This window comes from Phasianus colchicus, chromosome 17 (assembly GCF_987193195.1).
Source record: "Phasianus colchicus chromosome 17, bPhaCol1.hap1.1, whole genome shotgun sequence".
NCBI classification, from domain to species: Eukaryota; Metazoa; Chordata; class Aves; order Galliformes; family Phasianidae; genus Phasianus; species Phasianus colchicus.
Window position 1 is genome coordinate 12,561,026 of NC_143452.1, and position 72,089 is coordinate 12,633,114.

General features: G+C 42.5%; 1 protein-coding gene across 3 annotated transcripts; it reads right to left on the minus strand.

Moving 5' to 3' along the window:
* Positions 1 to 5,269: 5,269 nt before the first annotated feature.
* Positions 5,270 to 39,869, minus strand: DOK5 (docking protein 5). Of its 3 annotated transcripts, XM_031616227.2 has the most exons (9): positions 39,420 to 39,869; positions 23,165 to 23,272; positions 14,633 to 14,747; positions 14,413 to 14,532; positions 13,462 to 13,651; positions 12,450 to 12,585; positions 8,194 to 8,256; positions 7,853 to 7,973; positions 5,270 to 5,916 (listed from the first exon to the last, which is right to left on the minus strand). In XM_031616227.2, exons 1-9 carry the CDS (start codon positions 39,483 to 39,485, stop codon positions 5,849 to 5,851), a joined length of 987 nt encoding a protein of 328 aa, XP_031472087.2. In that variant the 5' UTR covers positions 39,486 to 39,869; the 3' UTR covers positions 5,270 to 5,848. The 3 variants fall into 3 exon arrangements, with proteins under 3 accessions (XP_031472087.2, XP_031472107.2, XP_090008220.1); XM_031616247.2 differs by lacking the exon at positions 8,194 to 8,256 and having other exon boundaries at positions 39,420 to 39,861; XM_090152094.1 differs by lacking the exons at positions 23,165 to 23,272; positions 39,420 to 39,869 and adding an exon at positions 17,021 to 17,660.
* Between the last annotated feature and the right edge of the window lie 32,220 nt (positions 39,870 to 72,089).

The following is a 72,089-nucleotide window of genomic DNA, read 5'->3' on the forward strand; positions in this document are numbered from 1 at the left end:
CCAGGTCGCTGGAGCTGAGTCTGTACAGTGCAACAAAAGAAGTCCCCACCTGCTGCCAGAGTCACTGTGAGAGCCATGCCGGTCCTTTGCTCCTATCACTGTCATTGTGAAGGTGTGCCGGTCGTTCAGTGGCATTATAACCTTCCCGGGCACATTTGTTATAAGAATAAAGGTGGCATTTGATATTATTTTGCATTTGGCACTTTCATTACTCCAGGGATTCAATCTCTGCTGCCCGAAGGCAGTCATTCCATGGAGAGCCACTGCCTGCACACACAGCCACTGTGCCCCAGGGCTGTGCCTTTCCACTGCTGGGCTCTGCACTGAGCAGCCCTTCTGATGGCATCACTCCGTGTCATTCATACCACTAAGTCCGATAGGAGATATAGAAGCAAAGCCACAACCACCACCGTACCTGCCCCCAGCACGATTATGCTATGAGATTTAAGTATTCTTGCTAGGCTTTGGCACCAAATTAATTAGCCTATTAACTTTGAGTGCAGCACGAAAAGAATTACGTAATGTGCATCCTTCAAGGAATGGAAAGCACACCACAACACAAAACAACCTCCCTCATACTTAATAGCAAATAAGCATGAATGTTATCTGTAATAAATCCAAGAAAGAAAAATCTTCATGAATTCACAGCCCAGAAGTCTCTCCACTCAGCCCACTCCCACAAAGAAACGGACTGGTTACCACAAACCCAAAGTCTGCAGATTCCGGGGAAGAAACAGCGAAATCACACCTGTGGGAATGATAGAGATCATGTTAATGAATGGGGCTCTTATTTGGCTCTGCTCCTGCCGCAGTCCTTTGGGTCAGATGTGGATTTTGGTGCATAATGGCAGAGTCAGCGCCTTCCTCTGTGCTCTGAGCTGAAGCAGTAAATGTAACCATCTGCTGTGCTTTGTTGGAGCCGGGAGGAAAGGGAACAGGAAGAATATTTGGGCCATCAATTGTGCACCTTACATAGCAACCAAAATGGGAATTGAGTTTTGAAGCGTTCGTTCTGCGACCAATAGATATAAATATTGGGCATGTCGAATTTGAAAGGTGTCAGTACCACATCGTGATGCACTGCATCATTCGCTCCCTATGTGAAGTCACACTGCAGATGCTCACAACACACAGGACAGCTGTGTGTGTGCCTTGCTGCAGCCATCAGCCCACTGCCCAGCTCCCCTGCCAGCCCCAGCAGTGCCACCAACAAGAGCAGCTCTTGCTATTGGTTTTCCATTTTGTTTTCTAAAATTCAGTGTCCCACTTTTTAACAGTTGCCTCGCAATAGTTGGAAATCATCTGCTTTTATTTTTCTGTTCCAGCGGAGTTGTTGGGTTTTTTTTCTTTCTACTTTATTTTTCATTTCCTGCTTACAGCCAGAACCATAACATCTATTTAAACACAGATACGCCCCGCTACCAAGAATAAGCGAAACAGCTGATGACTGTAGGTACTCAGCAATTTCCTGATTCAGAAAGCACAATATCTCAGCACTCCTTCTGCTTGGATCTCACAGTTTCATTGCAGAGCAAAGGGAGGAGTATTTGATCTAAGGCAGCACAAGTTTTATTAAATTATTGGCAATCTGCAGATTTCCATGGGGTAGTGATGGCTTTCATGGCTCATCATTCCCCTTGGCTAAATTGCCTCATTCCACACATGACCACGCACAAAAACAAACTGCATGCTATGTCTACTGCAAGGACAGTTAGTTACTGGTCATATTGGTATACAGTAGATAGGATATGCTGAGTGCTGATTCTATTTATTAAAAATAATAAAGTAAACAATTTGAATACAATAATAAAAATCTGCACCACTCATTCTGCAAAGAAAAAACAGGAGATTCCTGTCTCGCCAGACCTGGTGGGGGTGATTAAAGACTCTCATCAGGAGCGACACACATACTAATAGATCCAGAGGTGTTTTACGCTCAGCTCTGCTGCAGCCGACAGCTCTGAATTTCCTGAGGGTGCTTCCCTGATGGAATGAATTCTATCTTCGATCTATGCTGCGAAGGGAGGAAATGGATATTTAAGTTATCAGCGTGTTGCTGTGCTCAATGCTAGTAAAATAACATGAGTAACTCAACATTCTTGTTCCTGGGGCTTCCAGCCTGCATGCAAATGTAGCATGGCTCATTCTCTGGCACCCCAACCTGCATTACATAAATACTGTTAATAAAAAGATAGCATTATTCTTCAGAATCCCCTAATCTTGACCAAACAAATTAACTAGCACAGTGATCACCAAGTAACACGCAAAGAATACTACCAGCCTATCAGTAGATTCAAATAGATTCAAAATTGCAATGTGAACCTTCCACTGCCAAGATTTTCTTCCTTTATTTCACTGGACTTGGATTTCTTGATTTGTGTTGTGTTTCAGACCTAATGCTCACATGGACGTCAGCGGTGACAGCTGCTAATAATGCCACTGCCATTTGGTGATGCAGTCCCAAGGGTGTTAACAGAAGCTTGCCTGACCCCAGTCTAGCTGGGGTCCAGAGGGAAGGATTCCTGCTGCCTTCAGCAGCTCAGTTGTTCAATTTCCCAACGTAAAGCTGAATCAAGAGGTGACTATTGCAAATAACACAAACATCACCTGGGTTTGTTCAAATGTCAGGTTTTATTTGGGGCTGCGCAGCTCCAGGAGAGAGCCTGGAGGAGCTCTGACACCAGAAACAACCAACCCTCCCTGATGTCACCTGCTTGGTGCTGTGATTTAAATGCCTGCACCTCAGTAAAACAACACACTGCAGCAGGACGTGTTTCCCCAGGGAAAGAACACAAACAAAAGCACAAAACAATCTTCCACAAATGCCTCTACTCAAGGGGTTTTTAATTCCAGTTATCTTACAGACAAGTGTTTTCCAGCCAAATTCTCCCCACCTGGCATGAAAAAGCCTTTGTCAATGATAAAACAACACAAGCCTAATTGGTTTGAAGTTAATGGGCAGTCCTGCCCTCGTTTGGCAACAATAAAGTGAAACTTAAAATAATCTGAAACTTGAGTAACACACAAACCCAAAAGTGCTCTTGATAGTGACTCAGATGCAAAGATTTAATTTCAGAGTTCACCTCTGAATGTTATCACCTACCTTCCCTTTGTTTCACCTCTGACTCAGGCAGAGCTTCACACCACGACTCTGCAATCTTCAGAAGCCAGCACAGCTCAGCACCAACACCAAAACAGATTGCTGCCCTTCCTTGGTGTTTCTGCTTTTTGATGGCCTGTGCCAGCAGCTCCAGAAAGATGATGAGCTGGGAATTAACGCCAGCTAAACCTAACACAGAACTCTCCCCAAGTGACACAGCTCCCAAACTCAAGTGTGGTTTTCAGTAGGTCAGATCTCAATGGCACCAAAGGGACAGCAGGGCCCTCCAGCAGCTGCAGCTCCACATCCTTCACAGCTGGCAGAGCAGCTATCAATCTGACATTGCTGTCTTTTCCCCTCCTGCATTACAGAGCTATGGTTATGTGCCTCACTTATGCTAAACGTAGGTATGCTTTAATTTGACTAAAAGTGCCAAAAATAGAGATCATGCACCATTAACACTGTGCGGCTTTCAGGCGCGTCATTACATGTTTATGGAGAAATAAATATTTATGCACCTATTTACTTCAGTTTTATGGACCATATACTCCAAAAGCATGCATTGCCTTCAGCACAAAAGGTTTTCTATATCACTTGGTCTGCAGATATTTCATCCCACTCTGTAAAACTAAGCCCTCTGCTCACTCAAGAAGTGAGATAGGATAAATTAACAAGTGAATTTCTCATTGCCAGTGCTCTTCTATTTGATACTGACTTTTATCCAGTGATCTCAAAACACGGACAGTATCTTCTTAAAAGCTGCAATTTCATGTAAGCATGATTTCATGCACTACACAGAGGCAACCTGTCCGGCTCTGCAGACTGTATGCTAGATTTAAGCTCTCAGCAGAACGTAAAAGCAGAGGACAGTAAGGAATGGCAACCAGAGAGATGAGAGAAAGGGCAGGCATTCACCTCACAGAGAGGCAGTGCATTTATTTTAGTCAGCCTAGGACAAGCCAAACCCCTCGCATCTTCTATTTCTAATGTTTCCAGAGTATTCAGAAGGCAGAGAGCTGGGGAGAGACCCAAACCCAGAACCACCCTGCCTGCACGTCTCTGCAGCTGAGGCCCTTTTACAGGCTTATCAGAAAACAGAAAGGTGTTGGGCTACATACTGGAGAGAAAACCACCACCACAACACAAACCTGCTCCCTGGCAAGTTGATTTCCTGGCACTTGTAAATCCACCCAGGAAGCATAGTGCAATCAATGCAGCTGAGGCCCAAGTTCTAATTAGAACCTCCTGTTTGAAAACAGCTCGTCTTTAAGCTCTACATGGCTAGAGGCAGCGATAGAATATTCCCTAAAAATAAGAAAATGGTTCATTACTGTTCCTGAAAAACAGAAGATCAATCTGCCCTTGTGAAAGTTAATGAATACACAGAACCACCACACCGTGACCCCCGACCCCAGCGCCCGAGGCAGCGCTGTTATTATTATGCATTTTCCAGATCTGCTCAGCAGCAGGAACTCGGATACAACTCTTACTGCATTCATTTATCTGAGTGATTATTTAAATTAACGACATTCTGGCTGCAAGTCACAAGCTTCAAGAGTTGTTCACCTGCTTAAATATTAATTGTGCTTTTCCTGCTGCAAGGCGCAAGATGGAAAGCAGAATTAAATACTAACAATTTTAATTCTGAATATCAACAGTCCAAACATTAAAAAAAACAAACAAACAAACACCAACCCACAGAAATACAGATGTTTCACTGAAATGCTGTAACAACTTACTTGTGGCCCCCATCAAGCAAGCAAAACTTAATGACTTAAATACACTCAGTTAAATGCAGGGCTTCACTTGTAATCGGGATAATCACAGCCTTCTATCCACTGTTCTTACGTTTTCTGGCCATACTGTGCAGAAGCCAACCAAGCTACTTTGGAAGTCTTTTTCTTCTGTTGAATTAAGGTGCATCCGTGGCAGTGGTACAAGCTGTGGTTCTGGTCACAAAACAACACGAAAATCTTCTGCTGTGTGGCACTGTGAGAGTCCTGCTCAGTCTGCTCCCCCACACTTCAATGAGAGAAGCTGTCATTAGAGATGGGAGGGGGGACCCTAACCACCCCCTCCCCCCCCCCGCTGTCCCTTTGGCTTTGCAGCAGCTCTGCTCACTGTGCTGATGGTGACAACATGAAGCGCTGAACCACAAATTAACTGGGAATTGTTTTTATTTCAAACGTTTACAGGGATGGAAATAAATACAGGAAACAGAAGATGGAGTGCGCTTTTAATGGAAACAAACCATGTCTCCATCGGGGTTCAAACAGGAAAAGATTGAATCCAACAGCTGCTTAAAACTGGCCACTATTTCAAAGGTTGGGGGTTATGCTTAACAGTCATGTTAAGAACTGAAGATAAGCATTACAAACAAGGATGACAGCCTTACGGACAGGATGAAACTGCACTACAACAGGAAAGCCTTCTATTTACAACATAGGTATCATACAAAAACATTTGGAAATATTTAGGGAGCAACTTGCCTGTCCAGCTGTAGGACAGAAAAGAACTACTGCAGGATGAGATGGTTTTGTTCCCACCCCCAGTCTCTACAGTATCATTGTAACTTTTGGCAAAGTTGGAAAGAAAAACAAAACAAAAGACGCCACACCACCTTCGTATTGCAATAACTTCCCATCCAGCCCACACTTCTGTGTTTCTATCCTTGCTTGGCATCATCCATGTCATCCACCGGGGCAGCTCGTCAGAAGACAAAGAGTTTGTAAAGTTCTTGGCAGCCCTTTATCGATGGTCTGATCTGTAGACTGGAAACGTGTCTGTCCGATGGAGCTTCACAGGGCTTGAAACATCTGGTGTGTGCCGGGATGAAAAACAGAACAGTGCTCAGTGAGGCACAGCGATTGTACTCAGCGCCCTGAAGATCGCTATGTGAACTACAGCTTTAAGTAGGGATGGGTATAATTAATCTGCTGTTCCATCTTAGAAACAACTCCACTCAGATTTTCAATATGGATTGAAGCATTTGAAGCTTTGGGCAATGTGCTCTAACTGGAGATGCTCAGGGTGCTACTGAGACAGTACCCAACAGGTGAAAAAGACAGCAACTTCACTATCTATCCTGATTACAACTCTGTCTGCATGGCTTTGATTTATTTTTTCCTTCCTGGGGACCAGAATTTTTCAAAGACTTTTACTGCTTTCTCATGACCACAACCTCCAAGGATCCCCTTTTCCAGTTTAACAAGTTGCTCTAAATACAAAACGAGTCTATCCCCATACAGTCTGTTTATACTGGGTCAACACAGTGCTGAATGACTGCACTAATAACTAATGATACACTGAGGCACAGCCATAGCAGTGCCCCGATGGGCTCAGCGCCGCTCCCGTGTGTCACAGCACTGCCTGCCCGCATCCCTGTACGAACCAGCGCCAATAGGCGCTCGTGTGCTGCTTCTATTGCACTGTTCTTCCCTCCGTCCGAAACACGGCAGAGGCTTCGCTGGGGCTTTTCACGTGCTGCACGCCCCCTCTAGCGTTCGAAAAAAGGAACGGGACAAAACGATGAGCTGTTACTGCGAGAGGGATGAGAATGGAGCGTAGCCCCGTGTAGGGTGTCAGCCCTGGGGATTTCTAACTACAACCGCTGACACTCCGTGCTCTGCTTTATTTAAATGTGTAAAATAAGTATCTAAGAATCATTACTCCTCCTCACATCTGAGGGGCTGAAAAAAAATAAAAATAAAAATAAAAAGCTATAAATAAATAAATCCACCACCTCCATAAGATTTCCCAAGCACGGCGTTATTCCATCCGTCTGTACATTGCGAGAAGAAAGCCGCAGCCAGCCATAGCTCTGCCCCTCAGCACCGGGCGGCCCCACCTGCACCACACGTCCCGTCTGTTTTCCGGGGCCCCTTCTGCTTACCCCGACCCTCCCTCCCTTCCTTCCCAGCTCAGCAACACCAGCTGCAGCGCATCCCACAGCTCGGGGAGCGCAGTGCCACTAGGTGGCCCCCGGGGACCGCGGAGCGCAGCCGGGACAGAAGCCCTCCGGAAGGAGCCCGCAGCCCAGCTGGAGGTGCGCCTGCACACAGATCCCTCGCATCATCACACCAAGACGCCTTGCCGGTACGGACCCTCGAAAGTCATTGTTTTAGGCTTTGTTGGCTTCAGTAAGGTCCTATCTGAGATTGATTGTGGACATATAATCCCTTAGGCATAAACTGCTGACCAAGTCCAGGACCAAGAGTGGACCCAGCCTCATCACAGCTCCTCACCTCCATGGTTTATCTACAGATCCCAGAAGACCTCACTTTTCATTTCTGTCTTCCAGGGAGAGGGAAAAATGAAACTAAGTGAAAGTCAAGAGACTCTCTTTGCTCCCTGATGGATCGGACTAAGAACTTCAGTTTTCAGAAACTGTCATCTATTTATTAGTTTCAATCCCAATTAGTAAACAAAAAAAAGTTTGTTTTCTTCCTCAGATCATTGCCACTTTTTTTTCTCCTTTTCATTCCCTTTCCCCTTTTCTGGCCCAGTGGGCTTGTGAACCTGCTGTCCCTGTCACAGACACAAATCTAGAGAGAAAACCATGCCATGAAGTCACCTCTCCACTGAAAAGCAAGGCGAGCATCCTTCTGATGCCAACCTCTCCAACTCAGGTTGAACAAGCACGTCCCTCCATTAATTCGACAGCAGTGGCAACCGGCTTAAACTGAGCATCAGTGTGCAGAGAGATGGAGAGACACTGCTCTGCCTCAGCAGCCCTCCCCAGCCCCTCCTTACCTTGCAGGCCGTAGAGCTGGCCGGTGCTGTGCTGCCGTGTGATGTGCTGCCAGTAGGCACTGCGGGGCAGGGGCACCATGGTGCTGAGGGACACGGCTCTCTCACTCATCTTCATCTGAAGCTGCAAAGCATAAACGGATATGAAGGAGGCAGTTGTGCACACGGAAGGTCCTCAGGGAATAGTGCAACCACTGCCTGAAAAGATTTCTAATGGCATTTCAGCGCAGCATCCCCCTCTGTCCATCTGCCCATCCTGCAGCCAGCAGAGACTGACTCAGGGTTAGGCTGGGGGCACACAGCACAAGTTAGGAGGTCACGCTGCTTTGCACACCAGAGCTCACCTTCGTGCTGCCCTGCTCCTGCGCCAGCACTGCAGTCCCTGCAGGGAGGTCTAACTCAAGTAGCTGAAACAGAAACTGAGGTTCAGTGGGAGGCAGAAAAATGCTCCTCCTCTGACAGCTACACAACAACTACATAAGCAGCTTCCCAAAGATACATACAACCTCAGCACACCAAGTACCTGATTAGACATGTTTCACGTGAATTCAGTAGTATGCATATGCTGGCTGATAACAATATCTGCGTTTTATCATAAACTTCATAATAGAGCTAAAATTCTCTTTCCAAAGCTCAGAAAAACATTAGTTTGAAGATACCGAACCTGTATTTGATCTTTTTTATTCATAATAATGCTTTTCAGAAAAAGAGCAAGCTCTTTCATTACAGTTTCACAAAACCTGAGGTGACAGAACCTTTTACAAGAGAGCTGCCTGTTACTGAAGAGCCATTTTGAGGTTCTTTAGATGGGCCAAAACCCTCCAACTCCCTCTGTATGGTGGATGCTGTGCCTGCAACGTCAAGGGAAATCAAAACAAAAACAAAAGCAAACCCAGATCAACCTTTGCTCTTAGAACACACATCCCCATGTCGGAAGGGTGTGAGTCACTGCACAACATGAGCTGCCACCTCCACTGCACAGAATATTTATCACAGCTCCATCACTGAAGCCCCAACATCCCTTGTGGTGTCACCACACACAACAACTCTACAGAAACAAACAACGAGAGACCCATGGCCAGAGCAAAACGTGCTTCCTCACTGATGGCACTTCTATGCTGGTGCACTCACAAGTGAGCTGGGCAGCAAACTCAGGCAGTTTGAGCCACAGCCCAGCTGCCAGGAGGACAATAACAGCCAAGAGGGTATCAATGGAGAAAAAGACACTGCCTGAGAAAGAAGATAAAGACACAGAAGGGGCAGAAGAGCTGCCTGACCTGATCTCAATCAGCATGGGAAAAAATTAGAAAATCCACAGCTGGGGAAAAGAACTAATATGTTATGTCCTGAATACATAGCACTTCATCAAAACACCTCAGACTGTGAGCAAAAGCAGCTGTAATGATGACTGATTTCATTCTCACAATTAGCCCACTGTATCTCTGTGGCAACCGAGGAAGCAGGAATAGCTTGCTAATGGCCTGGCTTTATTCCACAAAGGCACCGAGCACCATAAGCAGGTCAAAGCCAGCCAGAACTTCATGCTGGAGCATGCATGGGCAGTGGCTGCAAGCAGAGGATCAAGAAAGACGTAAAACTCCACATACCATTAATATAACTAATAACTTGTTAATTGGAGGGCACCTAATCCACAGCCTCTCACTCTCTTCTTAGCAATCAGCGAAACTAGCACAGGAGGCAAAACCACTGCCTGCTTAAGAGAAAAATTCTTCCAAGTTAGCTTTGAAGGTTGCTCTGAAAGGAAAGCAAATATGCCTGCAATTTGAATAGATATTTTCATTTCTTTGTCTGGCAACGCAGGAAAGGAGCAACTTTTGTGAAAAGGACAAGGTGAGATGCCACTGACCAGAACAGCTTCATGCATCGCTAAGCAGAATTTGCTCTTTTCTCTCTTTAAAAAAAGCGATCTTTGAATTCAGTGGAAAGCAAAATAACCGAAGCCCACTTGTGAATGTGCATCACACCCTGGTCAGCAGATCAGACCTCACCAGAATGCCATCACACACCACAGGCTGTCAGGGTGAGGCTCTGGCTGAGGAAGCCCACCACGCTCATTCCTACAAGCCTTGCAGCAGCCACAGGCAGATACAGCCACACTGCACCAACACTGAGCTATGGAGCACGAGGCTGCTGGGGAAGTGTGAGACATCACAGCCCACACTCCCAACAGTACCTGGCAGCTCCATTTGCTCTACCAGCGTGGGACATCCAACTCCCCTTCACTGCTCAGCCCCTAGGAGCTCTCAGGTGCTCAGCACCGCACCCCTGTCTCCCATGCTCACCTCACTGATGTAGCAGCAGCCAGGGGAAAGCAGAAGCCACTCAGAGGAGACTTCATGTCTCACCACCAGTGTGGCCCCTATCTTTTCTGTAAATAGTAGCTCTAGCTTCACTAATACAAAAAAATCACAGGGGGTTAATAATTCTTAGAGACAAAAACAACCTAATGCAGCTCAGACTGCTGGGCGTGAAGTGCAAGCCTCCATATAAAGTCCCCTTGGAAGTGTTCAAGCAGAATTAAAGTACCAGGGAAATTAATCAATCTGAACAACGAAGATGATCCTCACAAGGTATCCTGTGATCAGCAAAAGCAGCTATCTGATCTCTACATTAATGTAATGATCTTCTGTCTAAACTCCTAAATCTGAGCATCCTAGAAACCAAGAGAAGGGACTAAGGCTGACTATACTGGGACCAGACATTTCTATGACAGACTTGGGAGACTCGTATTCACGGGCATATGGACTTGTCTGAAGCAATTACATTCAGATCTTAAATTACAAGGCTTTCAGCTCGATGGGAATTATTATTTCCTGTTTAGTGCTCTTGGGTCTATAAAACTAGATTTAGGGGTTGTGGTTGGACACAGTGTTCATGAAAAAGCTTCTGAGGTTGTACAGCTGCTCTCTACTGAAATCTGTAGCAATTGTGCATCTGTTGAGTGTATGGGCAATTGTATAAGAGAAACTTTACAGCATACTGTCAGACACCACGTATTAAAGATGCTATTACATGAATGCAAAACCACTAATATGAAACAGCCTGAAAACCTATTCACTTCAGGAGGTACAAGCTAATGAATTGCCTTTTTAAAAAAAAAAAAACCAACAGAATTCATGCTCTCAACAGCTTGGTCAGTCCCATCTGATGCTGGTGTGCTACAAATGTTTGCTATGTATGCTGATGTAGACTAGGCTAATTCTTATCTGCTTCAGTTAGTTACTGATGCATGCTTACATCATCTCCCATCTGTCTCAAATCAGGGAATTTTGGGCATTCTTGCACAAGACAGGCTTTGGGTCAGTACTTGTCCTCATGGACAAGGCTTTACTGAGGTGACACCAGCCAGAGGTTAACTGGGCAGCACCAACTGGAAACTGCCATGCTGACCAGTCCGTTCCCTGCTGGAAATGGGCACACATGGCCTGCATTACCCCTAAACAGATTTGAGTCTTCTGTGCTTTCTCACTCATTTGCTCACCTGCTCTACAAGCAATGACACAATTACCCATCCACCTGCACGTTGGGCTGAAGCAGCGACCTAGTACACAAAGTCAGCCAGAACACTTGGAAATAACTTTCTATTGCTTCTCCTCATTATACTGCTAAGAGAAATAGCTTCCTATCACAGATTTGACTTCCATTCTGTCTCAAGTTCAGGAAATCAGTAAAATTACTGAAAGGATTAGACACGGATGTGGATAACAACAGCACTTTTCACATAAAGGAAAAGACATAGTTCATACTGCAGATTGCACGAGCCAATTAGTTGCATATGGCCAGGATCTTCCGTAGCTGTCCATTCTCCACATTTTATGCATTCTAGAAAGTCTGACAGTCCTACAATGTAGAGACTGACTGTGATACAGGATGAACAGAAGATTCCTTCTGACTCCACAGGATTCATGAGAAAACAAACAAAATAAGACCTGGAAACATGCTAGGTGCAAGCACCACCAAACTGCCTTCTTTTGACATCGCACATGGAGATCCCACACTATCTGTTCTCAGTTTGTAGGTTAACTTTGCATCTTACACTCCTATATTTTCTAGGGGTAATGAATATAATAAAATGAGTTTGAGAGACAAAAAGCACTTGTAGAAAACAGGCATCCACCAAGAGATCAGACAAACATGTGGTCTTCCCTCCCACAGGTTAACCTGAACAATACAACTCATTCCAAGTCATGCTTCAAGCGTAGGAATCAATTAACAAAGAAAAAACTGAGCACAAGCCACATTTTGCAAATAGACTGATGAGAAATGTTTCTAAACAAACTCATGATGGTGACTAGTTAGAAGTTAATGAGAAAGGAAACTACGGATTGATGGGAGCTCATCATCTCTGTATTAAATCACACTAGTGATTTTCCAGCCACGGATATTAAGGACTACACATTTCCCTGTTGTTTGTAACTGGGATTGCTTTTCCAGGATCTGAACACTACCCTAAATATAATAATTGAGACAAATTTAATAAGGGCAATATTCAGACCGCTTTCTGCCTGTGAAACTAAAGAAAGTCACACTGAGCCACTGCTCACTTATGTGAAATAGCAAGCGGAGCGCACAGCCGTACCATTGAGTTTTTCACGCTCTGTAACAGGCGCTCGTGTTGTTCTGCTATGGCCAGAGCAGCCGAGTGAACCTTCTGATAGATTGCTTCCCCATCTCGCGTCTGAAAGATGAACAGTCCTTCTCCTGTGTCGCACATCCTGCCAAAGTGAGAGCAGACAGGAGCCAGATGTGAGATTTTTCACTTGCTCGCAAGGATCTGTAGCACATAACTGCGCCGTGCAGCTCAGAGCCATTACTGCACAAGCAGTGTGAAACAAAGGTTGTTGAAGAACTGAACAAAGTTATCTGCATGGGCTTTAACAGCCCTAGCACAATCTTACTGTTTTAACCTACACTGGTATTACTCTGGCCAAACACAGACTCAGGTGACAACCACTCTTGAAAGCACATGAGCTCTAAAGAGTTGATACACAAAACCCAGATTTTTGAGATTTAGACTTAAAAGAGGGGATTAAGTTTCCTTCTTCCCCTTTCAGGGTTTTAATATTGCCTGTAATGATCTTTGTTTTTCACTTGAAACCCTCAACACATTATCCTCAGCGTCCCAACGGTAATGTCTTACCACAGCTCATACACAATCAGAGAACTAAAAACATATCCCTTTTCCTGAGAGAACTAAATTCTTCAGCAGTACAGAGGATGGACGTTTAAACGCCTCTTCTCTTTCCAGATAAGTTAACTGTATGATGTGTTTCTCTTTTACGATTGTAATTCCTTAATGTGCTTATCTAAAATAAAGCAACCACAGCCCTTAAAAAGGATTTGGGAGTTTAGTCCAATCAACAGGTGCTCCAGCTTCAGCCACACAAAGACTTCAGTTCATTTAGTTCAAGCTGCAAGAAGTGATAAGGAACAACACCTCTAGCAAGAGGAACTGCATTCACATTTCTTATAAACCCATTTGTCGCAATAGATGGAAAAACAGGAGTACAATTAACAAAAACCAGGACCCCCTTCTCCACTGCTTCAGAATGATGGAGGAAAGCGATGCACTGCAACACACACATACCTACCTCCCTGCTTCAAAGGTGAACCAAGAAGGGTCCCGCCCGTAGCGTCGGAGGGCACTTAATGGCCAAGAGATGAGTTTGAGTCTGGGATTCTGGATGTCCCAAAGACAGATATTCTCAAATGTTATCTGCAAGGTACATTCCCCATGCACATCTAAGTTAGGGGATGGCATCAAATACACATTGAATCTCTCTGGGAGAAAAACAAAAGGTTAGTCTAAAATCCCTGCCCGTTAACTGTCAAAGTCATTAAAGGAATTTCCTATTTTCCACCTCTATTAAAAGATCTTACTTCACTTTGAACAATTATTGCAAAAATAAAGACTCAATTCCTTCCAACATCTCAACTAACTCAATGTTTGGAGCAATCAAAACACTGCGCTCAAAGGGCATCAAACACTTGGGCATGTGTTGAGATGCAGAACAGAACTGCGCCGTCATAATCCTGATATTTGCAAACAATTAATACAACTGTGTGCATGAATAAATACATTGCAAGTGCTTTTGTGAATATAATTAATTAATTTGCATAGGAAAGTGAAGTAGCTGAGGGCTCAGGTTTTGCATGCAATTATTGTTATTATTTGCTATAAATTATTGATAAATAGTCGATAAATAGTTTCAGTCAGAGGCTGAACCTGTTGTACAGACACAATATAAGAAAACACAACAAAAGTACAGTTTTCTTCTCCAAGGTCAGCTAAATTGTCTGAGAGGAAAAGTGCTATTCCAAAATAATTCTAAAGCCCTGAATTACAGCACCTTATTACCACGCTCATTATTTCTGGTGGCAATTAAAATAAAACAAAACAGGACAGGGGGGGCTCAGTTTCTTGATTGGTACCAAAGAACAATTTTTGGTACCAATTTATTTTTGATGTTCTCACGTGCAGTCCAAATGACTTTACAATAAAGTAACAAAAGACTTAAGAAGTCAATACGTTATGTACATACCATTCTGCTCCCTCTCCACTCCCGATGCCAACAAGTCAGGCTCTCCAAGACTAATGTCATTAATTCTCGTCCCAAGACACTCCATCTGCAATACCTTGCACCACTCGTCTGCCTCAAGTTCTGTATAAATGCCCAGAAAATCTGCGTGTAGGTATAATACATTTATGATTTCACAGCTGATGCTCTCATGTTTTCTCATGGGCATTGCCATTTTACCCACCTGACTCACAAGCAAAAGTTTTAGAGGTGTCATCGTTAAAATAGATCCCGACAGCATGCTTCTTCGTGCTTTTTGGCATTCGTGATATATTCTTCACGTTATTGAGCTCTGTGACCTGGGGAGAAAAACAAACAAACAAAAACACACCAAAAAACCAACGATTTGGAGATGTAATTAAGACCTTAAAAGATATATATCCACTATTGACCAGGGAAGCTGAAAAAAGAATGATGTTGAGCTGCAAGGCACAGACAAAGAGAGAATATTTGATGGCCCTTAAGGAAACGCAGCCTCGACATGAATCACCTTGTGCAATGTACTTGGAGAGTCTGGATGATGAAGGAGACATTCTCCAGTTCCCTCCCATTCACATAAGCTTCAGTGCAAACTGACATACAAAGGATTTAAGTCAAGATGCAGATAGAATTGAAGCTCACTCCTTTGAGAAATACTTACAGGCAGGACATGTAGAAGACCAACCTGTTGCAGCAGAAACAAAAGGAGGTGAAGAAAGCAAGCTGAAAGAGCCTCTCATTTGGTGGAGCAAGTCCAGCTCCTGCGTGGCTTCCATCGTAAGGACAAAACTGAGAATGGTGTAAAGTCAGTGTCTGGAACTGGGATTATGGAAAGTTGGTGGTTTGTTATAATGGCCCATAGAGAAAATAATGATAAAGAATTGAAATTATTTTTTAAAAGATCACAGTTTTAGTAGTTGGAAAGTTTGTTCGCTTTAAAGATTCACAGAGTGAATTCTCAGATTTGTAGATACAGATTTCTGTTGCTTGGTTGCCAAAAACTGATTGGAATCTCTTTCAATCCAACAAAAATGAACACGTATCTATTACCTCACACAGAACTTTAGGAAATGCACGCCATGGTTCCTTCATGTGGCTCTAACATCCACTTTTCATGCTCACCCTCATCAATAACGTTCATAAATTTGACTGAAGAGAAATTTTTCACTATTTAAATTCTTTTAAGTATAAAGACTAATACCCAGACAAGGCATCAGGAAGCTCTACTGAAATATCAGAAATAGCTTCACTGATTCTTTTACATGCCAAGGACTGCAGGGACAGAAAGGAGTTTAACAAAAGCATTCCCAAAGCTGTACTCTGCAACCAAAGTGCTTAATTACTTTGGTCTCGTTAGGGCTGTGGAACGCTCTCTTACGGTTGCAGTTGTAAAGGAAGAAATGCAGCAATCCATCTTATCTGGAAGATTTGGGAACTGACACAACTTCTCATGGTAGGGTCCAGAAAGGGGTTGATCCCCCACAGCTCCTTGGGTTCCCGAGCACACCTACCACATCCCTCAGGCCTTTAACCCTAAATCACTGCTCCTTAGAGTAAATTTATTGTCTATTTTCTTTCAGCAAGGAATATGGACAGTTAAAGTCACAGTTTCAGGCAAGACCCTGGAGATCTATGACTGGAAGGGACAGCAGCCAGTGGGCAGCCTATCCCCCAGATAAGCAATAAGGTCTGGAAATTCACTCTAGCTGCTAGCAACAGGAGTAAGAAAATGAAAGAAACATCCATAGGGAACACATCAAGCCTTCTGCAGAGCTGCCAAATCTAGGAGTCAGGTTTTTATAGCCTCTGGGCTCAAGATTTTGAGAAGTGTCAAAACCGAGACTTCCTGATCGTGCTTAATTTTGCATGAGGATTTTTCTCTCTTCCAGGAAATCCTGTGATGGAAGTACATCCCCCAGTGCTAATAAGACACTGACAAACTCATTGTTAAATATGACAAATCTGTCATGGCTCATTCCCATCGTACTCAGTACATGACAGGTCAAGCTCGACTTGCCAGCTGCCAGGTTCAGCTCTCATTTGCCAGGAAGTATTCAAATGCAATAAGGAAAGAAACTAAAGTTAGACTTTTTGTTCAGGGCAGTAACTATCCTGACATTTACAGCGAGCACATTTTCTGCAAGTGGATGTGCTAATGAAATTGGCACCAGCGAGCAAGCAAGTACCTATGAGTACAGAAGCCAGCAGAAGCAGAATTGGGCTGTATATTTTGGTAATGAATCATTTAGTTATCCAGGATTTGTTCTAATTGAAAGCTCATTTCCAAAAAATCTGGTGTCTAACACTCCTGCTGCTGGGTAGCACACTAATTGGTGTCTAGTGTAATGAATCCCAAGACGCTCAGCAGCGTGATCAGAGGAGGTTTATACAGAAAACTGCTTCTCCTCACTGCTGTGGGATCCTGAGCTGGGGGCTCAGGACCAGCCAGCCACAGCCCCAGCTCCCTGCCAGCTACCAGAGCACACATGGCATGCAGCTCTGCAGGGCAGCCCCACCAGGGAACGCAGCACAGGGCAGCACAGGAGGCTGCTGGCTCTTGAAAGGGAGCAAACAAACAAACAAACCAACCAACCATCCGACAGTACCACTAATGACTTGTGTTCAGACTGAGTCATGCACCTCTGGGCCAGACGGAGCGGATGTTCAAAGCACTGCTGGAAAGATGAGAAGGATGAGATTAAAGCATTTGCTGTGTTTGTACATAAAAGGAGCAAATTGTGATCACGCCTTCCCTTACCTAGACTCCAACCCCAGCTCACCCCTGCCAACCCAAAGCCTTCTGCACTCTTGCTTGTGTCTCGGTGCCACATCCACATTGCAGCTCTAGGACTGCACCATCTCTGAGCCGAGCCACTGGGATTCAGATCTCCTCCTGCCAAACATAACACACCTGTGGACCCTCTCTGGTCTAAGGCTTTACATCAGAACCAGCTGGTCACCCCAATTTGGTCATTATATAGAGTAGGACAGAAGCTACAGCCATACTTGTAAACCAGCATTTTGCCTTTCTTTTTTGTTCTCCCAATCAAGAAAAGATTACCAGAAATTACATAGCAGCTCTTCCCTCACTCTGCAGCCCATGACAGCAGTCATTTCTCCTGTCCTCAGGGAGGACAGTCACTGTGTGCTACAGTCACTTCACTGGGCCACTAGGGAGTTATGCAAAACCCAAAGGGAACAGAAGCACATGGCTGGGTGTCCTGACCTGAAGGCAGCGTAACACACAACCACTTCAGAAATTAAATATAAGCATGAGCATAATGGCTTCACTGTTTTGGAATTGAGAACAGCAATAATATTTTTTTTTCCTTATAAATTTGTCTGAAAGGCCAGATAGTTACAAAGAAGTACTTTCCTACAGTAATCTCAAAGGCAGAGTAATATACTCCAACAGAGATTTTCCAAGATGCAGCTCATGTTTGAAATCCCAGAGTTCATCCTTTGAACACAGAAATTTATTTTCATTTGATTAAGCCTTCTCCTGCATTTGCTCCCTCTAACCACGCTGTGGTATGAAGCAGACAACACAGATTATCAGGAACATCATTTATCCCTTATCCATCGCCTTCACAGTATTCACTGTGGTCTATTTTTCCTTTCTAGGATACCAGCCAGCAGTTTATTTGAATGAGGCGTTATTTAATGCTGTTACAAGGCTCTAACCTAAAGTCTTTCCTCGCCACTTTGTCCCCACCTCCACGTGCTTTGTGCTGGATCAGGAAGGAGGCAAAGGAGAGCAACCCAAATGTGCAACTGCAGGCTGGTGCTTCCAGGAATCACCTTATGTACTCAGTGAACACAGTACTGAAAAGCACAGCTGCCACATACTGTGAATACATTCCTTCTGAGAGCCCTGCTCCACAGCCTGGTCAAATAACACTGCATGTGATGCATCCCTAGAGCGTTATCTTGAGGATGTACTGAAATCAATAGCATTGTGTCATTAATTTAACTGATTGTCAAATCATTTGTGACTCATGTTTTAGCCATGAGCTGGGAAAATGGGTGTTTGCGTTTGGAGAAATGCTAGCTACAGTAACTGGCAGCTCTGGGGTTATTTAGTGCTGTGCTGACTGCTGGAGCACTCTTGTTTAATGGCACTTGATAGCACAGACTGAAAATCTTCCTTGCCTCTTGGAGGCATTTGTTTCTATAGAACTGCACTGGCTGAGACCAAAGCACCTCCCTCAGGTATGCAGGACAGGCAGCCCCAAGGCTGACCTCTGACCCTTCCCAATCTCTTTTAGGCTGTTTTCAGACCAAGACTGAAAGTACAGGACACAGGGAGAGCAACAGAGGGAGCAAACCTGGCACACTGGGAATCCTTCTGAAGTGTGTGGCTGCAGCCATAGCATACAGAAGATCCCCAAATTCAATCTTTCAGCTCACGCATGCTTTAGGTCCCAAATGCAACTTCGTTGCACCTGATTTTTACAGCTAGCAAAAACATAGCAACTGCCCTCTTTTCCTTTTGGGGCTGCACTGCTGGAGCTCTTCTTACCTTTCAGAAGAACCGTGGTATGGAACAACCCCTTCCTGCAAAGCCCAGCTTTGGCCAAGGAGCAGATCCTGCTGCAGAGCATCCACAGCACACCTGTGCTCCCAAAGGAGAGCTCGTCAAAAACCACCTGGCACCCAACCTGCAAGGTGCTACAGAGCACCTTCATTACCCAGGCAGCCTGAAGTGCCTCCCCACTGCTCTCACTAATGCAACAGATGGTTCAAATTGTCTGGCACATACGCACCGAATTCACACTAAGAAGTGACAGACAGCTAATTTCCCCTCCCTGGGCTTTGGAAAGGAGTCAGGAGCAGACACCAAGCACCTGTCAGTATTCCAGGCTGCTATTCTCCTCCTGCTAGACTTGTAAAAGTGCTGTCATAGTTTCATAAGTTTGGGGTTTTGGTTTTTTTTTGGCCAAAATTAGTGTACATCTATAAACTTAATTCTAAGAAGTTGGATGAGCCACAGATCTCAGGCCCACAACAGTATTTAACAGTGAAAGAACAGGAGGAACGTTATTCTATTGAGAAGGGTTGCAGCCCTTCCCTGGCACACTCCTTTCCTCCCTTCTGCTTTCACAGCTCCTTTACATCAAAGGTGACAACCCATACAACTGAAGTACATCTGATTAAAGACCAAAATAACTTGCAGGGGTGTGCAATAGGAATCCTGAATCAGGATAAGGTATTAAGCATTCACTGCCTGACCGACAGCACAAGCAGACAGAGCTTCACCATGGCCAGACACACTCTGGAAAATATTTTCCCTCTCTTCCATCCCCTCCTCTAACATGCCAAATGCACAGTTGACTGAAAATGGCCTTAGCAGCCTTGTGAATTCAAACAACTCTTTGAATTAGGTCATAATTCTCAAATATGGGGAGCCTTTCAGAACAGAACACGAGGGATCATATTTATTGCCTACACAACTGCCACACTCAGTGGTTTGGATGCATCTTTGGTTTCAATCTTAATTAAGGATTTTATGCTTCTGTCTCAGCTGCTTGGAAACTCACCCAGCAGAGGGCTGTAGGCAGAACATCCCAGTCCCACCAGGGGAAATTCGTTGGTAAATACAGCACAGTCATCCCAGCCCAGCTCCATTCATGCCACAAGATCTGCTGGTAAACATGTATACTTGCATGGCAAAGGCACCAAAACATCCCCAATGAGTTGCTTTAATTCTTTTAAAACCTCAAAGCAGACATTTTATTTGGAGTTAAGTGATAGCATTCATTAAAATAAATGTTTAACAGTCAGTTATAAGCAGAGTGGTCATACTTTCAACATTTAATTTGCCACTGGTACAGTTTCGCATGAGCAAGGCTGGAAAACAATTACAAATGACAATTCAATTTTCCAACTGGATTACTCCATAACTAGACAGACTGTTTAAATTGCTTCTGCTGTTCCAAGGCAAGATTAATACCATGGGATGAAAACTTAGATCCCCTCAAGGAATCAGCATAGTCCTGTCAGCAGTATGGAATTAGCCGGTTTTGTGTTGGAATATTAAGCACTATTCTGGTATGCTGCAGAGTCCAAAATCACCTGGAGAAACACAAATTCCTTCATTCTTCCAACATCACCATGCTAAAGCATATGGTCATTTGTGGATGATTGTTTTTATTTACCAAATGAAAACCATACAGTTACCTGAAAGGCAATTCTCTGCCCAGATTTTGCACCCTAGATCCAGATTATTTTCTCACCCTTGTAGACACAAATTAAGTAATTTTGAGTATGCAAAATTTCAGTTCACTTCTTAAGTTACATATGACCATTTTCAGATGACCTGTATTTTAGTGCACTTCAACCTTTTCATGTTAATAAAAAAAAATGGAGATTAAAAAGTATTTAACGGTCAACATTGCACAGAAGTATTATTTCTACTGTTGTTTTAAACTTCCCTAGTCACTGACTTTGCCAACTAACTGCAAGTCTGGATCCTTTAGATCATGTTTAATAAGAAATTCAGACAGAGATGCACTTACATTATAAGTATTTGAATGTTTTACATAAAAATGCTCGTTCCATCTTGCCCACGCATCATTTCTTTCAGAAGTACATATGGGAGATTCAGGCAAGCACAAAGTAAAGCAGTCTAAGAGCTGAACGTCCAAAACACCTGAACCAATGAATGAATGTTCTTCATTCTAAAACACAGCCACTCAGCCAAGGCAGCAATTATTATCTCCTGCAGGAACCCACAGACTACTGGTATCACAACGGATGATGGCAGCAACACAAGAAAATCTTCCTCTATCAGAATGATGTGGGAAGGCCCCAGGCGTGGGGCAGGGAGAAGAGGTGGTGTCACATCAGCAAGATGGGAGTAGCAAAGATGTCAAAATCCCACCTTTGGCACAGGGCTGCAGTGTAGGACACGGCCCTCATGTTCCCAAATGCGAACAAACTGGATCCCCCAGTGTGACAGAAACACTGAACTTCCAACCCAGACTCCAAAGGGATAAGGAACCTTGCCTGGGTTAAGATGATTTATGCCTCAGTCCATTCTGGCTCAGAGGTACCACTGCAGGACCAGCACAAGAAGCATCCCAGGCTCTCTCCACTAATAAACTGAAGTAATATTGGTGCTTTAATTCATCACACACACACACACAATAAAGAAACAATTTAACACTCCAGTGAAGGAGACAGGTGCTATTAAAACATTTCCTGCATTCATCATTTTTCATTTTCTACCCGTCACAGTCTTATGGTAGGTTAAAACTTCACAAAGACTGATGAGGTGAGCAAGGGCTCCTCCAATTTCTAGATTTGATGCTGCCTTCAACAGCTTGTGCTGACCAGATGCGTATAAGAATAGCAATGACTATTCCAGGCTCTGGACTATACGATGAGCATCAAAGTCCATTAATGAGATAGATAAAAACAGTTGAGAAGTAGTGCTGGTTGAAGACTGCCATATTAAGATGTTTTTTCCTTTTTCCTCTCGTTTAATTATTATTTTTTGGGTTTTTTTGTTTTTGTTTTCACAAGAATCAGTTCAACTGCAGTGCAACACAGAGCAGCAGCGGCATGTTCTCTTTGAACACCTCCCAGTTAATCATGCTGGAAGTTGCATCATTGCCCACCTTTGAATTTCACGCATTTACAAAGCTTTTTTAAAAAGGATAAACCCATTTTAAGCCATGTGTGCTCTTTGTAAGTCAACACATTTTAGCCAGATAACACTATTTAATATTCATTAGCTTCCTTTCAGTAAGGTTGGTTATAAGCAAGCAGGGCCAATCAACTTGTATAGCTGATGGCTTTAGAACTGGAGGGCAGCCTCAGTTTCTCTTGAAAAAGAAATCCAACTTCATTTAGATTCCTTTTGGATTTCACATCTATTAATCTGAACCCAAAGATATGTTACATTTATACAATGGAAGAAATATACACCTACATGTGATTGACAGAGCCACACTGATAGGAATGCAGCGTTTCACAGAAAGCTAGATGTTGTCTTATACACACTGTGCTACCCTCAAACACACTGTTCATTACTTCTGAAAGTTCCTTAATCAAAATGTAGATGGAGTATTCATGGGCACGACTTACTACAAATAGCCACAGGTTTTATGATCAATCAGTTACAAATTATATGGCACGCAGAGCGACAAGTCTGAAATCAGACTCAGTATTCCCTCCAGATTTCCTCCTAAACGTATGTCAAAGTGAATAAATGCAGATCAGCCTCGAGCTGAGCTGTGCTCGCTGACTCCCAGCAATTTATGCACATAAATCCTAATCTTCTAATATATTAAGCTTTTGCCAACAATGATTATAAATTAAAGGGTTTCTCATTTTCATCTCCGTGCCCAGGAGAATTACACATGTAAATTCTCAGATGAGTGTGAAATGCACACAGAACTCCAGAGAAGGGATTAGAGGGAAAGCGACATTCTTTTCATACAGTGAATTCAGCAAAGGTTTTCACATCACTGCTGCAAGAAAGATTTGCACGTTGCCCATCATTTCTGTAGCAGTCCAGTGCCTTCCCACACATACAAGACCCAAGCTGTTAGGCACCCAACTTTCTGATCTCCCCTTCCTTTACTGAAGGAACATACAAATGGGTTTTGGACCTCGACTGTAGAAAATGAAAGTTCCAGTTTTTAGGCCAATTAATACGTGACAACTTCAGATTTTATTCCCAACTGTATGTAAAACAAGTTTGATAAAGAAGAATATAATCAGGCCTTACCTTGTGATAGCATCTGAAGTAAGCAGCTCGTTCATCTGAGAATTTCTCCAGCCTCTTTGGCCCTTTGCTTGAAGCTTTTTTGAATACTAACCAGCATCTCTGGTAAATCTACAAACACAAGAGAATAAACTTGGCATCTCCAATGACTTCAGTATCACTAACATTTGCATAGAAGTTAGACTTATAAATCAGATCCTGCTCTGAAGCTACAATTAACGGCTCTCATAGCTCAGACAAAACGAAGATCAAGCTAACGGACACTTACATCATATTTCTTTTGAATTACACTGCAGTCATAAATCTTACAAAGACAGAGGATGCTTGCATGAAGGGTGCTAATGAAAGAAGCTGCAGCCATCCTGCTTGTAGGACTTTCCAGGAAACAGCTTTTTCAAAATAAAGTGATACGCTTTTCAATGTTAATTCATTATTTGTTCCAGTCTTGTAAGGTTAAGACAGACACAAAGCTTGAGCAAACAAGGAATGAAATTCCATCAGGTGAGTGAATTGGCAGAGCTGTATGTGTGTACACTACGTAAAAGAATAAGTGTGGATACACAGTGAAAAGGAGCTCGATTACTGGGTAACTGAATGACTGGACAGACCATTTCATGGTAGAATACAGGATTCTAACAACTGCCCTTTTGCTTTCAAAGTCCAAATATTTAAATTCAAGTCACTTGAATGAGATTCTTTCTGCACAGAGTGACTGAAGAAACACCTTTCCACACTTGCAGCATCCTGCCATTTATCAAACTTCTGTCCCCTTTCTTCCAATCTTCCCACCCAGTCTTCAACTGTGCTGCACTTCCTATCATCTTATTACGTTCAAAACTTAGATAACATACTGTCTGCATAGAGGATAAAAAAAATCTAAGCCTTGCCAACTGTTCACAGCCTACATTTAATCAGTAATCCGAAAGTGACACCTGGTAAGATAGAAATAAAACAAAACTGCCACTAAAAGTAGTGTGATTTCAAAGAAAAGTTCCTATCAGCCATTACCAAGCAGTGCACAGCTCTGGCAGGGCTCCAGGGTAGCACAAATGGACTGATCAGTGATGGGACCCTCAGAACCTCTCACTGCCTCCCACCAAGCCACTGCCCAACAAGCAACCAGACAAGAGAGCTCCAACCCTGGATCCCTTGATAGTTTTCTAAACGAATGTATCCAGCACAAAATAGTGCCCATGAAAAGTAGCTACAATTAAGCAGCTGTAACTCTTTCTGTGCATGAAAATGATTGAGTTGACTAGCTGTCTGTTCTTCCACTGTCTTTTAGCTGTTCAGGGAGTCATGTTATTCCTCTCAGCCATGGATCCATTCCTTGTCCACGGAAAGAAAGCTTCATTCCACCTCTGGCCGGAGTACAACCTTCCAAATGCGGCTGGGAACATAAGTACTGTTAGCAATCAACTCCACTCACTTATCAGTACTGTTAGCAATCACTCCCTGTAAGCAGGGCAGGTGGCTGCAAATTGGTGTTACTGGAATTGGTTGCTGTAGCTCAACAACAACAACGAATCCAGACTAATTTTTGGATTTAGAACAGAATCAAGGAAAAAAAGCTGGGGAAAAAAAAAAAAAAAAACAAATAAAAAACCACAACCACCTGTTACATGCAAGCAAAGGAGCCAAAGCAGCATCAAATGTAAATACTCAGCTTTTGTGTTTTGGTTCTGCTCCCACAGTACAGCAGTTCTCTAACACAATATAACATCACTGCCTTCAGGACAAAGTCATGCCAACCCAAGTAACTACACCTATGAAGAACAAATGGCATTCATGATGCTAATTCGAGTGAAATGGAGGAAAATCAGGACACAAAGGTCCCCCCTCTGAACCTCCTCCTCCTGCTTCAGCTCTCTCCTTCCTTTGGCATCTCTGAGCTGAAGTAAGGACAGAGTATTTGTGTTCTGACCTGTCAGGTTAAGGCACTACGCTGCTTGCTTTGGTCCTGCATTAGGAAAAGCACTTAAGCTGTGCTTGAGTACATAAACGTGGCTGAGACCCACCTCCCTCCAATTTATGTTCTACTATTCATATGGTAGCCCATAGGAAAAAAAAAAAAAAAAAAACACACCTAATGCATCTAATGGTAGCATTCCCATCAGAAGAGTTATTCCCCACAGAACAGGAGAGCAGCTTAGCTCACAGACAAGATTCAATCTCGTAAGTACTGAATTGCAATTACTTAGTTGCACCAGTAGATTAACAAACCACCTGTATAATTGCACAGGCTCCATCACCTGGTTAATACCATCACTACTGGGTCTAATCCCAAGATACACTTGTAATCCACTTGTAATACAAATGCTTGTGAACAATGAAGTATTGCTTACATAGTTAGCTCAACTGGAAGGTTGCCTGCATTTCTCAAGGCACGGACTGTAACCAGGAATCTTCAGTTCTCCTGCATGTTATCTAGGCAGTCACTTGGTCTAATGAAATGCCATTACTCATCTGTCATACACAGACTGCACAACTGTATGTTTGTGTACTACCTGACTGTGCAATCTGGTTGCACCATCAGGGTTCCTGGATGTTAAATTAATAGAAAGATGTTTAAAGTCTTATAAGAAGAGTTTTGAGTTCTCTAAACCCATACAGCTACACAAACTCTAGAAACATCAACAGCCAGTGTTAGGCCTTCTCTGCACCAGGGACTTTGATGCAATTCATCCCTCACTGCAGCTTTGCTCAGTGCTCCCAGCAACAAAACAGCCACAGTTACTGGGTGGTGTGGGAAACAGAAGGACAAGTTAAAGTGCTTAGAGTCAGCACACAAATAAGATTTACATACTGGGCTGCAATAGTTAAAGTATTGTCAAGTATTTTGTTTTTGTTAGAATCCCTTTAGCAGCAGTGCGGTGGTTGTTAGCTCTTGCCTGCCAGCTTATGGAAGCAAACTCAAAAAGAAGATACAAGTTCTCTCTTAAAACCTGCTTAGCAACTTTCAAAAACAAAATTCTGAGATAGCTGTCATCAGCAATGGGTATCCGTTATCACAGTATCATTTCAGTGATCCCATGACATGAATAACTCGCAGAGGAACACCCAGCACCACCTTAACCGAGCAGAAGCTGCACGAACCCAACTTCTATGCAAGAACATCAAAAGCCCTTCAATGCAGTCAATGCACAGAAGAGCTGGTGATGAGCCCAAGACAGAGAGCTAATGACAGACCCCATTAGGAGCACATACAGAGCAAATAATTAGGTCTTTGATGCCATGGTGATGGAGTATGTGTCTGAGGCTTGTCAGCACTTCTTCACACTGACAACAGTACCTGAACTGTTTACACTGTTGAAGCTGTTTTGACAGCAGCTACCAGCAGCAGCCCCAGACGCTCCCAGGTGCCCGTTCAGAATGAATACTTAGCTCACTTATCACTCAAATCAACATTTACACTACTACTACATGAATAGGAATTAGCTGGAAGTACTGCTCTAATTACTTTCACCCCAAACACTTGCACTGACAGTGATTAGATAATCCAAGCAGCAAATCAGGAACTGATGAGATGAGAGAGAACAGTAAGAGCTGTCGTTTGTGTAACACCTAAAACTCCCAAAGCTCTCCCTGCAGGATCCTACAAGATGCCTAACCTGAAGTTTAATTCAAGTAGAAAAATTAGCATCTACTTCCTATAGTCTCTAAAAATTACAGGCTTCCAACAGCCAAGAACATGAAACTAGAGGGAAATAACGTGGCTGTCCACGAAGTGGATCATCTGAACCCCAGGCAGGTGATCTAACACGCACGTCCAAGGTCAAGGCAAATCACTGCTATTTCTGGCTCTAAGGATCAGCTGACATAAATCATAACCACAACCGAAGTCAAGGAGTGACTTCAAAGGAACGATGCAATCTGAGTATCTGGATTCCTGCCTCTCAGAGCCGTTCCCTGTGACCCAGGCAGGACTGCCCAGCCATCCCCACCTCCCAGTGGGGAAGTGCACTGCGAAGCACAGGCACCAGTAACCTCAGCTGGGAGGAGTCAGCATCTGGCCAAGCACGGTGGAAAAATTTCTTGACTTACTTAATTTCAGGGTTCAGATGTGGTTTGAGAATTCTCATGCAGAGATGGAAACTGAAACCAGAGGCTCGCTGTGCTACGTGACAGCCCGAAGCCTGCTCTGCCCTGGGAATGGCTGTGAGAAGGCAGGAGCATCACCTCACTGCCTCCAAAGCGAGCAGAAAAGCCAGGAATGGAGCCAGGTTTTGAGTTCCTATGTCACTTTTTCATCATGGAGAAAACACTACTACAGGAAACAAACCTCTGAATTTAGCAACTAAAATTTACACTTGGGTCTGTAGTAACTTTATGCCACTCCTCAGCGCTTTGCTCAGCAACAGATTTTTTTAAAGTCTTTGGAAAAAGCCTTCCCCCAGATTTCTAAGTATTCAGCTATTTCTCTTACCTTGGGGCTGGGGAGTTTAAAACTAAAAAAAATTAAGATTCTTTCCCCCCTGTCATCCAATTCACTCTGGCAAAGCAAGAGTATTTTCCTTTGGAGCAGACGATCCCACCCCTTATTTGTTATTTAAGAGGGAGTCAGTAGTACAAAGTCTCATCTGGCAAATTTTTCCTTTGCAAACAAGAAGCGAGCCTCTGGGGAAAGCTACCCTACTTTATTCTTGTGCTGTGTTTTTCTGCTCTGCCCCAAACCAAAGAATTCCAATGAGCTGCATTTACAGGGACATTGAACTTGCTGTCAGATAAACACAAACAGTTTTTTTTACAAGCAGTAGATGAAAGTGCTGTCATACAGCTTGAGATGGCTACCAGAAAGCCTGAGCAATTGCTAGGAACTTATCTTTTATGACCAACAGCCTGCAGAAATAGAGGATCTGACAAAGGCACAGCACAAAAACAAGTTTATCATTGTATTTCCTGAATGTTTTTATGGGACAAAAAATTGCTGTTATCCAAGAGCAGTAGATAGCTCACCCACTAAAGCACCTCCAGCTGCAAATGGAAAAACCATCTGAGCATCTTGGATCAACTCTATCAGGGAACGTCTGGAAGACTGAGTTCTGGATAAAAGATCCTTCCAGAGGGGAGTTGGTCACACAAAATTAGCCAGGTAGTATGAAGAGTCTGGATCCTAATTCCTGTATTTAAATAGATGGGTTACTAGAAAGAACCACAGAGCTGTAAACATACCTAACTTGTGCTGAAGCGTGCTTAGCATGACCTAAATACTGCAGGGAGACGTAGACTGGTTCACTGGCTTTGTAAAATAAGCAGCAAAATTGATTACATTGTCTGTAAAGATATAGCTGTACTTGGCAATGGGACAATTTTCCATTCCCAGAATACCTATTTAACGTTAGTGTGTTATGAGTAAGCTATATTGCATTATTCATTGTGATCAGGTTATAATGACTGCATAAATCAAAGTTGGCTTACATCAAGCAATCTTCTCTGGGAGATGAAAGAAAACAATCTAGATTTCTCCTTCCCTTGAGAAACACATTTCTGGAGATAAATTTCCCTCCTTCACACTGAGTATACATCTTCAAAACAATATTTTGCAGTAGGAATTCATCCACAGTTGCTAATAGGGATTGAAATAGTAATATTGTCCCCCTGCACAAAATTGCTACGTTTTTCCCTTGAAGTTACAAAGCCCAACTCTGGCACTGGCCAGAACTGGCTATAAGACCTGTGCACAAAACAACACAGCAGAGTGATATCTGTCCTTATTTAAAAGGTCTGCTAAGATGTCAGGACTGTGACTCAGGACGCGCCCATCCCACACAGGCATCCTAAGAGTTCTGCAAAGCAGTCAATTCTTTCTCATTTCTACTCACAGCACAATGGCTTGAATTTGCAGAAGAAATTAGAAATGAAGCTGTTTCATAGAGAAATCAATTCCACTTTTTTTTTTTTTTTTTTTTTTTAAAGAATTTCTCTAAGGGCTATTGAGAATTTCATAGCCTAAAAATATTAACAGCAAGACTTCCAGTTTGCCCTCTCTATAGAAGTCAAGAGTTAGAGGCAGTATCTTTAAAAAGAGAACATCACCCAAAGCATCCTTCCCCTTCCAGGCCCTCCTTCATGGACTTAGAAATTCTGCCATGGAGTGGTCTGGGTTTTGAAACCACTTTCCTCACTCATCCACCAGTGCACAAAAAGGGGTCAGCTTTGTGCCACTGGGCCATTTGAGGAGAGTGCCTCCATGTGCCAAGAAGCATTTACAGTAGAAAGCCTCTCTTGCCAGTGACAGCTTAAAAATGTCAGATTGGAGCTAAGTATCTGATTTCATTCCTTTAACATCTGCTAAGCTTTATATATAAGCACAGTTAATTCTAGGCATGAAACTGGACAGGTGAAAAATCAGCCTAGGACTGTAACTGCTGAAGGGAGAAAAAGCTGGATGGGCCACCCTACTGGGTCAGGTCATCAGTGCAGCCCAGTGAATTAACACCATTTAGCATGGTCTCAGAATTAGACAACTGCTTAATAACTTGAAATTGCTGCAGTGAATTCTGGTTTGGAATACCTCCCCACCTCTGCTATCCAGCTTGGTTACTTTAATTACATGGAATAGAAAGGGAAATAGCATTGATATAGCTCATTAACAGATCATGAAGCTCACTAATTAGTACATCAGATGCAAAGAGGCTACAAAGTACCCAGAGCTGTAATCAGTACACATGCTAAAAAGCAGTGCTAGGGGATGCTCTCCTGGGTTCCACTATCCAGAAGGCAGAAGGGACTCGTTCCATGTTTGGAGATGAACTGCACTCGCTCACAAACTCCCAGCAAAAGGCTTTGCTTTAGCCTCCCATATCACTCAGCCATTTGTGGGAGCTGCATTTCACAGCTGGACTTGCAATTTGAAGACTGCACAAAATGAGAGAAGAAATGCAGAAGGTGCACACAGATCCAGCCTTTATCTCAGAAGAATATGTTCTCCAACAGCTGCCATCACCCAAAGCCAGACACGAGAGAAGTGTTTTAATTTTCCAGACATCAGAGAGTGACTTGAGCAATTCAGCTGTACCTGTTGCCATCTGCCCACCTGGAAATAGAGTTAATGAGGCTTGTTGTATGCTGCTTGGACAGCCAAGGATGACAAATGCCCTGCAAGCCCCTAACTAGCAACAACTGGCCATTTTTGGCCCGCTGTCATTCTTTGCCATTTGCCAATTAATTTCTCTGCAAGCTCCAGGAAGCATCACAGGTTTGCTTCAACAAACAATATGCATCACCTCCCATCCTGATATACATCTGCCTCATACCTCAACTCAGCCTCAAGGTTCCCTGCACAGTCCCAAGATGAGGTAGAGTTCCACACTTCTCTTTCTCTCCTAACATCAACACTGCACAGTGGGGGTTCATTCCCCCAACCTTTCTAGAGGTCAAATCAGGTCTAAAAATCCATCCCCATAAGCCCTGTGCCACCCAGCTGTATCTGCAAATCTGGCACCATCAGCTAACATTTGTCTTCACTGGGGCACAGCCACTCAGGAGGGCATTAAGAGTAGTTCTCCTTTGCTGACCACAGGACATCACAAGGCAAATGTTCCTTGGAAAGGAAAGGAACCGCTTTATCTTCTACATTAATACAGCTGGGAAGAAATACCATGGATTTCACTGCAGTGACGTTCTGAACTGGAAAGAGTTATATTATTCTCAGTAGAAGAAAGGGAGATAAAACCCCACCCTGTTCTACTCGCTTGAACTTCCACTGGTATTTCTGACAGCACTTGATGAAGTCAGACAAGAAGATAATAGAAATAGTCCATCAACTTCCACAGTACACCTGAAACTACAGAAGCATCACATTAAGATGTCAGCCCAGGTGCAGACCTTACATCTGTTGCTTTCTTTCAAGTGTCTCCATAAACACTGCAAAATGTTAATTTATGGCGGGTGCAACTTCAGAGTAACACCCACACCCACAGCAGAGGAGCTCTCGTGCTGTAATGGACTGATGATGAAAAGGCAATGAAATGAGGACAGACTGAGCTTCCCCTGTTTGTAACGGGGTTTTACTTTCCTGTCATTGTGTTCACAATTGTTGTTGGCATATCCTTTGTGTGCAGTAACAGTTAACACAATCACCTCCAGAAAACATACAGTCTAGCAACAAAAGAGTAAACGGTGAGGATACGGAGCTGGGGAAACAGCTGGCACAAGCTGGGGGAATTATCTGAGATAAAAGCAGAACAGGAGCACTGCACTCAAGTCTGAATTAGATTTGGCAAAGTAAAGACTTCATCTTCAGAACAAGACAGCAAACGGGTAAGAGCCCATTGTTCACCAGTTTATCTCAGTTTTGGAAAATGGCAAATTTGAAGTCTCTTTGTTTTGCTAAATACCTAAGGTTGTCTTCCAAAGAATGACAGGGAAGGTTACCAAGTGGAAAATGAATGCTGAAAAGCATAAGAAAACTTCATATAATCAGATGGACTGGAAGGGACCTCTGGAGATCATCCAGTCCAACCCCTTGCTAAAGCGGTTCCTTACAGTAGATTGCAGTAGAAGCTTCCAGTTTGTTTTGAGTACCTCCAGAGAAGGAAACTCCACAATCTCTGGGCAGCTGTTTTGGTGCTCCATCACTCTCACAGTGAAAAAGCTTTTCCTCATGTTGCTGTGTTTCAGTTTGTGCCCATTGCCCCTTGCCCTGTCACTGCACACCACAGGAGGAACCTGGTCCCATCCACTTGACACCCCTCCAAGCTCATGCTTTCCAAGCAACGTCCTGGATCCTATTCCTGCCACCACCACCAAGTTCCAAGCAGCAAGAAATCGTATCTGTGAATATGTTCCAACACCTTATTTAAGAGTTTTCTAAAAATACAAATCCAACAAGCTTAATATCTTGCACACTGAAGTTGGTGCATACAAAATCTGCTCGTTTTATTCTGTCTCAATACTTCCAGATTGAAAGGAGCTATAGAGGTGAATGCTGGAGGTTGATCACTGAAGCTGCTTCAAACACAGACAGATACAGGCAGACAACTTTTCCTTCCCCTGCCCCCTATTAAGTCCCCTATCACTGTGGTTTCCAGTTTCCACAGCTCTTGCTCTGACCCCCCCATGCTGACTCTCCAGCACCCAAGCACCAGTCTGTGAACCATCTGGTTCCAGTCCTGCAGGTTTTCTCTCCCTGTCCCACCTCTCCTCCCACAGCGTTTCACAGAAACACCACTATGCAGAACTTGCAAAAACTACATGTCATTTTCCATGCTCAACACCAATCTCTTCTCACTGAAGTTCCCACAGAAATCAGCGTCATTAAAATCAAGATGTGAGAACACCGAAAGCTTCATTTCTTCTCAGCTTTTGAAAATCAAAAGTTTCAGCTGTAGATAAAATTCTTTAAGAAACTCAAAGTACTGAACTTTTGTATAAGGTTTTTCCAAACTTCTGAGCGCTGATCAGAAGTTTTCCCACTGCAGTCCCAAAGCGTGTGCTGTAAGCATTAATGCCACACCAGATGAAGACTGCAGCCTGCAGGCTGTTTGATGCGTGGGTTTTTTGTGCTACAGCACAAAATTGTTGCATTTCCCCTCTAGCATATGGCCTCTATACACCATCCAATTCCTCAACTGTATGAGAGAGAAAAGCCCTCCTGATTTTAGGTGAATTTTTGCTGATTTTTTTTTTTTTTTTAATATTAGATACTTCTGTTAAAGTAAAGCATTAATCAAGGTGAGAAGCAGTCCAGAGACCTAAGAACCATTTTACACTGAGTTTTCAAACCAGTCCAGGAATACGACAGTACAAATTGTTTGCTATTAAGCAACTATGTTCTAAAAGCAGGAGACTAACCACAAAGCTGTGAAGAAGCCATCTCCCTTCTTTGCCCTTCTAAAGACTAAATTATTACAAGTTCCTATTATAGGGCTGGCCAGGAGAGCCCTAGTTCTGCATTGGCCAACTAGCATGTATCACATTCCTTTGCACTGATGTGGTTGAGAGTTTTTGGACAAGTCAGACCCATCGAGCAAAGCAGTGGCACACAGGTCTTGTTTCTCTCTGGACAAGCCTAACACTAATTCCAGTAGCCAAATATTTCATTAAAGCCCATTACAGTTGCACTATGCTTTACTTCCCAATTTCTCTACCATTAGGACTTCACTGAATTTGGTTAAACTGATTTAGATCAGCATTAAAGAGCGTTCAGAGGAGCCCCCACAGAAATGCTTTCTCCTGTTAACAAGGTCCTCATACCACTGAGAGCAGTGCCATCAACACCGCTGCCTTCAGAAGGACAACTTCTGATTTTCCTCCTTCCCTCCACTCCTAGAAGGCAGGTCCTACCCAGCAGCCACTGGTAAAGCCCACCAGTTGCCCAAGGACACCCTCATAACAAGAAATCATTTTTCCACACCCAAATGGATTGGAAAGGTGCAAAAATCCAGCAATGCAGCCCCATCAGCAATGTTAAGTACCCTGAGGAGGAAAGGCCATACATCTGTTCCCATGGCAGGACAGCAAGAGAACAGCCCTGGACAGGGCAGCAGGAGCATCCCAGATGTGGACAACCCACAATTGCCATGACTGAAGCCCTATGAGATGCCGGCTGCTCTCAGCATCCTTGGGAAATTTTCACAGACAGAGAAGTTTGTCAGAACTGCACTTTTGGACTTGAGCTGCTGAAACCTGGCGAAGCTGCTGAGATCTTTGTCCTGGCTCCAGCCCAGGTTTCCATGGGGGTCCCACAGCAGGACGCTGGAAGCTGACCATGCCATGCATGACCAGGAGGTGCCTCCAGCAGATGGGGTTACACACACCCCAGGAGCAGGCTGAGGATTTAATTACAAGCGTTGTTCAGCAGATATGGCTGCAAGAAGAGTTCTGAGCCATGCCTGGATGATGCGAAGTGAGCATAGCTCTGGGAAAGGACACTGCACTGAGCTGTTAGCTGCGCTTCTCTGCCAGGCTGAGGTACAAGAAACACACTGCTAGGTTAAAAAATATCCACTTTACTCCTTTCCTCCTCTCTGGGAGCTTTATTCACTGATAAACATACAGGATGCCTCTCTGGAGACATGCATCTTTTAGGAACAGATACTCAGCTGTTTGCACAGCTCCATTAAAGTCAATGGATCCTCCCAAACGAGCATTTTTAGTAGTCTGTAATAATGTGATAGTAATACAAACTGCAGAGCTGGCTCCCAGACCTCAATACACAGGAAATACCATCACAACATCATGGCAGCCATAAAATACATCAGAATACCTCCAGTAATGGCAATTTAGAAAGTTAGTGTGCAGTTGTTGTTCCGGGTGGTAAACATCCAGCGTAGCTGGTTAGCAACTGGATATGTTCTAGAAAGAGAAACACTTCGTAAGGCTTTTCCAACAAGCCACAAATTGTGAGGACTGTTTTAAATACTTCTGTCATGCAGCAGTAATGTGTGTGTAGTATTCAGCAGCACATGCTGTCCTAGTCTGCCCTAATTTTAATAACCCTGTTTTGTGAGGGGAAAAAATGGCATCCTCTTTGCAGAATAGGGGTCATCTCAATGTTCGTATCGAAATTATTTCAGTATGTTCCATTGTGATTTTAGATACACACAATCTTCAGTGTTTTCTGGAACCTTGGAGTCAAAGCTGTAATAAAATAAGAAACCACAAGTCACATGCATTCCTAGCAGACAAAACTCGGTAGAAAAAGGTACAGACCTGTGTGTATCAGCCTCAGATGCATACACTGCTTAGAAAGGTATGCTGCCCTCCTGGGGAGCAGCCACACACAGCAGCAAAACCCTCATTAGGAGGAAGGTGTGCAGCTTCCAAGAAAGCCGGAGGATGGAAGGCTTCCAAAAGCCAGTGCCTTCCAGCCAAGGGAGTGGAGCCAAGCTGGATGCTGTGCAGTTTGGCCATGGACAAGTCCTTCTTAGCAACAACTCTGTGCCTGACCAGAACATCTCAGCTGGTTCTTTGGGGTGCTTTTGTTTGATCAGCACTATTGCAGTTTTAGCTGCAGACAGCTCAGGCACTTCATGCAATAGGACACGCCACGTGAGCTCCTGGCACACCAAGATCCAGGGGCTGACAGCTGACCCCATGGCATCTCACTCCAGCAGTCTGCCATACATCACAAGGCTGGGACAGCCCTGAGGGCTTCGCGGGATCTCCCAGGGAGAACAGCATCATCTTCAACATGCAAGGAGAGGGCACTCTCTGGTATCGTGCCATCAGCATGCCCAATGCTGCTTCAGGGACATCACTGCCTCCCTGGGAGCCCCACCACTCCCATCTGCCTGCACCCTGATAGCAGCAGCAGGGGATACCCCTAGGGCAGCTTCTGTCCTCTGCAGCCTTTACACAAATTGAAATGTTGCTTCCAGGACCCCAAATGTAAGTGGGGGTGATGCAAAGTCAAGCCAAGCTGCAACAACGGAGAGCTCAATAAAAGTGTCAGACTGCAACAAAAGCACTGCCAGGAGCCTCCCAGCTCTGCAAGAAAGGCAAGCGACTCCCATGAGCAACAAGTGCCCTTTTACTTTTAAAGCTCTTTGGGCAAGATTTCATCCCAGCAACCCACTTTCTCAGTACAATACCTGTCGTATACTGTGCTTCCTCACACCACCACTTCCTTGGAGCATGACAGCCTGCTTCCTCAGGGCAAGGAAGACTTTGCCAGGAAGCATGTAGGTTGACACCAGGCTAGCAGGTAGACATCAGAAAGCAGCAGCTACAAGCCAGGCTTATCAGTGTAACAAAGGTCCTTTATTTCAAAGATTTATTCCTGTTCTTATTTGTTAACTGAACACTCAGTTGACACAGTTCAATCAAAATGAAAGCCTAAGTGTATTCCCCAGCACCACACACACCTGTCCTTACAGTGGGAACACAGGGACTGGCTTTTTCAATAAAGAGAGCAAGCATCCCCCTAATATAATCCCCCACTCCCACCAAATCAGACCTGTGTCACAGAACAAGACCTCAATTGACAATCACAATGGCAAAAAAAAGTCTTTTAGGTTCAGAAGCCATAAAACAACTTGTGTTTCATGTAAATAGATGCTTTATCAGATGAAAGGTAATGGCTGGCAGAAGCACTCAGTGTGGCACAGCATCTCCTCTTGTCCCCTCTCCCCAAACACAGGTCTGCTGGTCACTGGTGGAAGTGCTGCCCACAGAACAAAGCTGATCTGTTATGTTGCACAGAACTCTGTGAGGTCGTGCATTTGCACTGTCAGCAGTTTCTTAGAACACAATCTCCTCCATGTCAGCGCTAATAACGGAACTGAGAGACATCATTGGCTGAGGGAATTATTTTTCTCCCTATACGGATGGAAAGAACTGGGAAGAGTGCTCTTTCTCTTGAATATATTTGGCTCTGTGGAAGACACACGTGATGCAAATGTTACTATGGAAACTATTCTATTAAATAATATTAAATTTACATATTTAAAGTGCACACAAACGGTCCAGGTACAAAACTAATTAGCCTACGCTGGACTTGAAATTACAAAGTAGAGCCTCTCAGAACTGTCAGTTTTCCTTCAAAAGAGGCTCAGTTTGAGCAAGCTGCTCCTCTACACCCCTTTCTTCACAAATCTAGCACTTGCACCCCTGTTATTCCAAAAAGTCATTTTTTGAAGTAATTTGTAGATACAAGTGCTGCTCTAGTTCCCTTGGTGATGAAATTACCATAGCATTACAGAGAAAAACCCAGGAGCTGAGTTCCATATGAAAGGACAACACACTGATTGCAACTGTGCCACCATAGAGGTGAATGTATTTTAGTAACTCCCCTCACACCTCACCACACACAGCACCCAAGCCCTTCCCAACCAGCAGGAGCTGTGCACAGGGCTGGAGCAGAGTTGCAAAGTTTCCCACTCTATGGATTAAGATTTATATTTTTCACTTCCCATCTCCAGCTCCTGGGTGCTGGAAAGCCCTTGCCAACGTAGCTACCCAAAAAACCAAGCTGTCCCACAGCTCCTCTCAAGGAGCCAACCTCCCATTTGCCATCGAGTAATACTGAACTCAAGCTCTCTCTAATACCAAGCTGCAGCTCAGGCCTCTTCTGCACCAGCTGGGCACATCCACAGCTGATGCAGGAGGAAAAGCCAGCAGGAGTGAGGAGCGTTAGCTGGGGCTGTGTTCTGAAGGGGGTGCTGGCAGCTGCTGTGCTGCTTCAGGCAAACATGCTTGTCCTGTATCTGAAGACCTCAGGTTAATCATAATTAACCCAAGTACCCACTTTCACTTGGATTTCATAAATCAGGACACTGGGCTCTTAAGCAGCTTATAGGGAATGCAAGTTGCAGGAGGAAGTCTGCAGTTGTATTTCAAATGTCTGAGCAATATTTTAAACTGAAAACTTTAAGGAGAAAAAAGCTCAACTGTTAACAAAACTACTTACTCCCAGATAAGAGGGGAACCAGGATCTGAACAGGGCACCTCATGCCCATAGCTCCAGCCTCTGTCACCAGGTAGCAGCTACTGGCTTCCTTCAGCACTGGAAAGCCAATGGGACAGCATGCCCAGAGCAAAGGAAGCCTGGAATAATCAGTTCTGAGCTCTTCATTTTAACAGCTCTATAAGGCACAGTCACTCCGGGACATCTTCACTAAAGCACTTTTTCCATCACCCCTTCCACGCTTGTCAGCCATCGATATAACACAAAACACTGGGATAAGAAGAAATAAGAGGTCATCTAATCAAAGAAAACACTTAACACTAGTTCCATTTCCATTGGCTCTATGTCTTTCTCCATTTCCTCCTCTGTTTCTTGCACTTAACTGACAAATGTACTTCTGCTGAGAGGACACTGAGCACTTGCTCATCACCACCACCACCACCACCACCACACACTTTGGAAAGCTTTGATAAAGGGAAGCCAGAGGCATTAACAGGACTTCCACTCATCTCAGCGTAGGTGCACCTTGTTCACATTCCTGTTAGGTTTCACTGCCACAGTATGGAAAAATGTGTCAAAGTTTAATCTTACTTTTTATTTACGCAGGAACAAATTGAATACCAATACATGCAGTGCTGGAAGGATGGCCATGGTACACTGATCCTGCCAGATTTACTACAGACTCTCTCTGAATGATGTTATCTCTATCTGTCACTGAATCATATGGTTCTTAAAGAATGAACAATGCCCAGAAGTACAGCTACAAGAAAAACAGCATCTTCCCTTTGGAACATGAACACATTAAAAAAGCTTTCTACCTTCCAAACAAGTCAGGAAGATGAACTCTACAGGTTCTATTGAACATGGGCGTGCAAAGAGAATGAAGTTTACTTTTCATCAGCAAAAACTTCCTGATGACCAAACACACCCCACAATAAACCTGGATGTAAAACTCATGCTACAAACAATTCAGAACTGCCCATTTAATAACCCATCAGCTGTCAGTGAACACAAGAAATAAGTTGCCTGCCTGTCCTGAGGTGCAGATTCATCTATGGAGCACTCGATAGGCACAAAGCCTCCCTCCAGGCTGAGCTCCCGCACCGCAGGAAGGAGCAGGAGCTGCAGCTGCAGGTCGCGCTGAGGAGCAGCGGCTCTGGAGGGTCAGAGTGGATGCCCGAGGGGCACCTGCTGCTACTGCCGAAACCAGGAGCGTGTCGTGGAAGCACAAGAACAGGCTTATGTTTAAAATGAAATAAGGAACTAAAGGAGGAATGGGGATCTGGGGATTTTTCATTTTGTCAAACTCTCACGCGGTCATCTTTAAAGCCCTAAAAGGTACCGACAAGGTCTCCACCTGTCCCACACGGAGCTCCAAACCCCGATGCGTTACAACTCCATCCCAGGAACACCGAGACTTCAGGCAGCTGCAGACCGCACCGCAAGGCAAAGCCCCGGCCCTCCCTGCCCGAAGTTCCCCAGCACTCCCCGTTCCCGAGGGCACCTGCAGCCCCGCTCCTCCAGCCATCCTCCTCCTCCTCCTCCTCCTCGGCTCTCAGCGCTCTACAACCGGCGGCCCCGGCCCAAAGTTGGCGGCGGGCGGATGCCCGGCTCCGGGTAGCGACACCTCGGCAGCATCACGCCCACAAATATATAGTACAAATATACATACATGCATACAGATACGTATACCAGCACGTATGAGACGCGCAGATGCATGCATTTAAGATGCTTTGATTCATCGCCCCCTAGATTTTCACCTCCCCTGCGGAGGCACTCGGAGAGCACAGTTCGCAAAAACAAGACAAAGACAAATGCACGAAAAGGGAAAAAAAAAAAAAAAAAAAAAAACAGAAGAAGAAAACAAATCCCCAAGGCAGGTGCCGCCGGGAGGGGACCAACACTCACCCCCAGCCGCCTGCTCCTGATGCGCACGTAGCCCTGCTTCACGATGTCGTTGAAATTGGAGGCCATCCTTCTCCGGGAAAGTTGGAGGCAGCCGGCGGAGCCGGGGCGGCTCGAGCAGCCCTACCGGCACAGCAGCAGCCTCCGACAGAACCGCGCCCGCTCCGCTCCGCCCCGCCGAGCGCCCCGACCCCGCGGCGGGCAGGGCTGTGGGCAGGGCTGCGGTAATGCCCGCCCCGCGTCCTCCCTCGCTCCTCTTCTGAGGTCCAATTCGTTTCTAAGGAGCAGAATACTGAAGGTTGTCCATTTTTGGGGAGCTGCGCTGAACTGCCCGCTTGGTGCGCGCGGCTCTGCCGTGTCCCTGTTAGCCCGGCTGCAGGAAGGTGGGCTGGCAGCCGTCAGCCCTGCCCTTCTGTGCTGAGGAAACCGTTCCCACCTGCGGTTTTTCTCAGGAAAGTGGGTTTCCCAGAAAGTCTTTCAGATGCCTGAAAGCCTGCCAAGTGGCTCAGCCCCAGCATCTCCTGACGGCCGGTAACCGGAGCTGCGCCCTGCGCTCAGGACGGGGTCCCATGGCACACTTCACGTCTTGGAAATGTCACACGAGCACGCGCTGCGTTTTCCAGTGTGCTTGCAGTAAGGGATGAGCTCCTGGCGCTGGGCCCGGGGGTTCCCTCCTGCAGCCTCACATCTCCTTTTCAAGGAACGTGCAAACATTGTCAAGCACTGGGGCTCCAATGACCCTGCTTGCTCTCCGTAGGTTACCTGTTAGTGGTACGCTATAAATACTGTGTCCTGGAAAGAGGAACCGTTCATCTCCTTATCACATCTTTTAATAGCATCCCAATTATAGGCAGTCTGAGGAGGAGGTCAGCCAGATGACTTTGACAATTATCATGCCCTGCAAATGACAAACTGAGCAGAGAGAAGGCAGGCAGAGCAGAGCAGAGCTCAGCAAGGAAAGCACCTCGCAGCTGAGCCGAGCACCAGGCAAGGCAGGAATGGTGCCTATGTTGATTTAGTCATTCAGTTACTACAAAACTCACTTGTAACAGGACTGGCCCTTTTCTGATTTAAATGCACAGCTCCTTCAGTTTGAAACAATCACAACAGTGCTGGTTGCTCTGTTGTGGGAGCAGCGTGGTGCTTTCCATTCTTGCTTGAAGAGATGACTGTGCTTTGCAAGGGTTTACAAAGATATTAACTGACTAAGTGGTTATGGAGATAGAGCGTAAGACTTTCTAGCTGAAGGGCTAATCCACTTAGGATGAATGAGACAACTCTGCAGTCCTTGTTTCAGATTCTGCTTTACCATTTTACATTTCCCTCTCCTTTCCCCTAATTCACAGAACACATAAAATAACACAGTTAGAAGCAACAAAGGCTGCAACACTCATGCACCAAAATACCCCAGAAATTAGATTATTCTGAGATGAGTCCTTGCACTCAGACAAAATGTCCTCAGAAATTGCATATTACAAAGCATATGCAACTCAGTTCAGAACTGCCAAACAATGTAATCTTCTAAAATGTGTTGTATCCAAGAACACGGATAATATCAGTCCCCTGGCACCATTTGGTTGGATGTCAGTCCTGGCTGAAAGCTCAAGGAGTTGAGCTTCCCACCCTGCTGCTCCTTGCAGAGCAGTGTGCATTCGGTGTGCAAACGTATTTCACAATCTCAAGCACCATGAAAACAGTAATGCTGGAAGAATCGAGTGTAGTCTGAAACGAGAGAGCATTTACTCTGATTTCACAGACATTTGTGACGGGAAACAAATTACAGAGCCACTTCAGGTGTCTTTTCAGCAAGTTCAGGCTCTGCTTCTAATCCCCCCAGTGCCCATAGACACATCCCACCGAGTTGGTCAGCAGCAGTGCACTCCTGCAGGTACACACATCCCTAAGAGCTCTGCTGATTAAAGGCAGACTTAATCCTGTGCTCATTCTTTGATGAATTAGGATATTAGTGTCCACTTATGATTCGCCTTTGAACAACCCAAATCCCTCACACGTGCTATAGTTCAAAGAGAAAATGCATTTTAATTTCCATGCGTGCAACGCGCTTCAAGAATGTGCCAGAAAATCTCATTGTTTGGGTTTTCAGCCCACTGCTATCACTGTGAAACAAAACTGCTGACCGGGTTTTCAGTACTGATACAAATGAGTTCTCTTCTTGTTTTGACAGCAGTCCTTCCCATTCCCTGGGGCCTATGGACCGTCAGCACTCCCTGTAAGGAAATGCTGCCCCATTATCTTGATTCCAAACTGTACAGAACCTTTTTAATAAGCTTTCCTTGATATGTAAATTCTTCTCCTTTTAATGGCAATGTTATTTACTTATACTTCTTATTTCAGGGGTCACTTTGAAGTACCAGACTGCTGCTAATAGCTTAAGTGGATTATTATTGCTTTTCTCATCTCACAGTGCCGTGTCACCATACTGCCCTGCAATGAGCTGCCTGCTTTTGGAGGCTCCAAAACCAGAAATGGTTGTTATGCATTTTCACAGAAAATGAAGGGATCCATTTTTTTCCAAATGCCATACTGACATTTGAAAAAGAAGCCACGTTCACCTCTGTGTATTTGAAGCATGTCATCCTCTGTGTTTGCAGCGTGGTTTCATCAGCCTGAAGGTGACATGTGGCAAAGATGGCTGGGATGTACTGCAAGTAGGGAATTGCGGAGCCCACTGGAAGGAAGCAGCATTTTCTGATACTTGTGCACACAGGTGGAGCTGCTACAAACCTGACTAAGGTCCTGATGTGATCACCCTGAAATTATTTTCTGAAAATGTACAACATGCATCAATAGGTTGTTTTTAAAAAGGTCCCATAGCGTTTTGTTTCCATAAGGTCAGGATGCCAACATTTTCCCACTATTCTTTGGATTTTTCAGAGTATTTTAGAAATGATAACATCACAATGAATTGCTCTGACCTTATCAAGTGCTCGGAGGTTAGCAGAATGGAATATCTCACATGCAGTACCTCCCTGAAGAACCTTTGACATTCCTTTTCCTAAATCTGCTTTGGTGTGAGACAAATTTTTGACATTTCATTTTTATTTTTGTGGAAATTGTGAATTTGGACTAGTTCTACCTGCAAGGAAATGCAGCTGATAATGAGCAGAAATAAAAAGGGATCATTGCTTATAAAAAAGTGCTGCCTTGGTTTTGTTGTTCGCATTACTAATCTGTTGCAAACCTCGAAATCCTCTTCGTGCAAAGCAACATCTGTAGGGTTGCCTTGGATGATTAAGCAAACCTTGGCCTATTTAATTCTGAAAAAAAGAAAACGAGTTTACTTGGAACTTACCCTACTTTGTGTGCAGGGATTGGTTTTGTCACCTCACTGTGGCACGTCCCCTTGCTGGGATTCATGAGACTGAGCATCCCACCCCCATTACGTAACATGGGCACAGAGTTACTCACACCATAAGTGCCCGTCAGCGTGAGCAGCCAATAATTAGTATTTAATGACAATAAATAATCCATTAAGCAGGCCACTGTGTAATTTTGCGTAGCAGCAGTGCAGTATCTGGCAGTACCTTACCTCTGTGCTACTCACTCCAGTGATTTTGCTTCTTGCAAAATGAGGCGGGGAGAGGCAGAAAAGGGAGAGGGAGGAGGGAACAGCAAATGAAATGCATCTGTTTACTGAAACCCTGGTTCTGACTGTAATATTTTGTCCCTAACAAAATTACTGTCAACGCAGTGCATGTTAAGATAGAAATAAATACGTAGTGAGTGAATCTGCAAGCCAAGTGAATGCAGGGCAACGTTAGATACTGAACAGCTAACATTCATTTTGCTTGCTTTGTATTTCAGTGACAGATACGTTTCAGCAACTTTTTCATTCTCGCTTTCCTGCAGACATACATCAAGGGGCCTTCCTGCCTCTGCAGACACGGCTGTGGGGATTAAGCAGGACAGGGTGGCAGGTCATGAGGTCACCATCCATCCTTCCTGTTCCTACACGTAATTTATCAGAGCCTGCAGTGTATCAAAGCACAGCTCTGGGATTGACAGCTCGCTCTGATCTTTGGCTGTGGAGGAGCTGGAGCAATGGAGCCTGTGTAATTGCAGCCTTCCTGGCTGCGTGTTTGGTATTTCCTGTACCAGCCAGCACAGGAATGCTGAGTTTCCAGAGTAGGTCCCCAAAAACACAACTGGGTACTGCTGTGCAGTGGGCATGGGGAAGACTTATTCACATCTGTAAGCTTGGACTCGGGTTGCTCAGATCTCTTAGGTCCATTTCTTGGCCAATTCTGCAGTCAAGGGGTGAAATCCCACTCGAAAAGCCTTAAATGGCCCAACTGTCACTGATAGTAAACTGACACCCTTGGGACAAGGCAACCCCTTCCAAGACAGTGAAAGGCTTTCTCAAGACTCAAATTGCTTCAAGAAGACCATCCCCCATGTTTCAGATTAAACCCAGATATTAAGACTTATACTTCAAAATTCAGACAGAAACTTCTTTACATTATATCACATTTTTAAACGTGAGCTGTTTGTTTCTAAATTTGCTTTCAGTGTACATATTTGTAGATATTCCAATAGTGATTGATTCCAGTGAAATTTATTTCCCATTGTTTTGCCCTAAATACTAATTACTGAGCTAATGTCAAGATAATTTGATGTCTATGTTAACAACATGTCTACAAGGCAAATTCTTATCTTGTCTCAGTGCGTATTCATTGCTGCATGTCTACTGAAAATTTATGCCTGAAAGTTTTTTTGATCTTTTTGTTGCTGTTAAATGAAGTAGAAATAACTATATATTCTAATTATAGTATTTGCAGATGGCATTTGGAAAAGATATCAAATAGTGTCAGTTTGCAATGCGGAGTTTGATATTTTGTGTGCTGCCTCCTATAATCAGTAGATTTGGGGCTGGATTTTAATGTTTTTTTTTTTGTGTGTGTGTAGTTATGCAGTGAGATTTGTGTGAGTATTTCCCAGAACTGGGCACCTGAATAAAATGAATGAACACAAAAGGAAGTATCATTCAGCACTGCAGCATGACTTGCAGGTAGGAGAAGCCAGGGCTCTCGCTGAGCCATGCATGTTGGGGAAGATTGAAAGGGGAAGATATGGAGATGGATTCTGTTCACCACACCATCTTCCCAGTATGTCAATGCCTTTGCATGGAAGGTGAAAGAAGAGCCGTGCTTTGTGATGTGCTCAAAAGCCAAAGCAAGCTCATCCCCTTTATGAGAAAGACAAACTACTAAGAAAGAATGATCTCTGTATCACAGTAGTCTACACTGCAGTACTGGAGAAGACAGCTAGCTGCAGAGAGCTGAGACAGAAGGCTGCATCACCCCATCTTGCACGTACAATTGGGAACCCTCCGTTCACAAAAGAGAACCTGCTCCCCACTTCTTTGCAAGGGCAGCCATATTTATGGGTTTCTTTATGAACTTTGAAGATGGAAATTCAAAACAGCCGTTACAGAACAAAGACTAGCTCAAATGAGGCAGACACCAGGGCAGCACGTCGTTCTTTTTATTACACAGGAACAAACCTAGAATTTCTATTTCACTACTGCAGTAGTGATCAGGCTATTGCATAACTCCATAACCACATGGTGAGAGGTTCTCTTTGGAACACAGATTTTGCAAATTTCTGCTAACTACCCAGCAACTGCAAGTGCTTCATACTGAATTGCTACTGACCTTTCTTTGTGAGACACAATTTATTAATTGCATTTGCACTGCCAGAGAAGCTGAAGACTTACTGAAGATTTAAGGCAACTTGGCTGGGTTCGGTTTCTAATATGGTGGCAATATCAGCCACAGTGCTTCCTAGTCTCTGTTCCTAAACTGCACCTGCAGTCTGGTATAAAAAAGAGAAAGGCTTCCCAAAGCTACAGGACTTGGCAGGTTTCCGTGCTCAGGGTCAGCAATAGCAGGAATTCATCACCCTGCTTGCACTGCCCAGGGGCCGTAGTTTGAGATTTTGAGGAGGAGATTCCAGCAGTGGTATAGATTACCTAAAATAGCAAAAGGTTGCCAAAGAGTTAATTTCAATTACGTGTCAGCTCACTCCAAACCAATGTGAAGAAGTCAGGTGTTTTTTTTGACTGTCAGTAAAAATGTTTGTTTACCATTGCCCAAAGTTTATGAGGTTTTCTAACACATAAATTGAACATCTGACTGAACTGGGTGGGATACACAGACCTTCCTCATGCAGTTACTTCCCTGAGGAACAGAGAGGAATGACTCGGTGCCCAATTATCCTTGATTTTCGTGCAGTTTACACAGAAAACATTGTAAATTGCATCTCTCATGTAAATTATTTCAAATGAGTATTCATTAACACAGGTGACTTTGCTTGCCACGGCTCAGCTGGCTCTGGGGACTCATCTGTTGTCCTAAATGGGGATATACACAGTGACTAACAGGAGCAGGAAGGGGGAGAAAAGCCCAGGCAGGAGGATACAAAGAGCACTCATTCATAAACAAAAACAGAGACAACTTGAGAGACGCGCACTGCACAACATTACCATGTCCTGTCAGCAGTGTATTTATTTCCTCACTGACATTTAAATGTTAGATTAATTCAAATTTAACTCTGGCATCTGTGGCTGGACTCATCTATCACTTTATTTTAACACTCTTTCAATAAGTAGTTTACAAAATATTTTAAATGTTCAGTGGATATTAATAATATGTGAATTTGAGTAGTGAAAAGCACTAAGGTGGAAGGTTTTGAGTTATTAAAAAACAATATAGAATATATACAATTATATATATACAGAAGTTCAGGGCCAGCAGAGCAGGCTAGGCTGCGTCCAACCAATTCTTTGCAAAATAAGGAATTTATCTGAAAGCTAAAGAAAAGTACATCCTCTGTGCACTTTTGCTATGCTTTGGTATTGATCATTCTTTGACTAAATTCAATTTTCTTTTAAATAGATTATATTCACTCCTCCTTTGAAAGCTTAACGACTGAATTCCTGTACAACGTGGGTAGTTTGGGCAGGTATAGCTCTCTTCCTCTACTTTATGCTTTAGCCAATAACCAACCATCCTGATAATTACCTCTCAGCTCCTAATTGATCTTTTTCCACACATTTCAGTAAACAACAGGAAATTGGATGGAAGGATTTCATGTACAATTTATGATCAAACTAAACATGCCATCTGTCTTACTGTATTGAAATGCAAATTGTTGTCTTTCAGAGCGAGTCCTTAGGAATCTTTACACTCAACCTCAATTTTTTTCATTCAAAACAAGCTAGGGTCAAAAGAATGGGGGAGAAAAAGTTATTTTTAAACGGTGTCTGATCTTGCTGTAACAACAGTACCTGTCCCTTTGGATTGCCAAAGCTTGAAGCAGGAGTGAAATCCTGGCAGCATGCTCTGCTCTGGGCGCAGTTGCAGGACTTCTGGGCATCACTTTCATGCTTCAGAAAGAGTTGGTGTGCATTGGGCTTTCCAGAATAGCTTAAGGAAGCCAGCTCTTAATGAATTTCCAGTGAGATTTGTGTACCTAGCTGTCAGGTTCCTCCAAGGGCCCATTTATTACATTTTGAAGGAGGCTTTTGCGACATATAGGATGAGAATTCAGAATTTCTCCATTCTGCTGCGGACACGGAAGGTTTTAGGCAGGGCTGCAAGGTGCCATCAGCAGGACAAGGGACAACCCTGCTCCAGAAATGTGCCTGGCTCTGAGGAAGCACCTGCCTGACCAGGCAGCGTACTTTCCCCAGAAGGAGGCACTGCACTCCGTCCCTCCCTGCAGGTTTCTTGTGGGAAGGAGTCATGTCTCTCCCGCACATCTCCAAATCTCCTCTTGGTGACCTTTGACCCTGACCATTAAGATGCTACAGCCCTGACTCACCAAGAGCCGTACCTGTGAACCCAATGTAAAGCAGTTGCACAGTGATGCTATGATTTAATGGCCTGACTCATGTCATGGTGCTTGCTGTGCTCAAGTCGTGGCTGTTTCAGGGCCTAATTCTGTGGATGACAGATGAATAATTCTGAGACCCGTTTCATTCTTGATCAATAGCATTTGTTCTGAGTTTTTCATGGAGAAAACTGTCAGCTTATCGTAATTTTATTACAAGCTTTTCTTTAGAGTCTCAGTGAATCTAAACCAGCAGAATTCCATTCCCTTCAGCTGAATGATACTGCCCTAGTGGACAGGTTGGCCTTTAGCTTTTGCCTTGCAAGCCATCCTCATGTTTGTGAAGCCTGACTCATGCTGCAAACTAAGGACATCAAGAAATTGTCCACAACTAACCTTTTACTGCAGGAATTCACATGAGATCTAAAACTTTAATACAGGAGGTTTCCGAGCAAGGACTTGCAAGCTGCCAGGGCAAACCACATGGCCATCAACCTTATTTTCTGCCAGCTTCACTGTAAGGAGGTTCCTCAGAGAGATCTGCATAGGTGAATAATTCTTCATGCAGCTTACTGCCTCTTTTTGGGAGGTCTTGCCACTGCTCATAGGACCAGCAGTGCATCTGTTACCTGGTGGAAACACAGGCATTGATTCTGTCCCCATCTCCTGGCCTGGCACAGTGCTGGTGATGTGGAGCATGGGGGGGTCAGAGCACTTGGTGAACTTTAAGCCTGCCTGGTAACACTGATAGATTGGTAATACTGAAGAGCTTTATGGGAAAAAAAAAAACCCAAAGCTTCTAATTCCCAATTGTGGTTCAGTTCAGGATAACAAAAGTGCTTATATTTAGTCATGGAAATAAATAATGCATGAGTGTTACCATGGCATTTTAGCAGCATTTGGGCCTGAAACAGGCGTTGCTGTCATCCCTTCTCAGTCTGTTCAAGCCTTATACTTTGTGACAGTTCATTTCCTTAACATTAAACTTTAACCAAATGTTATTTCCTTTTATGAAAATCAGTGATTTCCATTAGATTTGCTTGGGCTAGATTTGCTAAGGAGCATTTATGTGTAATATTTAGTGTCATCCTAAAGCTACTCATCACATTTTCTTCTTTGTTTCAAACTGCAGAAGGAATGTTTGCCAATAAAATAAAATGTATAATTGTAAATCTAATTGCTCATATTGTTTTCATTAATATGCTTGCCAACTGGTTACTTCCATGAGAAAAACACATATGTCCAATTATTTGTTTTAAAAGGTCCGGTTGTGAGATTTCTAGCTTTAAAAGTGTTGTCAGTTGCTAATTTGTTGACTACAGTTCTTCAGCATTTTTCCCCCGTGAGCTTTTTTTCTGTATGCATCTATCTTAAATTAAGCAACTTGACAGTACAGCAGTGCTATCAGCTGCTTGAAAACACTGGTGGAATAAAACACATCAGGTGGAATCTGTAAGTCCATTTAAATACGTTCAGGTATTGGTGCCACCTCTCAAGCCTGGACTGCAACTGCTGGGAGAATCTGAAGGTTCTTAACGCCCCAGCTTAATATCCTTAATATCACCACTAAATATTTTTTTCATTTTGTAAATTACCTTTCTAGGCTTTTTAGTTTCAGAGTAATAACGTGCCCCAGAACAGGGCTCATCCTGCACCATCTCTTAGTTACGATTAGAGTCAGACGATTTATGACTGGAGCTTTGATTTCGGTTTTCATCCAGGTCTGCACATCTCTTAATGGATAACTCAGCCCCAGACCAGTTTAATAATTCCAGACAACGTTTCCCAACTATCTTTGTAATTTTTGAATATGTTTTACTTTAACCTTGAGTTCTAAAAGAAAAAAGTAATCATTTAACAGGCAGAAAAATTATTATATGTATTTATGTTGACTTCACTTCTGACAGTGTTTAAGGACATTCAGCTAATGCTACCAGCTAAGCAGAATGAAAAACTGAGCTGGTGTGTACTTAGCAATGCCAGACTTCAGCAGAAGCACCATTAGCAACTATAAAATACTGTCATATATAAAGCATAATGGACAGAAGGGCAGAGCAGGGAGCAATACTGTCCGAGACCTCAGCTACAAGGACAGCAATTTTAAGCTGCTTAGGATGGTGAAAAGCCATTGGAATGTTCTCAGGTACAGACATCCGGATAACAGAAATCCATCAAGCCAAGAAAACTTGCTGCCTTTCATTTCCCAAAGCTAAGCAGCCATACCATGCACAAAAAGCTTTTTGACTAACAAAGCCATTTCCCATGTAAACATCATAGAGTAACTTGTGAGTGCATGCACCTTGTAAGCGTTGTCAGGAATGGACTGAGATGGGAAATATTTTTACCAGTAAATACAGGAGAGGGAAACCTATTTTAATTATTATTATTTATTCCTAAAGATATTTGGCCAAAAAAAGTTGCTCAAAGCTAAGGAACTACAATGTCATATGTGACAAATGAACTCAAAGCAAATAAGAATGTATATTAGTCAGGTAAGAGCAAATATTACTCTACTGCTTAGTCTTAATATTTTCCATAGCAGGAATTTTAGAATTGATTATACAAAAGAAGTATTAAGATGTAGCCACTGTAATTTCAATTGAACTTCAGTTTGATTCCCCCTGGTATCACAGATGTGATCAACCTTCATGGCCCTTGGTGAAATTAAAGAGAAAAAAAAAAAAAAGTCAAAAATAATATTTCTGCCTCCCATTAATTCCCTGTAATTCTCATTCATTGTGGCCACAGCCATTGATGCACTTTAATAATAAATAGCAAGAAAAAAACCAAAATCTGCTGTGTCAAAGTAAAAAAGCGTTCCCAGCTCTGTTCTGTTGATAACACATAAATATTGCATATTATACATCTCCCATTTCCTCTATTGCTGCATGGAGAAAAATATTCTTGCTTGCTGAAGCTTAACCCAAAGAAGCAATTAAGAGAAAAACTTAATGAAGCAGTGTGCTAATGAGACTAACAGTCTGTGGCAACAGCAAATCGGCAGCTATCGTGGCTTTCTTGGTGTCCATCCCCAGCTCTGAAATTCACCCTGCATCTCACAGAATCACAGAATGGCCTGGGTTGGAAGGGACCTCAAGGATCATGAATCTCCAACCCCCCAGCCACCAACCTCCCCATTTAATACTAGTCCATTGGCTGCCCAATGCCACTCAGATGTGATTGTTCTCCTCATGGTGTGCATCCAGACTTGGCAGACCCCACTGCTTTTCCTTAAGACAGAATCACCCTTGTATCATTATTTTTATCATTATTTTACTGAGGAATCCTGGTTCTTGCCCTGACCTCCCCACCTTAAAACTGGCACAAATACTAGCAGGAGGGTTTTTGCTTTTGTGGTCTTATAAAGCTTACAGCCTTTTGATGCCTCAGTGCAGTATTTTGTTTGAAAGCAAGAGCCAGAAACAGTCAACATTTGGGATCTTCTATCTCAAAGACACGCTGCAAATAAACTTCTTGGTGTCTGAGAGTTTGCTCAAGGGAAGAATGTGCATTTCTATTCTCCAGCATGCTGTGAGGGGCCAGAGGAGACACTACATGATGGAAACATGCCTAACCTATGCTTCAGAACATGTTTGATTACAAGAAGTCCTACGTAGATACACGTAAACACACATATGCATCAGGTGGATAAATATGGCGTCTCAGACAGATCCCTCTCTTGCAATTATTCTTTCAAATGAGGCTATTTCATTTGCTCCAGATTTTCACCTGTGACTGCAGAGACATTTCTGTCACGATGTGGGAGTTTGTTTGTGTCTGCTTGAAAGTCAAAGGTGCCACAACACTTGGAAAATGCATCAGTAGAGCATCTGCTCTTCTGCACCATTTTTATTCAACATTCTGTCCTGAAAACATAGATGTCATTGCTAGGATGGATGATATGCAATAGGATGGCTTAACCCTGAAAGCTGAATTTTCTATACAGATTTTAAAATAGTGCAATTAAGACAGACTGTCACGAAGTGATTAATACCACGAGGTGCCCATCATTTCTTTTAGTCACAGCAGAGCAGCCCATCAATCTGAAATCTGTTCGGTCACAATAAGTGTCACTTGCTCCCATGTTTTCCTTAGGGCCCAAGAAACAGTCTTTATAGGGAAATCGATACTGAGTGGAGTTGTGAATACCTTCAGACTAATCAAAAGCACGGGTGATGTGAGCAGGGAGAAGGATTTCATTAAAGTTAACAAATTATTGGTGTGACGTGATGGTATGGTGTTAAATGGATGTCACAGTGCAGACAGCTCATGTTTAAAAAAGTACTCATTACATTTTGCCCTGGAGTAATGATTTATGCGATTAGGGTGTTTTCTTGATCTAATCTCTCTTCCTGTCTTAAGATTTTCTACTGCCAACCATCTTCGTTATCATGGAGCACCCTCAATGCAAAATTAATAGCAACAGTCAAATCCCCAGGAAGGTAATATTCCACATGAATGCTTAATTTCAGCAATGCTACATCAGAGCTACATTCACGGATTCTTTAAGGATCATTATTATAGAGGTTTTTTAGTAAGCTGAAATTCTCCTCACATTAAATTCTTCTCAGCCCACTCTTTGGTTTTCAGTCCCCTTCACGTTATGAGGAGTGGCATATCAGTGAACTGAATCATCGTGCTTCGAAGCCACAATGTGATGCTACATTTTGTGATGAATGTGTACATAAGTATGTACCAGAAGCCCAGTACTTGCCTTTTAAGCCATGAGATGGCCATTGAGCAGTCATTCTTCACCGGTATCCTATACCAGTTCTAAATGGGACTGAGTACAGCAGCTGCCTGCATATTCTTAGACATTTTGGAGAATAGAAAGACTGTATAATTATCAAGTCAGCACCCTGCAACTACCCTGAGGCAATGCGGGAGCTAAAAATGACTGGAGAAATGCAAGGAGTGGCAGAAGGACTGGTTAAGATCATTCAGAATAAGAATTTGCATTAAAGAATTGAGTGGAACTGTTGTCTTAGTAACCTACTAGAAGAAGGAAAGCATTCCGGGAAGTTGGCATGCAGTCACCACAACATCTGCACATCAAGGCAGGTTGGTGAGTCCTGTGTAAGCACCTGGAAATACCTGGCACAGATTGTGATGGAATTGAGCTAGCACCAGACTAGGCGGATCAAAAAAAGGCTTGCATTCTCCTTATGCCTTCAACTTCCCCAGGAAAGACAGAGAAATAAAAATATTGGGTTAAGGCCACTTCTATTTTGGGCTGGATTTCTAAGTGCAAACAGTACAGAATGAGAGAATAGAAGGAAGCTTGACCAGGCTGACTGCTGCCTGCCCCCAAACACCACTGTGCTGTGGAGCTTTAGGTTCCCCCTATCGTGGCAGGTACTGCAACTCACTGCCAACCAAAGTTGGGCACCACGAGTGGCAGGGTACATGCTGTTGGCACATCTGAAAGGATTTTCAGCATTATGGATTTGTAGCAGAAAAAATTGTTATCAAAATATTAAATAAGAAAATAGGTTCAAGGGATGAACGGTGCAAAAGCTCTCTCTGTCATGGAAATGTGTTCTGCAATTACAATTTGTTAAAAATGCATGCTTTCCTCCAGGCTAAAGCATTTGCAGTAATTCAAGCTACCTTTGTGGATACTCACAGGAGGAAAAAAAAAAAAAAGAAAGAAAAAAATCCCTCTGATCTGAAAATGAATCTTCAATAATAAAATTATTCTTTTAAGACCCCCACTGTTATTGTAAAAGTGCAATTAACATTCCGAATAGAAAGATTTGAGCGGAGTGATTGAAATGATCTCTTATGAACAGTCCTTCATAAATATGTCCGTACCTCATTAGCCTGCTCTGCAAATAGCAGAGAGCTCCACAAGCACTCGCACAACAAATAATCTTTGCAGTAGCACTTTGTTCTTCAGTGATCTGAAGTATTGGTTTAATGGCCAATAACGAATTTCAGATCATCTGTGATCCCTCACTGAAATTTTGAATGGTGAGAACGCTGCTTGCAAGTCTGAAATTCAGATGGCTTTAATGGTTTAAGTGTAGAAGAAAGTTAGTAAGTCATAAAAAATGGTAGTGATGAACACGGCACCTCAATTTACATTTAAATCTGACTTCTGGTCTAAAACAGAAGGCAAAGCAATTAACCAGGAAAGGCGTTAACTGCTTGGGTTATTTACTGCATAATGAGCAAATGCATCCACCCGCCACTTCGTTTTGCAAAGCAGTCCTTCATTTCCATTTTTCATTTACTGTTAATGCATTCCTAACTTTGGGTTCTCTTTACCATTTTGGTGATTAACAACAGGGATCAGATGTTGCCTTCAGTTGTTCTACAAGAACAGAAAAGTTATTCTGGGAGCAGCATTTAGCCCATTGCAACTTCTGAATGTAAAATGATTTATTGCAATGGAAAGGATTTTGTGTTTGAATTTGGCCCACTTGGTTTCCCTGACTCCTGTTGTGGTGTTTTTTTTCAGGGGCAGTTTGGTGAGCTGGAGAAAACACCATTTTAAAATATGCCTCATCTGCTAATGTCCTTTAGGAGCTCTCTCCCAAAAGCATCCCACTGGCCCCAGATCTCAGGTAAGGAGCTACAGGACACTGCAGCCCTGGTGAACAGGAGGGCTGATCCACGTGGATGCAGAATGCTATGCAAGGGTTGCTAATGGCATTCAGTTCCCACTCATCTGAACCATCATCCCATGGAACTGAGTCATCAGCAAAGCTGATGTATAAATGAGAAATGGAGAGTTATTCAGGCATGTACCCAGAATACCTTGATGAATGTTTGTCTGTGAGAACAACTGAGAAATATGGTCTATTGAACAGTACTTTTCCTGAGAGGGCAAATCTCTTATGCCTAAATGTCAATCCAGTTTTACTGCCTTTGCACAGAAGAGCAAAACCACGTGCTTACTAATTGAGAGGAGCAATAGGATTAAATATGGGTTAATTTCCAGCTTCCATACCAGAATTAAAACTAGCAAGAAATAAAGCCCAAGAAAGCTAAAAGCAAAGAACTTTGTGTTGTAAAATATCTGAAAACTATAACAAACTGTAACACTCTGCATTGCTGTTTTCATGTGCGTCATCTGCAGAGTGCTGCTCTTTGCTGAAATTAACATCAGTTGTACCAGCTGTACAGCAAGTATCTCACACCAAGGGCAGGAACACACAGACAAACAACACGGCTTTCGAGTGGCTAGTCTAATTGCAATCTATGCAGTTCACTAAGGAATAATTTACTTACTAACAATGTAAATTAGATCAATTACTATTTTCATTTGTATGAAACCATTATTATTAATAAAACAGTTCATCCTTGTAGAGGAAGCACACCTGTTTTTTCCTCTAACTCCAGGAGACCTTGGACATGATTAATGCTCAGTGTAGGTATAAATGCTTTTTGTCTCACACCTGGAATTACTGGGTTTGCTTTTTTCATCAATAAATTTGCATGCAAATTAAAGTTCTCTTTCAGTGGAGCCATGCTTATCTTCCAGTTTACCTGCGTACTGAATCTGTTCTGAGATACAGAATTTCAGATCCACTCTCAGAAAAGCTCTGTGTAAGTCGTTCTGTGAATTTACTGAAGCTATATTATTCAGGACAGATGTTTATTGTTCCCATTTTTACTTTTTCATGTATGGCAGACTCAGGTTTTAAAATTTGGAACAGAATGGCTTTGTATTTTCTGTTTTGTTTTGTTGTTGTTGTTTAATTATTGTTCATATTTTGTACCAGCAGTAGCTACAGTTATGAAGAAAATCACACCGGCGTATTTCTAAGGACAGTGTATTTCTGTTACTTCTCCCCTTGCATTGCCAGGTATATTTTTTCTGAATTTGCTAAAAGAATTATGAAACAAATTTGAGTTCACTTGATTGGGAGCATTGAACCAGGGCTGCACTATCAAATGCAAATAAGAAGGTAAGAAAAAAGCCATCTAGAGAATCATTGTTATAAAAGCCTGCAGAGCAAAAGGCTTTTACACAGCACCAGAATGGGCCCATGCTTGGTTTGAGGGGCAGCCCATTGGGGCATAACGCTCTGGGCCAACTTGGCTGGCATCTGCCCAGTGGCATCCACAGCTCACAGGAGGGAGATTCACCCGTGTGAGACAGCCTGGAAAACATGACCAGAAAAAAAAAAAAAAAAAAAAGAGTAAAACTGAACCAGGCAAAGCAACTACATCCCTGAGAAACACAGCAAAGCTCAGTGTCACACCCAAATGTGAGCAACTCCATACCACGGCACAGGTAGGGTTGGCACCAGTCTGTTTACAGGTGGGAAGGCCAACTTCTGTTCACAGCAGATGTGATATCTGAGAATGTAATGCAGGGTATGGACTGGAGGTAATGGGGTGCAGAACCCTGGTAATCAAAATTACAAGAGAAAAAGCAGCAAAAATGAAGCTGAGCTTCTGAAATTCTTACGTAGAAAGTCTGCAATAAATACGTACACCTTGCACAAGGGCTGGCTTTGTTGTTAAGTACTCAACCTCTCCCAGAGCACCAGGAAGCCTTCCTTTGATCTCCTTGAAGTCTGAAGCAGGTCAAACGGAGGTGCTTAGCACGTCATCCTCCCCTGTCACACTATATTAATATAAGAATCACATATGCTGTTTATGCTGTGTAATTTTTTTTCTTACATTAAGCCTAACACCTCCAAATCTCAAGAAAAAAAACAAATGACTATTTCTTAGAATACTTGAAAACTTTATAGCAGTTTTTCCTATGGCAATAAAATGCACTTAAGAATAAACACTTCATTTTGTTTTCTTCTATTATGGCGACTTTGTTCCAGCAAGCCCCAGCTGTGCAGATAGCAGACAACCAAATGTAAGGGCATCCACTTGCCATTTCTTACCTAATGCCACATGGCTTGTATCATTAGCTGGCTAATACTGGAGAAATACTGGCTAGTAATAACAGCTTTTTTAACAGAGTCGTTCACGTTTGGCATTGAAATGGATGCAGTTGAAGGTATGACACCCTGTTACAAAGAGGTGACTTAGCAGAAACACTTGAATTAGGGCTGACAAAAATCAGGCAGTTGTGTTACTCTCAGAGCACTGAGAAGAGGGAGGAAGGGAGTTATTTGCATTTCCAGACCAGGTTCTTCCAGCTACAGATGTACCCATTCACATTCATGCTGTCATCTCAGTGGCATTTCCCACATCCATGTGAACAATGGTTGGTGCAAAAGGAAAGTGAACAGAAGACAAAGATGTTTGCCTATTGATTTCTTAAACTGCCAAACAGACTCAAATATTGATTTTGAAAAGCATCAAATGAGAATACAGAAAGATTCTCAACTGAATATCATCACAAGTATAGGTTTAGTGTATCTGCATGGGCAAAATGCCTGGCTTTTGTTGTGCATGTCAAAGTTGCATGTTCAAATGCATTGCAGTGTGGTTATTCAGGCATTTCTGTGGGGACTCTATAAATTCATTTGTGAACGTTGAAAACACTTTTCAGAATGTGCAGAGTGCTTGCTGACCTGCTGTGTATTTGACTTTATGTCTTTTAAAATGTAATTAAGCAGCTCTCAAGTATCTATAGCTAATGGAATGTGCAGAAGTAATATACATATCCTCGCTGAGGAAAATGCAAAAAGGCCAGTGAATGACATACCCATAGAAACAAGAAGCTTCCCAGCCTGAGGCATTGCTGCTGACTGGTAAGACAGAACCATGAAGGAGGACATTAAAAACAAAAGTCCTGAGCTGGTCACTCCTTTCTAAGAGGCACAAAGGCAGCATTCAGACAGACATCACTTCACTGCAACTGGACCTTACCTGCAAAGAATATCTTAAAGATCTTAGATATTCAAAGGGAAAACTTCCAAATTCTAACTCAAATGATTTAACCTAATTTGAATTGCATTACTTTTCTCCCTCTCTGAACATTAATTGGAATTTTTGACAGATGGGTTTACTGTCAGTGAGATGAAAGATATGCCCGTCAGCCAGTGTTTACGAGTCAGTCTTCTCAAGCAGAGAGTTAAAATTAAAACCATTACCGAACCATCAGTTCCAAACCAAACTTAATGTCATAGCCAATACTTTGCAATTAAGTTGTATATTAAGAAAATGAGCAAGGAATCTTTCACCTTGACTGGAAAATGAGGTCTTGAGCCTTGGTGCATTATCTGTTGCAGTCTGGAAGTGGGGAAAGGAAAGAAAAGCTGAGCAGATCACCACACATGGAAGTTCCCCCATTCAGAACCAGGTTCCTGCCCCAAACCAGCAGGGCACTCCACTCAGATCAGCTGCCTGTAAGACCTGGTGTGGCTTCATCACATGGACGTTATTACGCCTTGCTCTAGGCACATGTTGGCACCATGAACTGTTCTCTGCCACTATTTCCCAAGCTTTCAGCCACATCCATTCTCCGGTGGGAGATGACAGCACTGACACCCATGGGTGGCACTGATGTCCTTCAGCTTTCCCGCCCGCCGCCATTTTGGCACTCAGCAAAGGCTGAGTGAAGCTCCTGGGTTACAGGCACTAACCTGCTGCATCTCAGCCGTTCTCCCATCTTCAGCCTGAAAAATCTGAGGCTGTTGGGAATAATGAATCGTAATTTCAAATGCTCTAGAAAAATTAACTACCTAGCATCCAAAAAGCAGTCCGAAGTAAATTTGAAAGATAAGAAAATAGGGACAATGGAAAATATTGCCTGGGGCATATGGAAGAAAGAAGAAAATGCTGGTGTAGGCTTTCCAGCTTAGAAACATGTCGAGTTTTTTATGATTTGGTTACTGACTGAAATTGCAACCCAACTCTACCAACCCTAGTTACTTTTTCTCCCATGCACTACAACCTTGCTAATGTTTCAGTAGACTATAATGCCATAGATTATTATATCTATTTCTTTTATAACTGCCACAAGACTTCTGAAGCTAAAACCAGGAAAATCCATTGTTTAAGAACTCAGGTCATGTCGCAGCACTAAATTCCTCCAAAACAGTTGGAGACTGTTATGTCAGGAATAGAGACAGATGGGGGTATAGTAAAAAAAAAAAAAAATCCCTAAACTTGACAATTTAATGACAAAGCATGGAGGTATTTTGAGTTTTTTTCTATGAAAAAATGAGATTTTCTTTATAGAAGAAGGCACTTTTATTGACCAGTTCACATTTGAGGGCAGCATTTAGCAAAGCTGTTTAGTAGTCTCATCCGGGTGGATTTTTTCCCCTATGGCAGCAGGTATAGCAATGGATTGCAGCTGGACTCATTTGTCACACTGAGGTCATGGAGGTGTTATGACTGAGAAAAATAATCACATGTATTGCACTAGAAAAACCTTCCCTTGAGAAAGCGAGGGGATATCACAAACTGTTCTATTCCCTTCTAAGGACACATCATTAGGCAATCTGAAATGGGAAGCTTCAAAGTGGGTTAGAGGGGAGGTCCAGGCAGTTTGTCCTTTGAAAAAAAAAACTGTAAAATGGTGAATCCGCTTTGGTGGGTTCACAGCCATAACAGATTGCTCAGAGAGATTGCAGCGTAGAAAGGATCAGCTATCAGTACCTAAAATGAAATGCTAGAGGAAGGTACACTATAGAGAGTTTAATTATGTCTATTGCCCTCTTCCTAACACTGCAGATATGACTCAGATACAGACATCAACTAAACCCACACATGTTCAAAGCGATTGCTTTTGTGGTCTCTTGATTTATTCCAACAGAGAAAGCACGAACCTCTCACACCCACAGGAATAGAATACTTTTTTCCCCAATCTCTTACAACCTGGTTGCACTTTTTATGTAATAAATTATACTCGTGGGTTTGTGTCTGTTCCTTATCCTTTTTAAAAGCTCTCTGAATGGATTAAAAGTTTGGAAAACTGGCCAGAGGATGACATGGGCCAGTACTGCAAGGAATGTTAATTTTGGAATGAGTTTAGTTAGAAATGAAATTAGGTTGTCATACTTTTTTGTTACTAGCTTCTGACCAGGTAAAAAAGCACTTGCTAGTATTCAGAACGTGTTACACAATTTAGTTTTTACAAGAAATGTTATAAAAATAGTACAAAAGTATACTATTTTTGGATTAATTTAGACCAGTGACAGAAGTTTGCAATAAATATATCAGAACAATAGAACCCACTCTATTTTTTTTGGTCAAGTTATTCCGTGAGATTTGCACTCACTGTGCTGCTCACAACATTTAGTAACTGAAGTGACTTCAGTACTGCAGCACCATATGAACCACTTGCTTTGTTTTACCAAAGCTATGGTAGCATTGTCATGGAAAAAACCCTCATTTCTGAGCATTTTTAAAACCTACACTTTTTCTTTATTTCAGTGCACTACAGCTTTGCTCAGTGTCTGACCAAATAAATCAGGTTAAGGTTTTGGAGGAGGTGGGATTTCAATGATACAATGGCAAAGCCAGCAGAAAGCACAGAAGGATGGGGATGGCTTGACTTTCATGGACCAGTTACACCACAGATCATCTGTTCAGCTGCACTGCTTTTTCCCTTCAGGTGACAGCTAACCATAGAACTTCAGCTAAGATGATGGCAAAGGTTTGCAGCACTGACAGACATCAGTGCAGGCTCATAGAAGGAATTGCTTTAGGAGCAGTGGTCGTGTGTCCTGGGACACCACAGGAAATAAACACTATTGGGAAAGGTCTTTAGCTTTCCACACCAAAAAGGGAGAACACAATCTGGGCAGCTTCACAACAAACCTGACAAAAGCCATGCACTAAATACAAGCGTGCAGCTGCCAGTGTGGGTGAGCATCCTGCTGTTCCCAGGCAGAGCAGAGGTGTGAGCAGCAGGAAGCCTCTCCATCTGCAATTCTACACTGCTGCTTGGCCTGGAAAAAGGAGGAAAAAAAGGCCTAATTTTTAAAGGAGATTTTTAATCTCTTCCTACTCTTTACTCAGTATAACGTCCTTTAGATGCAATTCATGTCAATTCATGCTGTGACAGCTTTAGAAATACTGAAACTAAATAATGTGGTGTTTGATTCCTTTTGGATAAGCTTACAGAGGGGCTGTCTTGTTGCTTAGGCTGTTGGCAGCCCATAGGATGAAATGAGCCTTCATTTTTTAACGATGAGGCAATCCTGCCAAAAGAGTACATAGAGAAAAGCAGCAGTGGTTATTTTGTGGGCTGGCTCTGCACTGGTGTCAAAGAGTCACATTTCTAACTTTATTATTTATTTAGCTTTTTAAACTAAAGATGGGAGTGATCCCACTTTGCTAGATGGCAAGAATTTAACAAGGCTGTTTACTTCAGTTTCTGGCACTGCCATTTCTTTTCTAAGTAGCTTTCATTCATTCAGATACATTACTTCTCTAGCCTTCTATCCACAGAAAAATAAGAGGGCTGCATTTCCCATGTGCCATTCCCTGCTTCCTGGGAAGCCAAGATACAGAGATGTAAGCATGCTTAAACCAAAAGCATCTTTTGTTTCTTCTTCTGGTCTGGATATTTCCAGAGTTTTGATAGAACCTGACACAGCTTGTGCCAAAACTGGAAACCTCCAGAGCTGTTCTGCTGCACCCAAACCAGAGATTACAAATGCAGAAATTGCTTATGGCTGGAAGATCATAAGGAAGAGAAGGCACAAAGTCATTGGGTTTTGGTCTTGAAAGAGCAACTAAGAGTATATAATTAGATAAAAGATAAATGGTAACTGCATTGAATCATTTCAGTGAAAGTCATCTGAGGCATTCATTTCAGAAGCAAACAGTCTACATTACACTATCAGAAATGTAAATGCCTAAAACCTCAATGGAACGTTTAGAAAAAAGCATATTGCCTCAGTATCAAATATCTCCTGTGAAACGTAATCACCTTTTTAGAAGTCAAAAATAGATTATTTCACAGAATGGACGTTGAAATTATCAGAATTTTAAAAGTTCTATGAATGATGACACTGCTATCAGGGATCATTCTGTTTTCTTAGTCAATCCTTGACAGAAACATCTTCCATTTATTTCTATTGTGGGAAAGCTCAGGTGTATATGATGCACGAGAAGTGCACAAATTCTCTCGAGCCCTAAGCAAAAGGAACCTTGTTTCCCTTCAGCTATATACCACCTTATTTCCCTCTTTCTCTTCAGTGTTGATTACATAACTCATTGACATTCAAAGTATCTAAAAGAGCAAAAAATACACAACCAGTAGCATGATACAGATGTGTCTTAAGTGCTTCTCATCAGATGGAGGAGCCTAACATAGAAGGATTGTTAAAAACCTACACAACTCAATGCATAGAGCTGTCACCCTAACCCTGGAATTATTTCCAACCCCAAACCACTTTCTCAACAAGATGGGGGCAGCATCTTTTTCCTATTCTCTTGTTTTCCAGACAAAAGGATTGTGTGCACAAAGAGAGAATTTGATAAACTGATGATAAATGAGCAACTTACTGCTGACTCTATAAGATATTACAATCTGCAGTATTGAAGACAAGTTTGATTATTGTCAAAAAAATGGACCATGACAAAAAACATAACACCTCATAAAATACAGTCTGTTCCCTTTAAGTTTTTTATTCATATCTTTTGGCTTCACTAGAAAAAAATACATTTTTCCCTCAGCACTCGGAGCTATGATTTGAGGATGATGTATGAGAGAAGCCACATCCTATTGTGGAGCTCAGACAATCTGGACTTCAGAAATTAAGAAGTTGTTATTCCAGGAGGAAAAAGGCAGTTATAAAGAGCCTGAAAAAATAATTTAGCAGGCAATATAGCTGCACGAAGCATAGACAAGAAGAGACTAGAGCTTCTGTGCCCCCCACAGCTTGACTTTCAATCTCAGCTGCATTTACAGTTACAGCAGAAGGCAGTTTTTGACTTGTAAACTGATCAGATTTGACCTACAAGTTAGAGAAATTACTATAGAATGCTGTTACTGTTTTTCTAACCATACAGCATTCTGTAAATGCCTAAAACGTACCAAGGAGAAATAGAATAATCAAATGTAAAGTTTTCATTCACTTCATTCTAAATCTAGATAAATGCCATCAAAGCTGCTACTTCAAAAGCACAAAGGGATCAAACCAGGACGTTTCAGAATTGCACCCCAGGTTTTGCAGATATTGTCAAAGAAAAAAAGATTGAAATGAAATATTAACTAGTTGTAGATGGATGTTCCTTTCTTTCTCAGTGTTCCTCACTTTTTAGATCTATAGCTTCACAAACTTCTCTCTTCCTCCCAGGCTCCTCTAATGGGGTATATTAGCTCTTAATTGTGCATGCTGCCATACGATCTGTCCTCTGATGTTAGGGCCAAGGCATTTTACTCTCCACCTGTCTTGTTTTTGAGTGCTGGTAGAAAAGGCCATCTCGAATGCCAAGCACTGGTGACAAACAGCAACATTTCCAGGGCTGCAAACAATTCCTCATGCTAAAGGTACCACTCAGAGAAGAGTGCATCTCTTCATAGCAGCATGCTGGCCAGCTTTAAGAGATTCTCCTGCATAATCTCCCACATTTTGCTAGCACTTTGTTCAAGCCACAACATAAACAGAACCACATTTAACCATGACATCAAGCAGCCTCCAAACAGATTCATTTATGGTTACTTAGGCTGTGATGAGCCTGAACCTCAGATTAGGCACCAAGAATCCTCTTCTACCAATTGAGCTGGGATGCTGTGCAACCCCCAGCATGCCTGTGTTCAGCTTACTCCTCTTCAATAACTATGTGAGAAGTGAAGCTGGCATGCATCACTCATCATTTACTGGCATCCAAATCATTGTCTACCATGATGATTACTACCTTTTCCTTAGAGTAACACATTGCTTGTAATTCTCTTCACTTTCTCACTGTGGCACCAAATGATGTATATTCAAACTGATATAAAAGCCATTAATATGCACAGATATGGAGAAGAATCTGCAAAACAAACACCAAAAGAAAATAGCTTCCAAAATAGACCATGACATCCTACAATGACATTCAAGAGGAAAAAGCCTGTGTCTCATTGGAATAATAATCAAACACTATTGGATGCCAAGCAAACAGCACCAAAAGAGAACAAACTTTAGTATATTAGTTCTTCTGTCAGTTCATCTGCCTCCTTCCACTCAGCTTCCCCACCTTGCTTCTGATACGCCCTCGAGCAACAGTGGTCTCCTGCAACTCAAAAAAATTAAAATATTATAAAATATTCAGTATATCTGCATTATCATGACTACTCCTGTGTTTCAGAACCCAGATAGACAGAATGATTATAAATAGATTTAGACATATTCGAATATGGCTGCAGTTGTGAAAAAAATTGGCCACAGAAGCTGAACTTTTTATTATAGACAAGAACTTGCAAATCCTGGTTGACTACATATGCTGTTATCTGACATTTCCACATGCACTGGTATGGTCCCATAGCCAAATGCAAGCCCTACATTTTTACTTTTACAATGAACGTTACATTAGAATCATTACTCCACTCTGCCAACATCTTCATGATGCATCATTTTACATTATATGCTCCTCTAGTTTTGTTGTCTAGATTTAACCTTTGAACATCCGTAAATCACAGGAGAATATACAGGAAAAAAAAATCTGAAGCCTGCACATGAGTAACAAATTCAACAGGTCCTATTTAATGCTTTTAAGGCAAGCTGAAGCTGCTTATTTTTCCAAGTCAAGTCATTTTGGAATATGATATATTGCACCTTGAGAAAATGAATCCTGCATTCTATGTAGTATTGTATATTTGGACATCTATTTCCATTGTTTCAGAACAAAGAATTTAAACATCCTTCACAGACTAAAAATTCCATATTGTTTCAGGTAAGAAATGCTTCAACCAAAGTCAAAATTAAAACAATGTCTTGTTCAATACATAAGGAATTATAATCATTGCATTTAAAATCTGAAAGTAAACAGCATAAAGAATCAAGGATTATCAGAACAAAATAAGACTAAATGGCAGTTTCATATATTCTTATAAAAAACATTGCCAAAACTGACAAACCACAAAGTGTTCCATCCTGACACGACAGTGTTTTTCTCTTGGAAGATTTATGAAGGACAAAAACAGAGCCACTGTTACCATTTTCATCCTATTAATTTATAGGATGAAAAAAGCGATCCATGTGCCAGGCAGGGCAAATGGCCCAAACACTTGAATAAGGTGAAGTGTCCTAGAATGAGTCGATGAGTTTGCACCCAAAGGCTTGATACATGGCTACTTCAACTGTGTAATCTTCACATTTACACAAACCATTTCTCAGCCACTTGTGTGATGAAGAATAAGAATCAGGGGCAGAGAAGCTGGGGAAGGGTTAACAGCACATCAGCCCACCTCCGTGCAGAACTGCACAAACGGTGTGAGCAATGGAAGTGTGCTGCTAACAGAGAGACAGCGAGTTAGAGAAGGAATGAATACACATGGCTTTACCCAGCAGGAACTTCCCTCCTAATGAAGTCTGTCTGTGCAGTTTCACACAGAACTCACTCTAAACTGCGCTTCTCACCACTGGTCAGTTAGTGTAAATTACTGCTGGGTCCGTGTTCTCCTGCCTTCTGGCAAATAGGCTTACTCAATTTAAAGACCATTTTTCTTTCTCGTTCTCAGTAAGAAGAGGAAGAAACGCTGCCAACTTAACCACAGAGCTTCAAAACTGCATTTGAGAATAGTGAAGCAGAGAAAGTCCCAATGTAATTTACTGCAATACTCATTTTGAGCCAATCTTACCCTTTCCAATTTCCTTTTCTTTTTATAACAGGCACCCAACTATGAAAGCCCTAAAATTGAGAATAATGAATCAAATAACCTATGTCATGTAATTTGGTTGAAATCTTCTCTTGCCCTGCTTCCCATGATGCTATTAAAACCTGGGTGTGTCACTGCTTTATTCCACGCATAACAAGTTTAGTCATCTAAGTGGGCAGGATACAGAGAGATGCAATTAACCAACCTAGTGGAAATCACAGCGTTATTGACTCTCTCCAAAGAAAGAAGTGCCTCTCTACAGAACTATTTGCAGCTAAAAATCCCAGTTTCATTTTCCTAAACAATTCAGTTAAGTATGAAAAAGTAATCTGGAGCAGCCTTAATGTGCTGTTTGAGTAAATTATTAAAACGTTGGTTGATGCTGTGTCCTACTCAGATTAATGGACAATAAAGTCTCTTCATTCGTACCAGGCTTGCTTATTATCAAGGAACACAGATAAACATTTCATGGGAAAGATGTTATTTAGGTTCAAGTACTCATCCCTGGTAGATTGCTATTAAACTGAAGAAAGGCATCCAGAAAAGGGAATGAAATCTTCACTAGCATTATGGTCTTAGATACAATTTGTTTAAAAACATGGCAAATACAATTCACAAAATTAAATGATTGGGAAGGCAAGTAGTATCTAGATAGGATTGTTGCTCAATTTCCCATATGGCTTACTGGCAAAAAGGAGCAGCAGAAATCATGCAGTCTGTGTTTGCTATTTCCTTGCTGAAAGAGAATTTAAATTTGGCATCACCATCCCCGCTCTGAAGAAAAGGACGCTTAGCACATTAGATCTAAATCTGTGCACTGGATACAGACTCAACTCAGTGATAGCAACTCATGGTAAATATTAATTACAAAAGATCGACATAACTAAAAATCTGTACGGTCTCGAAAATGCATTGTTTGAAAAGGAAACCTTGAATCTTCATCCACTACAACTGATGTTTGAAGTACAAATAGTCTAAACCTTGATTCAAAAAACTGCATAAACACATTTCAGCTCCATTGAAGCAATGATTCAACATGCACAGATTTTTCTTGAGTAATGACATTTTATCAAACAGAGCAAGAAGGAGGAACCTATTTTCTTGTTTCCTACATATTTCTCTACAGCAACAAAATGAAGTAGAAACAAAACACACCATGCTCCTGAGCATTCAAATCTCCAACCAGAATAAGGATACAAAAAGAAATGAACTACAAGTGCATGAGGTAATATACTGCTCCAAGAACACCTGAAGCTGACGCTGATAAAACATGATTTCAGTTTCCTCTTTTATAATGGCAATGAAGGAAGCCATAACTACTACTAAAATTGATTTCCAAATGCTTCTGTAAATTAGCTTTATTTTACACTGACTAACTTGTTTGGTTACACTGATGAGACAGTCCATGTATTGTGTAGGCCTCATTCTGCCCAGCCCTCAAGGAACCACAATAGCACTTGGGTGTTAAAAGCCAGGCAGTGTTGTTCATTACTTTTAGTGGATTTTCAACACTGCCAAAGATTCACAGCAAGCTAGTTTTTGTTCCTGAGCCAGAATATTTCAATTCTTTCTGCTACAGGAAAGTTTTAATAGAAACATTTATTTCCTTTCCAGCCCATTATTTGATTAATAAAGGGATGAAGGAGGTCAGTCCCCCTATGTTAGAGGGGTGTTTGACTAGCAACTGGTTATTAAATGCACAGCTACAAGAAAATGGCAAGAGTGGAGTCCATTCCCATGGCAATTAGCACCAACAAGCTCTGTGTTATAATTTCTGGAAAGCCTGAAGCTTCCAGTGCCCTGGTACAGCTATGGTCTGCAGCTCTTTCCAAGATGCCCTGCTCAGTACTGTTAGTTCTTCAGAAGGGTGGTTCAGAGTCCATGATTTGTTCTAAATCATAAGAACATCACTTGCAGCTACAAGCTGACTTTGATCTACAGATGTGTACTGTTCAGTTCTGCTCCATGGAGGAGCACATTCACCAAGGCCAGAACTACCAAAAATTACAGAGTAGAGAACAGGATAAGAAAAATGTCCCCATCCTAATAGGCACCAGAAAATACCCTCCTCATCAGCCACTGAATCATGAATGACAGGACACGAAGCAGAAAGCAGCATAGGTCTCATCTTCGCTACTGCTGGGAGCAGCATTCATAACTCTTCGGTACCAGCTATGAGAACGTGTGTTGAGAGGGTGAAATGGTCTTTATGAGATGTGGTGACACAGGAAAATGCCATACAATTGTTTAACTAACACACCTTCTAAGCGTCAAGTTTTAACCACAAAAATTAAGATCCAAAATTCTGGCACTCTGCACATCTAAACCCAGAGTTTTCAACTAACTTTGAAGACACTGCCATTTTACAGACTTCATTATGTTATACCACTTGAGGCTGTAGGTACTTTAGCCGGAGGGAAAGAAAAATCTATTACTTGAGGTTGAAATACTTGCATACCTTTAAATCTTGCTGAATTCTGAAGGGTGGATAACAGTTCATTCTCCAACTCTGATTTTCCTTCTCCTATTTATTAGCAGCTGTTTCACAAATTAAACCATCTGCTGTTTGAAAGATGGATATTACTGAAAATAAATAGTTTAGCCTTGGCAGTAAGTTCATCCAGACTGCAACTCGTCTTACCATTGCTGCTTCTACTAATGAGATCACAACTACAATATTACTTCTGTCAGGAATCCTTATAATTGCCTTTAAAAGTGAACTATGGTTCAGACCAAAATTGCTAGCCAGTTGCTGAGAAATGTGTGCTTGGTTTTTCAAGCTTCTGGAAGGGTGATTTGCTTGCATTGCAGACTACTTGAGAAAAGTGATGGGCATAGATGTCCATTAGTTTAATGTTATTTGAATAGAAATAGTAATTGACAGATTGGAAACAATAGCTTGGTTTCTAAAAAGTACCAGCAGGAACCAAGAATTCCCCAGCTTAGATTATGCAAATTCTGAAGCTTCTACTTGGTTGTGCAAACCAAGCAATGGAAAGAAACTGTTCCACATTCACCGAAGTAAAATAATCCCTACATAGGTAACTCACAGAGCTGGCTGGAAAATCATGGATGATATTATTCATTTCATTGTGATATTCCCAGTTCACATCATTCTTCCATATGAAGGAAGTTTAGCATCCTCTGTTCACACTTGAAGCAAATCACTTCCCTTTGACTTCTAGATTTAGAAAGAGGGCATAATTATCCCTTTGAAATCAAATTTACATTTAGCATTATCACTACAACAGTTAGTTTAAAATAGCTCATCACAGAAAATACAGGTTTTTGTACATAAATGCTATGGGTGGTTCATTCCCTATATTCCGATCCCCCAGAACTTCTCATCTATGGTATCACTGGTTGCCCAGCATTGATTTTGGTCTGGAAAGTAAGTAGAATCATTGAAGATGGTATTGTAACACTGCTGCTGTTCCTACTCTTTGCCTGCAAAACCTTTTAAAGAAGGATTTTAAAAGGCATTAGGAACACAGTAATCTTCAGAAACTCCTCCTGAGGTAAAATCTCTGGTGAGGTAAAAGGATTTTGCAGATGTTGGAGCCCACTGTTATCTTCTTAAATGTCTCAGGATGTAATGAAGATGTCAGTGGGATCTTCGTCACTTCTGAAAAATTAGAGCAATTATTTCAGTGCCAACTCACTGCACAGCTTCAGAAATCTGTCCTGGAAAATGTCAGCCCAGTGCTGGTCTTAGTGAGTCAGTGATAAACAAATTTTAAGGGCTTGCAAGTAGCACAGGCACTCTAAGGGACTGCAGACAGGAGCAGAAACAGACTTTTCTTCTTATGTTCTATGAAGTGATAAGTCTGCATCCTCTCACCTCTTACAACACAAAGGTCCGAAACGAGCTCTCCACTTGTCCCAAATCAGGCCATTTCAGCTGAGAATCCAATCTCCTTGCCTCCTACTCTCATGCCTGGAAACTTCTAGTGTCATTAACCTCTTTCTCACATAAAAGCCTGCATAAAAGCAGCCCTTTCTTCAGGTTATTTTTCAAAAGATAGTGCATCTCCAGCATAATGGTTAGAGCTCAATTGTACCTTTGAGTTTTGATGGTCTCTCAGCAGCAAAAACTAGAGTGAAGCATCAGATGCCCTACATACACCAGGTATTGGACACACTGGAAGCTATAATATTATACAATATATAAAATCTCCTTTTTCTGCAATGCTTCCTTCCTGCCTCCTGAGAGTAAGAGCTTACAGCACTGTTAGTCTGGGGGGCAAGAGTGCAAAGGATAGGAGCAAAATTTCATTCAGTGGTCACCAGTTTGGCTCAGGGGATAAATACATATACCACATTTCTTTCAGGCAGCAAAGAGGAATTATTAAAAAAATAAGGCTAAGTGAAAAATCATCTGCTGAATTAAAAATATTAATATTCTAATTGACATATTGCACATCAGCAGGAGTAAACTGAAATAATCTTTCTGAACACGTGATCATTTGAGTTGCCAGAAAACTTTTTTTTTCCTAAAGAGAGGAATATCTCTCTATCCTTCCCTATGAGATGTGCCATCCCTTTATCATAGAACTATGTATAAATTACATTCTCTCCAGCGTAGTCATGTTTACAAGATACAGATGGCTTCATAATTCACTAGTGATGGAGGCTAAAGTAATTAGGCCTCCTCTGTGAAGCAGAAAGTAATTCCAAATATCAGTACACTCAGTAAATAACTTACCTAAGGAGACTTAGAATCACAGAATGGCCTTGGGTAGAAAGGACCTTGAATATCACTCACTTCCAACACCTTTACAATGGGTCAGGGAGTCACCCATCAGATCAGGCTGCCCAGGGCCCCATCCAACCTGGCCCTGAACATCTCCAAAAGGACATAAGTCCTCTTACTGGCTCTACTTTGACCTGCTCTGTGACACAAGCACCTTTTTCCCCCCAGTCCCTATCATATTGTCTCTGCCTGTCAAGTTTTGTTTTTAAATCTCTAGGTTCAGAAGTAAACAGATTTTCATCCTATACACAGCTCATAGGCAAAGAGCTGCAGCTATGACAGAGAAATTCAACGAAACAGCTGGATCACATGCAAAATAGAGATATCAGCTAATTTTCACTTCAGATTATCAAGAACCGTATTTTACATTGGTTGAGTCAACCAGAATCCATATACTCAATACTAAATATCAAGAAAACTGTGAAGAGATGCCAGCATCACGTCACTAGGAATCCAGATGCACAAACTAAATAAGAAATATTAAATCTTTTGCCTTTAGTCAAGGTTTCAAGTCAGTAATATACGTGCATGTGCATTATCAGGATGAGTCCCAATGGTCATTAGCATGTTTGAAATGCTCAACTAAGTAAGAAACAGCCCAACTCAAAGCATCTGTCACCTGTTACCTCCCAGATGCATTACTTGCCCATATAACCCATTTAAACAAATCACTGGAACCTTGGCAGTGAACACAAGGGACCTAGCAGCAGCATGCGTTCAGAGGGTGAAAGCAAAAAATAAATCCAAGGTGCAAGTCAGAGTACTCAAGGCTATTAGAGCAAAGCTAAGCACACAAATGCTACCAGAAAGAGCAAATTCATTTTGTGAGTGTCTCAGGCCCACTCAGCATCCTCAAGTTATCCTCTGTGTGGTACAGAGAAATCTGTTTTCAAGAGGAGCATCCTGACAAAGAGGCATGAGAGGGATCTGGAGGCTGGTCAGAGAAGTTTTTCTTTTTACTTGTCAGGTGAAGACCTTTGAGTTGGTATTTAGAGGAGGGGTGGAGCCATTCTGAAACTTTTCTGATTGTCTGAGGTTGGAGTCAGCCTCGCAGCAAGGAACACCATGTGCAACGAACAGGATGTGAGCAGAGGGGGTCCCAGAATTCACTACTTCTTTAATTAAAACCTGAGCTGGATAGACTGTTCTTTGTATTTATTTATTAATAAGGCTGCTTATAAAAGAAACCTTGCGTTTTCAGCTCGCACAGTATGTGATGAGAACTGTGTGGGAGCTGGCTGATACACCACCTGTCTAGCACTGCTGATCTGCACGTCTGCTGAATTAATTCTAGCAACAAAAAGAATAGAAAGTGTATAGATCATGTTCCTTGATATTTTGGTGGCCAAACAAGCTTTTCAAAAGCTCATTAATTAACTAATTATTTGTGTTTTTCTGAGTGTGTAGCTCCTCTCATCTCAGTGGGTTATTTCCATGACTTTTTAAGCTTCCCTTGATCTGAGTCTTTACCCTTCTGATTCACAACACTTTGGATTAGAAAGGGCTCCCTCAAGAGCCTTCTGATTTCATGCCATTCTGTTATTCTTACTTGTATTAGGCAGATTCATAAGACAGCTACATGTCTACCTGCTAGCTGTATCTTTATTTCATTCTGCAGTTCGCTACATCAGCTGCATCTGCACAATGCTAATGGCTCTTGCTTTACCCCTCAGAAAAACAAATAGGTGAACTACATGAGGATCCTCCTTTTAATTTATTTGCCATACAATGTTTTTTGATGCTTCTGTAATTGGAACTTGTTTCTGTTCAAGGCTTATGAAACCTGGATAAAAACTTAATTAATTCAGAATAACCCCACGACGGCTTTTTCCTGAGAAAGAGTATTTTCTTCTATTCAAAGTTTTGTCAGTGTTCTTAAGCATTTGTTGAGTTAAGAAGTCAGTGCTGAACTGAACCATTATGAATTCTGCAGCGGTCAGAATCTCTCAGGTACTTTTTAATTTTTCAGAAATAGAAGAGAAATGATATCAAGTCAGGTATCCGCAGGCTTAAAGCACACTGGGTGGAAGACAGCTGTCTGAGCTGCTAACTTTTCATAACCATAGAAATATTATTCAGAACAAAATCTCAAAGGAACAAAAGTGGGCTTTTCATGTCAAGATAATTTATGAATGTATACGTTTGAGTGGATGAAATCTCATATTAAACTTCCACAAGTTCCCAGTATCCACATAAAAATCACCAGATTGATACTCCTCCCCTCCTTCCTGCACCCCACGTAAGAACTTCAGACCTCAGTGCAGTCAAAGCTCAGAGCTGAGCCTGTGATTTCTGGATAAATATTCTCTGCAGTGGGTCAGAACCTGGCCATCAAAGTTCACCATCTCATTGAATAAAGCCTATTAGGCTTAACTTCATGCTA

Excerpts from the sequence above, each read along its gene's own strand:
- DOK5 (XM_031616227.2), bottom strand. The coding sequence starts at position 39,485 with ATGGCCTCCAATTTCAACGACATCGTGAAGCAGGGCTACGTGCGCATC. Across the intron at positions 14,748-23,164 it reads ACTTCAGATGCTATCACAAG|GTCACAGAGCTCAATAACGT; the intron begins GTAAGGCCTGAT and ends TTTTCTCCCCAG. Across the intron at positions 13,652-14,412 it reads AGTGGAGAGGGAGCAGAATG|AGAGATTCAATGTGTATTTG; the intron begins GTATGTACATAA and ends TTTTTCTCCCAG.